Source organism: Blastocystis hominis (assembly GCF_000151665.1).
Source record: "Blastocystis hominis, Singapore isolate B (sub-type 7) whole genome shotgun sequence assembly, scaffold_25".
NCBI lineage: Eukaryota > Bigyra > Opalinata > Blastocystidae > Blastocystis > Blastocystis hominis.
Window position 1 is genome coordinate 107,094 of NW_013171833.1, and position 69,783 is coordinate 176,876.

The 69,783-nt window shown below is 44.5% G+C and overlaps 14 protein-coding genes; 9 read left to right on the plus strand and 5 right to left on the minus strand.

Moving 5' to 3' along the window:
• GSBLH_T00007113001 (uncharacterized protein) overlaps positions 1 to 1,819 on the minus strand; it is a gene marked incomplete at both ends in the record, with an annotated part of 1,858 nt that extends 39 nt beyond the window's left edge. The window contains 3 exons of the mRNA XM_013041789.1: positions 1 to 973; positions 1,006 to 1,781; positions 1,811 to 1,819. The exon at positions 1 to 973 is cut by the window's left edge and continues 39 nt beyond it. Of these exons, the coding sequence (XP_012897243.1) occupies positions 1 to 973; positions 1,006 to 1,781; positions 1,811 to 1,819 (1,758 nt within the window). The remainder of the gene's footprint in view (positions 974 to 1,005; positions 1,782 to 1,810) is intronic.
• A 3,221-nt stretch (positions 1,820 to 5,040) lies between these two features.
• On the plus strand, positions 5,041 to 18,518 carry GSBLH_T00003113001 (uncharacterized protein; the record flags this gene model as incomplete). XM_013041790.1 has 6 exons in its annotated part: positions 5,041 to 5,188; positions 17,744 to 17,853; positions 17,885 to 17,974; positions 18,007 to 18,219; positions 18,254 to 18,353; positions 18,393 to 18,518. The coding sequence occupies 4 exons, from the start codon at positions 5,041 to 5,043 to the stop codon at positions 18,079 to 18,081; spliced, it is 423 nt and encodes a 140-aa protein (XP_012897244.1). The 3' UTR covers positions 18,082 to 18,219; positions 18,254 to 18,353; positions 18,393 to 18,518.
• A 3,415-nt stretch (positions 18,519 to 21,933) lies between these two features.
• Positions 21,934 to 25,642, minus strand: GSBLH_T00003114001 (Pyruvate:Ferredoxin (flavodoxin) Oxidoreductase (PFO); the record flags this gene model as incomplete). XM_013041791.1 has 1 exon in its annotated part: positions 21,934 to 25,642. The coding sequence occupies one exon, from the start codon at positions 25,640 to 25,642 to the stop codon at positions 21,971 to 21,973; it is 3,672 nt and encodes a 1,223-aa protein (XP_012897245.1). The 3' UTR covers positions 21,934 to 21,970.
• Positions 25,643 to 28,230: 2,588 nt separating this feature from the next.
• On the plus strand, positions 28,231 to 29,216 carry GSBLH_T00003115001 (uncharacterized protein; the record flags this gene model as incomplete). XM_013041792.1 has 4 exons in its annotated part: positions 28,231 to 28,487; positions 28,519 to 28,862; positions 28,898 to 28,974; positions 29,006 to 29,216. The coding sequence occupies 3 exons, from the start codon at positions 28,231 to 28,233 to the stop codon at positions 28,957 to 28,959; spliced, it is 663 nt and encodes a 220-aa protein (XP_012897246.1). The 3' UTR covers positions 28,960 to 28,974; positions 29,006 to 29,216.
• Positions 29,217 to 31,460: 2,244 nt separating this feature from the next.
• GSBLH_T00003116001 (uncharacterized protein) lies at positions 31,461 to 32,383 on the plus strand (the record flags this gene model as incomplete). XM_013041793.1 has 2 exons in its annotated part: positions 31,461 to 31,895; positions 31,928 to 32,383. Exons 1-2 carry the CDS (start codon positions 31,554 to 31,556, stop codon positions 32,381 to 32,383), a joined length of 798 nt encoding a protein of 265 aa, XP_012897247.1. The 5' UTR covers positions 31,461 to 31,553.
• A 395-nt stretch (positions 32,384 to 32,778) lies between these two features.
• On the plus strand, positions 32,779 to 35,783 carry GSBLH_T00003117001 (uncharacterized protein; the record flags this gene model as incomplete). XM_013041794.1 has 11 exons in its annotated part: positions 32,779 to 32,904; positions 32,936 to 33,003; positions 33,035 to 33,117; positions 33,150 to 33,186; positions 33,219 to 33,305; positions 33,337 to 33,703; positions 33,734 to 33,875; positions 33,905 to 34,267; positions 34,298 to 34,477; positions 34,508 to 34,725; positions 34,759 to 35,783. 11 exons carry the CDS (start codon positions 32,779 to 32,781, stop codon positions 34,846 to 34,848), a joined length of 1,761 nt encoding a protein of 586 aa, XP_012897248.1. The 3' UTR covers positions 34,849 to 35,783.
• Positions 35,784 to 39,758: 3,975 nt separating this feature from the next.
• GSBLH_T00003118001 (uncharacterized protein) lies at positions 39,759 to 40,409 on the plus strand (the record flags this gene model as incomplete). Its single annotated transcript, XM_013041795.1, has 7 exons — positions 39,759 to 39,780; positions 39,815 to 39,846; positions 39,880 to 39,921; positions 39,953 to 40,051; positions 40,084 to 40,161; positions 40,192 to 40,228; positions 40,261 to 40,409. 7 exons carry the CDS (start codon positions 39,759 to 39,761, stop codon positions 40,407 to 40,409), a joined length of 459 nt encoding a protein of 152 aa, XP_012897249.1.
• Positions 40,410 to 40,428: 19 nt separating this feature from the next.
• On the plus strand, positions 40,429 to 40,926 carry GSBLH_T00006581001 (uncharacterized protein; the record flags this gene model as incomplete). Its single annotated transcript, XM_013041796.1, has 4 exons — positions 40,429 to 40,467; positions 40,541 to 40,615; positions 40,648 to 40,752; positions 40,783 to 40,926. The coding sequence occupies 4 exons, from the start codon at positions 40,429 to 40,431 to the stop codon at positions 40,924 to 40,926; spliced, it is 363 nt and encodes a 120-aa protein (XP_012897250.1).
• A 468-nt stretch (positions 40,927 to 41,394) lies between these two features.
• GSBLH_T00006582001 (uncharacterized protein) lies at positions 41,395 to 43,208 on the plus strand (the record flags this gene model as incomplete). Its single annotated transcript, XM_013041797.1, has 10 exons — positions 41,395 to 41,843; positions 41,876 to 41,906; positions 41,939 to 42,056; positions 42,081 to 42,199; positions 42,228 to 42,382; positions 42,413 to 42,589; positions 42,620 to 42,731; positions 42,763 to 42,946; positions 42,975 to 43,144; positions 43,203 to 43,208. The coding sequence occupies 10 exons, from the start codon at positions 41,395 to 41,397 to the stop codon at positions 43,206 to 43,208; spliced, it is 1,521 nt and encodes a 506-aa protein (XP_012897251.1).
• Positions 43,209 to 43,674: 466 nt separating this feature from the next.
• GSBLH_T00003119001 (uncharacterized protein) lies at positions 43,675 to 44,900 on the plus strand (the record flags this gene model as incomplete). XM_013041798.1 has 4 exons in its annotated part: positions 43,675 to 43,760; positions 43,790 to 43,898; positions 43,931 to 44,317; positions 44,347 to 44,900. 4 exons carry the CDS (start codon positions 43,675 to 43,677, stop codon positions 44,851 to 44,853), a joined length of 1,089 nt encoding a protein of 362 aa, XP_012897252.1. The 3' UTR covers positions 44,854 to 44,900.
• Positions 44,901 to 44,994: 94 nt separating this feature from the next.
• Positions 44,995 to 46,549, minus strand: GSBLH_T00006583001 (uncharacterized protein; the record flags this gene model as incomplete). Its single annotated transcript, XM_013041799.1, has 5 exons — positions 44,995 to 45,367; positions 45,402 to 45,601; positions 45,681 to 46,178; positions 46,208 to 46,468; positions 46,529 to 46,549. The coding sequence occupies 5 exons, from the start codon at positions 46,547 to 46,549 to the stop codon at positions 44,995 to 44,997; spliced, it is 1,353 nt and encodes a 450-aa protein (XP_012897253.1).
• Positions 46,550 to 47,843: 1,294 nt separating this feature from the next.
• On the plus strand, positions 47,844 to 48,686 carry GSBLH_T00003120001 (uncharacterized protein; the record flags this gene model as incomplete). Its single annotated transcript, XM_013041800.1, has 3 exons — positions 47,844 to 47,972; positions 48,008 to 48,170; positions 48,202 to 48,686. The coding sequence occupies 3 exons, from the start codon at positions 47,844 to 47,846 to the stop codon at positions 48,684 to 48,686; spliced, it is 777 nt and encodes a 258-aa protein (XP_012897254.1).
• A 6,220-nt stretch (positions 48,687 to 54,906) lies between these two features.
• On the minus strand, positions 54,907 to 55,454 carry GSBLH_T00006584001 (uncharacterized protein; the record flags this gene model as incomplete). Its single annotated transcript, XM_013041801.1, is given in 5 exon segments — positions 54,907 to 54,939; positions 54,969 to 55,145; positions 55,161 to 55,344; positions 55,375 to 55,393; positions 55,439 to 55,454. The coding sequence occupies 5 exon segments, from the start codon at positions 55,452 to 55,454 to the stop codon at positions 54,907 to 54,909; spliced, it is 429 nt and encodes a 142-aa protein (XP_012897255.1).
• A 9,800-nt stretch (positions 55,455 to 65,254) lies between these two features.
• On the minus strand, positions 65,255 to 67,864 carry GSBLH_T00003122001 (uncharacterized protein; the record flags this gene model as incomplete). The annotated part of the gene is made up of 2 exons (XM_013041802.1): positions 65,255 to 67,653; positions 67,696 to 67,864. 2 exons carry the CDS (start codon positions 67,862 to 67,864, stop codon positions 65,255 to 65,257), a joined length of 2,568 nt encoding a protein of 855 aa, XP_012897256.1.
• Positions 67,865 to 69,783: the final 1,919 nt, after the last annotated feature.

Genomic DNA, 69,783 nt, shown 5'->3' on the forward strand with positions numbered 1-69,783 from the left:
TGCCGGCGAGCTGCGCGTCATTGGCGATTCATTCACTCGTTTGTCCATAAACTCGATATCTTTCAGCACCACATCGTCGAAATCCTCCATCAGCACCGCCGCTCGCTTCGTATTCTCCGTCCCCAAAAACGATCGCGGCGGCTCCGTCACCGTAAACAAGCGCGTATCCGCCTGCAGCTTCATCGCATTGTGGTATCCGTCGATCGCCACCTTTCCGAACAGCGGCCTCTGCTCGTCGTCCTGCGCGAAATCCATATAAAACAGGTCCAGCGGAGCCAGTTTCCAGAACTTCACGCACTCCTCGAGCCATCGCACCGATACCACGGGGATCCGCAGCAGCTGCGCCTTGTTCACTTTCGCGGTTCGCAGGGTGCGGCAGATCAGCAGATCGCACTCCTCGGTGACTTCGGACATGTAGACCCCGCCGAAATCGACGAGAGACCGGTAGAGAACGTTGGTTTCCACCTTCTCCGTGATCTCCATGATGCTCGTAAACGCCATGTGGAGGCCGTGGAACACGCTGTGCTTCCGCTCGCGGAGCGTCTTGCGGACGTCCTCCGCGTTCTCGAGCGTGAAGGTCTGGTGAATGTCGCGGAAGATCTCGCTGAGACGGAGAATGTATTGCTGCTCGACGCCTTCATACGCGGAAAGCTTCTCGAAGTTGTACAGATCGGATTTGGTGTCGAAGAAGACGTACGGGAAGCATTTGATGAGACTGCTCGTGGGGTTCAGAATCATTCCGCTTTCTTCGTGCATTCCCCACACTTCGTCTTTGTCGTCCAGAATCAAGAGGCGTCGACACATCTCCTCTAATGTCAGTTCCGGAAGCGACTCGGGCGTGGGATTGGCGGGGTCGTAGACGTTCTGCTTTCGCACGTATTGGTTCCAGCAATCCACGATCTTCGAGAGAAGCTTCTTCTGCGGCTCATTTCGGGTTTCTCCGCGCGCGATAAACCGCTTTTTGAATAATGTGCTACGACTCACGCTGTCAAAAACAAAGAATACTTATCGGGGTCGACGATCTGCATGACTTTCTCGGCGTATTGATTCTCTCCCTGCGTGTACACGATCATCTCGTAGGAGTTCGCGAGCATTTGAAGCATTGCGCGAACGCCCGGCCGGATTTTGATGAGCAGCTTCGACATGCGAGCGCTTCCATTGTCGTCCACGTAGAACAACTCGATGGAATGGACCTGGTCCTTGAGCGTTTTCTTCCATTCATCCTCCTCGTTGGATTCGGAGGCTCCGTGGAGCCAGTTCAGAAACAGACCGATGCTTTCTTCTTCGTGGATCGCGTGGACCAAGGTCATGTCCAGATCGATGATGAGAATGAGCTTCTTTCCGCCCAAGAACTTCACCTCCGTTCGACTATTCAGCTCTGGAAGGACCGTGACTTCGGGGAGTGGCGTGGAGGGAGGCGGAGACGTGATGTCTGGGAGAGTCGACTGCGCGCGATTGGGAACAGTGGGAGAAACAGTCGCTTTCGGGACGCTTTTGTTGGTCAACGATTGAATGCTGAATTCAAATTCTCGTTTTTTGCACTGGTAGATGTGAAGCAGCAGGCCTGTCGCCTCCTGGAAGGTTTGTGGTATTCGTTTGAATGCACCTAGTGACTCATGGACTCCGGACGATGTGCTACATTGGAGAAAATGCTCCAAGATCTCTTTCTCTTTTTCAGAAGGTCGTGCGTAGTAAAGTCGAGGCGTGATATCTCCCCACAACTGGTGAAGCAGGGCGAACGCTTCTCGCTTTCGTGATTTTTCGTTCTTATGAGCGATGCACTAAAATGAAAACAAGGTAAAACACACACATAACCCATCATGCACAAGCGATTCTCATGAAACAGGTCGAATCGCACCCATTTCAATGTGGGTTCGCTATTCATGGGGATGTCTAACCACTTGACAGTCAGCTGAAGCGGTTTGATGTATCTAAATGAAAAGATGTGAAAGAAGATACTGATCGAGCAGTTGCTCTGGGTTTGAAAGCGTGATCTTGGTATTGGGACTCACGAACAAGTCGTGCACGATCCCAGCAATATGATTGCTTTGTTTTTGAAGTGGAAATCGATTTGTGTCACGAATACAAAGGGATGGATAAGAATTGAGCTCAAGACTTTTTAAGATGGAGCTGTTCAATCCATGAACAAGAAGAACGAATTGAAGCGTTGTGTCGCCATGACTATCCAACGCAGAAAGAAGTTGGTCTCGGAATTGATCGAAATCGATCATATTTGTTATGTTTTCAAATGAAATTCCCTCCAGTACAGGGGGAGAAGAGAGCGTTTGGGGCCACTTCACACAGCACTCAAGAACTTTTTTGTCCGATGAACCCATCATACACGCAAAAACGACTGGCATCTGAGGGTGATGAGAAAGCAACAAGGAGAAAATGCGGGTCTGCAAACTGTTTGCAAGGGGTCGTCTCTCAGCCTCTGTGAGCGCTACAGGTTAGCCCACCTCTATTCTACAACTCTGATACCACTCTTCCCAATCTTTCCAACAATAGTTGTTCAATTGGTCTATAGGAACAATCGGCAAGATCGGAGCTGCCACTCCCTACTATTCACCGAGTCGTAAACAGGTACCTCTCCAGGTTTCTTCGGAGCCTGCTCCATGTATTGGGACACTGCCTCGCGCAGTGTTTCTTCAATTGTAGGTTTTCTTCGAGATACTAATGGACGGAGCTCAATGATTTTGGATGTACTGTTATTCGGCGGAGATAATAGCCGAATGGCATCTAAATCAGTCTGATCTAGGATTTCTCCGTCCTCCTGCTCTAAACTCATTTGAGTGTTGGTTTGGTAATAATCGCAATAAAGAAGAAAAAATTATATCAGTCCAGACAGAAGAGGAAAGGACGTCCGTCAGGAGACGCTTTTAGCCTTCTAGAGAGGTGAACTATGGCTTTCACTTCTCAGAAAGCGGGAATTCTTCATTTTTGTCACGCCCTCTTTTTATTACAACAAACACCCGATTCTATCTGTAATGTGTCTTCCTCCATGGCCTTGTCTTCTTCAGACGACGAATTTTCTTCCAAAAACGAGAGTGCATCTCCCTTCGATTGATTTCCCACTAACGTGTGTAAGAGCGTCAGCTGCTCGCGAATGACGTCGTTCGCCTCCCTCAGCAATCCCCGCAGCTTTTCGCTCGAATAGTCCTCTCCCACCTCCGCGATCTTCTGCAGCTGCGCTTCAAACTGGCTCATTTTGTTCTGCGCGTACGTCTGCACGTCTTCTCCGCCTCCAAACAAGCTCACGCAGCCTATGTCTCACCAACCACGTGCATCTCACGAATCTGGGGTGTAGCGCAGAAAGACTTCTGTGCTGAGGCCGGAAACACTTCTCTCACAGGCGTAGCGTTCAGATTCTGCAGCACCTGGTTCTGCTTCTCCATCATATTCTACCTATAAGGCGAAGAAAAAAAGGCGGCAAACGGTAACAATTCCCTGATTTTCCTGCAGAATCCGCTCCAACTCCGCAACGCGGCTTCGCAGAACGCTCAGCTGCTGCTCGTAGCCCGTGCTGATCTTCTCCTGGAAGCTTTTCTGTGTATCGATGACCACCTACGCGGGAATCTTCGTTTGCCGCGCTCACTTCGTCCGGCTCGTCGCCGCCCATATTGAAAACATGTCGTCGCGCAGGCTGGCTGCGCATGGCTTTGGTGAGGCGCTGGCGAAGCGCTCCGATCTCGTTGGATTGCTGGTTCATTGTGACCGATTGCACGTTAAAACGGTTGATGGCTTCGCTCGCGCGCTTGCGCGACTCCTGCAGCTGCTGCTCTAGACTCTGCTGTGTGCGCTGCTGGGCGCGGAGGTCGCTTTGCCATTGCGTTTGATCGCGAGAATGGGTCTGAAAGAGAATAAAAAAAGAAAAAAAGAAGAGGTACTTCGCGGGCTTGCTGGAGTTGACGAGTGATTTGCTGCTTTTCTTGGGTGAGACGCTGATTTGTTTATTCTACACACAATACAATACTTCGGATTCGGTTTGGAGGCGACGAACTTGAGCGCGGTTCTATGGATGGGAGGCAAGGAACTGTTTTACTTCTTCCAACTGCTTTTTCTGGAGTCGAATTCTTTCGAGAAGCATGTAGAAACTGTTTACTATCTTGACAACCTCATCGGGTTCAGCGGAATCGAACTTGAGACCCGATCCGAGACCCATACTTTCGAGCCTTTCAAGTCAAGTGTATAATATAGAAAAAACCTTTCATTTACAAAGTTGATACTCTGAGTGAGGGTTTCAGTCGTTGCAATTTGAAAAGCAGATTTGTCGACATCACCTAATTCATAAGGAAGCATTACAAACCAAAGTACTCATGACAAAAGATGTCTCGTTTTGCTGATCTAAAATGCCGTGAGACAAAGAATTCAGCCCCCTTTCAAATCCTACCAGTTCCTGGTTGCTCCATCAAAAAAGAAAATAATACTGGAATTCCAGAAAAAATAGGACATCTGATCCAACTAAAAACAGTAAATACCATCAAGTTCTATAGTGGCATCGTAGATACCTAAACTATTTAAACGAACCAAGGAACGTGATGGAGAAAACAACCGTTTCGGAAGATTTGGTAGATTGTTGAACGGAATATATAGAGTGTAGAGAACAAACTATGAGAAACTGAAGCGAGTAGCTACAGTGATGAAGCAACGGATTGTATGGCTTGGAAATATAGCTTAGATGTAGCAACAGCATGAAGAATCCGAGGCTAAGCTGAAAGAGAAAATAGCTACGTTGGAAGAGGAAGCTGTATAATGTTGTGTCAGATTAACATGAATAGGGAGCTTCATCAAAGGAAATGAACGAGCTCAAGAGTTCGAATGAAGTAAGTATATTGCTGACCGTTAATCCCTAGCAACTGTCTAAGGAGCTGTCCAGTCTCCAAGAGAATTATGTACTGAAGTTGTATAAGCCTAAACAATAGAAACTTCTGGTCGAGAAGAACGAAAATGCGGAGATGCAAATATCTACACTGATCCAGGAGAAAACAACGTTATTTGTAAGATCAGAGATTGTCCTTGATAGCTAGTCATCGGTAAATGATGAGCTTCGTCAGCAGGCAGAGAAGAACGACGAACTTCTCGTTGGTTTGTTGGCTTGGTTTTATTTTTGTAGAAAGGGAAAAACGAAGAGTTGGAATCACTAAAGAAGAAAGTGGAGGAGCTCAAAGTGCTCTTGGCCAAGGCGAAGGTGATGATCGGTAAGCAGGTACGGAATCGATTGGCAATGTAAGAGGTAGAAAGAAGAGAATCAACATCTTCTGGAATTGAAGAATCAAAAAGAAGAATGGGACAAAGAATCCGAGGAACTGAAGAAAGAAATCGAAGGATTGAAAGAGAGTGTGAATTCGAAAGAGAATGAAATTGCTGAATTGAAGAACCAAAATGAATCACTTCAGAGTACTAATTCTGATAAAGAATCATCACTATCTAACGAGATCGCTGAATTGAAGAAAGAAATCGAAGGATTGAAAGAGAATGTGAATTCGAAAGAGAATGAGATTGCTGAATTGAAGAACCAAAATGAATCTCTTCAGAGTACTAATTCTGATAAAGAATCATCATTATTGAATGAGATCGCTGAATTGAAGAAAGAAATCGAAGGATTGAAAGAGAGTGTGAATGCCAAGGAAAATGAAATCATTGAATTGAAGAACCAAAATGAATCTCTTCAGAGCACTAATTCTGATAAAGAATCATCATTATTGAATGAGATCGCTGAATTGAAGAAAGAAATCGAAGGATTGAAAGAGAATGTGAATTCGAAAGAGAATGAGATTGCTGAATTGAAGAACCAAAATGAATCTCTTCAGAGTACTAATTCTGATAAAGAATCATCACTATCTAACGAGATCACTGAATTGAAGAAAGAAATCGAAGGATTGAAAGAGAGTGTGAATGCCAAGGAAAATGAAATCATTGAATTGAAGAACCAAAATGAATCTCTTCAGAGCACTAATTCTGATAAAGAATCATCATTATTGAATGAGATCGCTGAATTGAAGAAAGAAATCGAAGGATTGAAAGAGAATGTGAATGCGAAAGAGAATGAGATTGCTGAATTGAAAAACCAAAATGAATCACTTCAGAGTACTAATTCTGATAAAGAATCATCACTATCTAACGAGATCACTGAATTGAAGAAAGAAATCGAAGGATTGAAAGAGAATGTGAATTCGAAAGAGAATGAGATTGCTGAATTGAAGAACCAAAATGAATCTCTTCAGAGTACTAATTCTGATAAAGAATCATCACTATCTAACGAGATTGCTGAATTGAAGAAAGAAATTGAAGGATTGAAAGAGAGTGTGAGCATGAAAGATAATGAAATCATTGAATTGAAGAACCAAAATGAATCTCTTCAGAGCACTAATTCTGATAAAGAATCATCATTATTGAATGAGATCGCTGAATTGAAGAAAGAAATCGAAGGATTGAAAGAGAATGTGAATGCGAAAGAGAATGAAATTGCTGAATTGAAGAACCAAAATGAATCTCTTCAGAGTACTAATTCTGATAAAGAATCATCACTATCTAACGAGATCACTGAATTGAAGAAAGAAATCGAAGGATTGAAAGAGAATGTGAATTCGAAAGAGAATGAGATTGCTGAATTGAAAAACCAAAATGAATCTCTTCAGAGTACTAATTCTGATAAAGAATCATCATTATTGAATGAGATTGCTGAACTGAAGAAAGAAATTGAAGGATTGAAAGAGAGTGTGAATGCCAAGGAAAATGAAATCATTGAATTGAAGAACCAAAATGAATCTCTTCAGAGCACTAATTCTGATAAAGAATCATCACTATCTAACGAGATCACTGAATTGAAGAAAGAAATCGAAGGATTGAAAGAGAATGTGAATGCCAAGGAAAATGAAATCATTGAATTGAAGAACCAAAATGAATCTCTTCAGAGCACTAATTCTGATAAAGAATCATCACTATCTAACGAGATCGCTGAATTGAAGAAAGAAATCGAAGGATTGAAAGAGAATGTGAATTCGAAAGAGAATGAGATTGCTGAATTGAAGAACCAAAATGAATCACTTCAGAGTACTAATTCTGATAAAGAATCATCACTATCTAACGAGATCGCTGAATTGAAGAAAGAAATTGAAGGATTGAAAGAGAATGTGAATTCGAAAGAGAATGAGATTGCTGAATTGAAGAACCAAAATGAATCTCTTCAGAGTACTAATTCTGATAAAGAATCATCACTATCTAACGAGATCACTGAATTGAAGAAAGAAATCGAAGGATTGAAAGAGAGTGTGAGCATGAAAGATAATGAAATCATTGAATTGAAGAACCAAAATGAATCTCTTCAGAGTACTAATTCTGATAAAGAATCATCATTATTGAATGAGATCGCTGAATTGAAGAAAGAAATCGAAGGATTGAAAGAGAGTGTGAATGCCAAGGAAAATGAAATTGCTGAATTGAAGAACCAAAATGAATCTTTGAACAAAACTACGGAACAAAATCAAGCAGAAATATCGAATTTATCTGCGCAGCTTTCTTCTTCATCTGCAACGGTCCAAGAACAAGTCTCTACAATCGTTCTTCTCCACTGTTTCCTTCAATCCTAGAGCCAATTGCAAGACGCAAATTCCCAGTTCGCAGAGACAAACGATCAGCTCATTGTAGCCCTTCGTCAGAAAGAAGAGTCCATCGAGGTTTCCATTCTTCTTTTGTTTCATTGACAGAGTCTTACGCAGGAAGCCGATAAGGCAGCTTCCTTATCGCGAGAGAATCAAAGTCTTCATGAAGAAGTTTCGAAGCTTCAGCAAGAAAAGAAAGAGCTCGGTTCGCGTTTGAACTCCGTGGAAGAAGAATTGAAGTCGAGGTACACGTCAATCGAAGGCTTGATGAATAGCCGAATTCAAGAATCGCGAATGAAAGAACTGATCAACAAATCGACAAAAGTGTTGAAAGAAAACGTACACATTGACTTCTTGCTTTTTTATCTTCAGAATCAATTCAGTGATCGCATTTTGATGTTAGAAGGCGAGAAATCCCAGCTTCAAAGCCAAATCTCCAATCTAAACGCATCGGTAATCACAATGAAGGAAGAGCTGAGCCATCACTCCGACGAAATGCTAGAAAAGGATCGAACGCTTCGCGAGAAAGAGCAAGTCATTGCAGAGCTCGGAACGATGATTAAAACCCTGCAAGCCAACATCGTTTTCGTTCTTGATTTCGATTGAATGGTAGAAAAATCTCGAGGATCAAGTGTCCGATAAAGAAAACCAACTCGTACATCTACATATTGGTATATTCCTTATGCTTTAGAGCCACATTGCGAAGCTCAAAGAATCCATGACCGACGAATTGGCCATTAAAAAGCAAGGCGAAGCCCGCACCGTCGTCGTTCTCTCACAGCTTCAAAAGAAACTCGACCAGCTCGAAAAAGACGTTTTCCTTCTCTCTTCTTCTTTCTAACCCTCAGAACGCTTCGCTTCGCACGTTCGCCGACGCATCGACGCTTCCCTTCCCCGCCGATTCGCAGCTTCTTATCCAGCCGCTCTATCGCCTTCGAATCGACGGTTCCTCGACGCAGGAAGGCGCAACGTCCTGGGTCTTCGTCTGCTTCACTCACCAATCCGACGACAAAACGGAAACCGTTCGCAAATGGGTCTACGAATCCACGCTCCTCACCGCCTTCCCCGATACTCCGCTTCCTGACGAGCTTTCCTCGCTCACAAAACGTCTCTCGATGGAAGCCGACGTCTCGAAAGAATCGTCGCTCAAAGAGCTTCAGCAGGTTTCGCAGTCGTTCGAGGCGTACAAAAAGCGAACCAAAGCCGCGACGCTTTTGCTTCAAGAGCGAAACGAAGAAGCCACGGCGCAGATCGCCAAGCTCCAGCGAGAGCTCACCGAGGCGCAGCAGGAGCTCGCTTCGATCCAGCAGCGCGTGCAGCAGCAATCCGACGATTCCACCAGCGAGCTGCAGATTTTGCAAACGCAATTGGCGGACTCGACGGCGCGATTGACGCAGTTGGAAGCCAGCAAACGCGACTTGGAGCAGACGTTGGCTGAGAAAGAGGCCTCGCTCTCTGCGAAGAGCAAAGAGATCGACGAGCTGAACGCGGTGATCGAGGCCGAGCAGGACCTCAACGATGCTCGCGAGCGCGACGTGCAGGAATTGCGCAGCACCGTCCAGCAGCTTCGCTCCGAAATCAGCCAACTCATCCAGAAAACCGCGGAGTCCGCCGTGAAATCGATCGATTCGGTGGACTCGGTGGTGGTAATCCCGCGAAAACAGCAAGCCCGGTCGCCTTCTCCGTCCAAAGAAGCGTCCGAAGAAGTGTCTGTGGAGAGAGAAGAGCCGTCGGCGAGCCTGGCTATGCCGACGGTGATTCGGCGATCGCTCGCTGCGTCGAGCGACTCGCGTTTGAATCGTTTTGCCTTGTTTTTTAAACTCACAAAAAGAAGTCGAAAGCGAAAGCGATCGCGTGTTGGTTTCACTCACCAACAGCGTGGACGAGACCAGCTTGTAGGCTCCGTCTCGCTTTGTGAGGTGTAGAGGGATGTACAAACTGCCGCATAAAATCATCCAGGAGCTGCGATCGGAGTTGGAAGAAGTGAAACGAAGCTGCCAGCAAAACTCGGAGTTTTTATTTGGAATGGGGCGGTGAGGCGTAGCAAAGTGGAGAGTCTGCAGCAGGAGGTGGAGATGAAGAATAAGTATATTGCGGAGCTGGAAGGAGATATGAAGCAAATGAAGATCATCAGCGTTTCAGAGAACATGCAGTACATGCGTCACACGCTGGTGAAGTTCCTGTGTGATTCGACAAAGTCGGAGAAGGTGAAGATCGCTCCTGTGGTGGAGCAGCTGCTAGAGATGACGTAGGCGTGGAACGAAGAGGTGATGGGTAGCCCGGAGGAATCCGACCAGATGGAGAAGAATTTTGGTCTCAACCAGCGTGGATGGTTTTTCTAAACGTGTTTGTTTGATATCCAAAAGAATCCCATTGTTTTTTGTAAATGACTGAAAGACAGATCGCCTTCGATTCTCCCGTGTACTGTATGACGGATTTTATCTGCCCTTCCTTCCTACGGAGGGAAACAAGTTAATGTGCTGTCCGGTTCGTTATCTTTAGGAAAATCGCCTCAACTGGTTCTGTGCGGAGGTGGTGGTGCATCGAAAAGTGGAATTAAGAATTATATTGTAGGGATGACGAAGTTGAGCGATATCTAGGCAGTTGGGGGTATTAAACGAGCTGCAGACAACAAACTGCACTTCCGACCCCTAGTCACGTTCAATACAGACCAAGATCTGATTCATCGCATTGTTCCTGCTTCTAACGTTTCTCTCTCTCTGCTACCTAAAATCTAGGGAAGATTTCTATTCGGTTGCCTGCGTAACGGTACAGTAATCTACCGCGTGGTCCGAGGAGAAGATGACAGTCACATCAAGTTGGTTTCGCCATCTTTCCTTCATCCTAGCCTCGAGCGCGTGCTCTTCGTCCAAACCGACTTCGCAAAGCGGCCCCTCCAAGTAAAAAATGAATTTCCCGCCATTCCCTCCAGAACGCTCTGGCCGTTAAAAAAGACGACGTTTCTCTCTTCACAGGCGGCGAAGACGGCATTCTCCGCAGCTGGGAGTTTTGCAAAACGACTTCGGGCTGCGACCTTCGCCTTTCAAACCACTTAAATTTATTTTCGTGTCCGATTTCTTCGCTGGTTCTCAATCCCACCCAAAACTTCGTTTTTCGATTTTCCTTTTTCTTTTACTCCACAGCTTCTCGCCGCTTCGCAAAACGGAGAAACCGCGGTTATCGAGCTTTCCACCTTCGGAATTCTCCAGCGAATCGCTTCCCCGATCGCTTCCGCGCGCGTCGTCGCCATTTCCTTCCCGTCCCCCGCGGTTCTCGTCATCTTCTACACACTCCCCCGCGGTTCTTCTCTCGCTCTCGTGTTTGGTCCGGATTCCGCGGGGAATCAGGTCAAATGGCGGCAAGAAAAGAAGGTTTCGCTGGGGAAAGGGCGTTTCAGCTGCGTTTCGTTCGAGTAGGCGTGGATTCCCGCGGTGAACCAGAGCGAGCCAATCATCGTTTTTGGTGGGAACCAGCGAAGGCGAAGTGGGCGTTTTGGAGTTTCCGTCGTTTCATTGGCGGGGAAAAGTTGGCGGCAAACGAAGATTGGGATGTAGATGGTGGCGGAGCACGCGCTGCCGGTGACCGGGGTGACGTACGTGGCGCCGACGAGCTGTTTGGCAACGGCGGAGCAGAGAGCGAAGTTTGGAGAGGAGTATAAGAAGGTGGTGAATCGGGAGATCGATGATGAGGGATGGGTGGTGTCGTCGTCGGTGGATTACACGGTGAGTGTGCGAGCGATGGAGAGAGCGAGTAGGCGAGAGGGAGGCTGTGAAGGGTAGATCCGATGGTGTGGATGCAAGTGGTCGTGTACTTGGTTTTCCTGCTTCTGATAATCTATGTGGGATGGAGAATGAACTTTTCGCATTGACTTGTTTGTTGAAAACGTATGGAGGCGGTACTGTGTTGCGAAATGGAATGAAATGAAATGGAATGGAATGGCGAATTGCCTGTCCTCTATTTTTATATTCTATTTGGTTCATAATGGTTTGCTCCATGATTCCTGTCGTATTTCATTTTTTGTTTGTTGCAACTCATGGAAGCTCTGCTTTCGACGCTTGCATTTCGGAGAGTTCCTACCGTGGAAAGAACAAAGAAACGGAGGAAAGAGGAGCAGGATTCGGAGCAAGTTTCGAGGAAGCGTCCCAAACTTCTCGAAGACATTCTCTCCGGAGAGAACCCTCCGACCTTAGTTCCTTCCTACACATCTAAAGGTGTGACGTGCAATTTGGCTTGTTTCTGTAGGAATCAATATGAACAAGGAAAAGGCTGGGAAATGGGAGCTGGCTCCCATTCCTCTAGCCGGTCATGACAAAATTGACGAAGTAGTTTACTGGAGACGTGTTGGAAGTCCTCCGGCCGTGGCTCCGACGGATATCCCTCTCCACCCCACATGTATTATAGAATATACGGGTACGCCCCTCTCTTTTCATGTTCTGGGAAGATGCCGAATTCGAAGAGATCCGCACAAAAATCCCATCCCTGAACAAGGTCGATGCGGACCGTTTATTCAATTTATGCCGGAGGTTCACTCCATCTTGTAATCCTTGATCCTAGCTACAATCTCCGCTGGCCTGCGATCGTGACGATGTTCTCCGCCGAGAACAGCAACGCGACCCTCGAGATCTGCCAAGACCACTTCATGGCCGTGACCCATGCGATCTTCGACCTGCGCAGCAAGCACAACTACCAGCGCACCAACGAAGAAGAGCTCCTCTACTGCCGCAAGTGGGTTCCTCTCTGTGCTCCTGACTGGCAGCTTCGACCGCTCGCTGGTGAAGAACCACCGCTTTTTAAAAGACATTATCTTCCAAACGAGCAGCCTTTTAGACGACGCCGAGCGCGAATTGGAGGCGCAGATCGACGACATCAACGCGCTCATCAACCGAATCGGCAACGTGGAGCCCGCGGAAGGGCCCAGCCGCTACGACAACCTCGACTCGGTGCTCACCATCGCGAAAGGTCCGGTCGATCAAACCCCGATCACTCCCAGAACCGCCTGTGTACCTCAAGCGGACCGCTGGCGTCTCGCTGCGCAGCGCCCGATTCGATAATAAAGTGCGTGTGGGTGCTAGGATTGTCGGTAGATCGCGACGACGTTCTTTGCAGACAACACGCAGGAGCGTCTGAACGCGATTCTGTGCAAACTGAACGTGCAGATTCCGCGGATGGCCACGCGGAGGATCTGCGATACGCTCGACCGACTCAAGCAGGACATTCTGAAGCTCGTGTTGTTGAGAGTGGGAGGAGAGGAGAGAGAGGTGAGGAGTAGAAGTATCTGGCGCAGAATGAGGCCGTCATGCCGACGCCCATGCCGATGATGTATCAGAACGCGGATACGAAGGTGCAGAAAGGGAGGAGAGGTGATGAGTAGAAGAAGAGGAAGAGCGCGATGGCATATTCGGGCGTAACGAAGTCGTACAATCGATGATCTGTTTGTTTCAGAAATTTTGTGCATTTCATGGCAGAAACGCAGAAAGAGGAAGTTAAAACCGAAGAAATGAAGCAGAACGGAATGGGGTGGGGTATAGAGAGGGATGGAGGCTAATGTCGTAGCTTGGGCCAATTCGTTCTGGAGACACTGGGGTTTGTTTTGATATTAATCGGGGTAAACTATCTTATCTTCCAAGAACGCATTTTGGGAGATAAGGCTGCAGAGATTGAAAACTATGTAAATCAAGCTGTATTCGTGTTGTCGAGCATCGAAGTGTAGTATATCCTTCCGGATGACAATCGTACCCGGAATTTGTATGATCGTCACATTGTGATGCTTTATTCAATGCATGTGAAGGTATAATTCTGAGTAGAGTGTAATGGTACAGCCACATCCTCACCATTCTCTTCGCGAGGAGGAGTTTGATCTCAACTTTGGAAATCAATTGCGTGTTCGTCGTATTACCGAGTATTGTCAATGGAGTGAGGTATTGTTTTTTTAAGTTCAATAGAGTTAATGTCATAGGTGAAGAATGCTGACGGGACTGTTTCGTATGAGAAAGGCTGGGTTGATCACCTGTACTGCTCAAACGACTCTACACAATTTGTAGCATTTCCTCCGACGATTTCGTAGACGAAGAGCACCACGTCAACATTGATCGTGATCCCTTCCCTTCTCGCGTTTCTGTTCCGCGCCGCATTCTCATCGGCTCCTACGTAGTCGATCCACCCTTTTTCAACCACACAGTAGACACTTCGAATTCAGGGTTCATGCTGCTAGCACACTTTCACAAATCGCTATGAGGCGACGAGTTTTTCCACACAATACGTTCCATCTAGCACGAAAAAGCATGGATTCCTCTATGTTAGCAAATACTGGTACTATAGCAGCATTCGCGATGTAGGCCGCACCGATAAGCTAGGAAGGCAAAACATGACGATTTTAACAGATGAAGAGGAAGAAAAGTGGGATGCGGAATGTATGGTGGGAGATATTCGTGTTGGCTTCGAAACGGAGCGCATGCCGTTCGAGGTGACAGTGTACGGAATTCAGAACGATTACCGCATCATGCCGATCCGAAAAGACGGAAAGGCGCACTACATTTTGTTTGAATCGAGAGTGTATCCGAAGAATGTTTTATCGTACATCGAGAAGAAGGAGGGGTTGAATATTCAAAACTGGCGCTATGTGTGTGCTGTGGCGGTCTTTTTGGGAATGCTGTGCCGCATCTCGGACGCGTGGCCGTTTGAAGTTTGGAATTCCATAAAAAGGCAGTAAGTTGTAGTACCTTCCGATAGTTCTGCGAGCGCTGGCGTGCGCGGTGCTCTATCCGATGTTCACTTCTCTTGGGTGTAGAGCCGTTCTTTATGGAGTGCGGGACATGAACGTGTACAAACTGATGCTCTATTTGATTTTGCCGCTGTTGTTGTTCATCTCGCTGAATGTGCTGTTCCGACTGATCAAGATGTACCGGTTCGGTCTGAAGGTGCTGCAGGCCCAAAAAGAGAAAGAGAAAGAGAAAGAAAAGGAAAAAGAAAAAGAGGGTACGAAGGAAAAACAAGACTGGACTGTTTGTGTTGAAACGTTCTGGTGATAGTATTTTTGCGAGCTCTATCCTCCTATTGTCGGTAGAAGCATTTCTTCACTTAGAGACATCGCAAAGACCGTGTTTTACTGCACTTTTTCGAAATTAAACGAATGGTGGGTACGGAGTCCGAGATTTAACCATGTAGAATAACCCGTATAGTATAGAAAATAATGATAGTTATCAGGCAACTTTGAGTGGACGTAACGACAGTTCTATTTCTGGTGAGTACTCTTTCTTTCCCACTGAGCGCCGGTATGAACCATACATGTACGAACGGTATCCGCATAATGTAGTCCCTCGAAAGAAGAAGATTATTGTGTAGCCTTATTCCCCTCTCCACTACCCTGAAACTGCTGGAATCGATATGTATTTTGATTGTACACGCTCGGAATCTAGAAATTACATTCCCTTCCAACAACAACAGCAATTTCGTTCCCCTCAGCCGTATTCTCAGGTAACTTCAATCCCTCGAGATCGCTATCCTTACTATTCCTACCCAGAACACCATAATCCTAATTTCCGCCTTCCTCCCTCTCCCAACCCAATTTCATATTCTCAAACCAGAATATCACCCAACCCATCCTACCGACAACCGTACAACTCTTCGTATTCTCCCCTTCCTACCCCCTCTCCTAATCATCGTCCTCATCATCCTCATCCTCCTCATTTCGAATCTTCTCTTTGGGAAGACGATTCCCCTTTTCTGCACCCTTTTCCCGCGGAACCCGCTCCCTACCCTCCCTATCCTCCCTCCCAGCGTGTGGTCCCGCCTTACTCCGTCCCTCCAACCCGCCATCGCCCCTCCGACTATCCCCCCTATGCATCAAATCCGCCGTCAAGATCCTCAAATCCGCCACCTAGATCCTCAAATCCGCCGTCAAGATCTTCAAATCCGCCGTCAAGATCCTCAAATCCGCCGTCAAGATCTTCAAATCCGCCGTCAAGATCTTCAAATCCGCCACCGAGATCCTCAAATCCGCATTCGGCGGCTGGCGGCGAGTGCGGGAAATCGACGTGGAAGTCGGGTCTGCCGCGCCAGCAAGTGGAGCAGGCGAACGACTTTAAGAAACGCGGTCAATTGGAGGAGGCGCTGCGTGTCTACCAGGAACTGTGTCTCGAGTATCCGACCAATTATCTGGCCTGGCAGGACTGGTCGCGCTGCTATTTCGACCAGGGTCTGATCAGCAAGAGCCGAGAGGTGCTGCTGCAGGGCCTGCAGTGCATTCCGGACAGCGAGGCCTTGCTGAGCCGGCTGGTCAAGGCCGAGGAGCGTCTGCGGAACGTGCAGGGCGTGATCGCGGGCGCGGATCGGTTCATGAGCCTGCCCGGCGTGTACAACGAGCGAGATCGCATCGAGATCGCGCTGGTGGTGGCGAAGATGGGCTGCCAGTACAAGGCAGCGGAGCTGTTCGAGCGACTGCTGCGGACGAAGCAGCTGCAGCCGCAGCAGCCGATCTATCTGGACTACATCCGCTTCGTGTTCAAGGCGGAGGACTACCAGAAGGGCTTGCAGCTCCTGAAAGCGGTGCTGAACAAGCAGGTGCGGCAGGAAACGTTCTGGTTCTTCTCCTTCTCGGTGTTCGAGCAGCACCACACGTTCGCCTGCCGCCGCGGAGACATCCGTTCCCGCGCCAACAATAGCGAATTGGAGGGATATTTGGAGCGCGCGGAGAAGTGTCTCGCCAAGGAGCACTACTGGAAGATGAACTACGTCGCCGCGCAGGCGCATCTCCGCTCGTTCACGCACATCCGCCTCTGGACGCGCGCCAAAAAGCGACGACTGCGGTCCTACTGCGAGGTCTACCCCGCGGTAATCCGGGTCTGCTTCGACTCGCTGCGCCGCTGCGTGGAGTTCTGCGAGGACGACCACAAGTGGAAGGTGTGGATTTTGGCGGGCCGCGTGCAGGCGCTGGCGGGGAATCGTCGGTCCGCGATCCGAGTAGGCGTTCGGAGGAGCTACCAAGCAGTGTTTGATGCGGAGCACGGAGTTCGCGCCGTCGCAGAGCGTCCACGCGGTGTCTCTGGAGCTGTCGCGCATTCTGGACTTCATTGGGCGGCAGGGCGAAGCGAGCCGCGTGATCCAGTGGAACATGCGGCGCTTCCCCGACGAGTGGAAGCTGGTTTTGGAGCGAGTGAACCAGCTCTTCCGCGAGAACCGCGCGCTGGACGCGTACCATTTATGCATCGACTCGCTGCGCCGCGATCCCACCGCGGGTCGTTTGTGGTCCTCCTTCATCCAAATCGCTCACCAGTATTTTCTTTCTTTCTCTCTCTCTCACTCACGCAGATTGTTCGGCCCCTCCGCGGCGCTCCGGCAGTTCTACGCGGCGCTCAAGTTCGTGGCGCGCTCCGGCGAGGTCTGGTGCGAGGGCGCGCGCGTCTTCCTCAACCCCACCTCCCGGCATTTCAGCCCGCGCAACGCGCAGCGCTGCCTCATGTTCGCCGTCCACTTCACTCCGCAATACGGTGACTCCTTCATCGAGGTTTCTCCGTTTCCACGATTCTATCTAGGCGATCCGGCTCTCCATGATCCTCTCCGACGAGCTGCTCGCCTTCGGCCAGAGCAACAACCCCTGCTTCCTCTCCGCTCTGCTCATAGCCCGCGATTATCAGCCGATTTTGACGCGCTGCGTCTACGTCGATCCCAACTACGGCTCCTGCTGGTTCCGCGCCAAGTTTTTCCCGCTGGGCAGTGCCCAGGAGGTCGCGCTGCGCGCGGTGAAGTACACGGCGCAGAGGGTCGCGATTGCGGCCAACGTGTATTATGACGCGCTGCTGGGGCTGGCGAAAAACGCGGGGAAAGCGGGAAAAGCGAGGGAGGGCGAGGGAATGGAGGGAACCGCGGCGCGCGGAGCGCAGTTTTCGTATGCGTTCCCGCCGTATCAGATGGTGGTGTCGCGCGAGACGATGCCTGTGGGGAAGAAATTGAAGATTCTGTTTGGAACGAGCCAATTTGAGGCGTAATGGGGATGCAAGGGAAGGGCTCGGGTGTTTTGCTCGGGTCGGCAGGGATTCTGATTCTATGGAAAATGTAATGTTTTTTCTTGGACTGTTTGTTGAATCCTGTTAGGGAGTTTCTTTGATTACCGTTACTTTTACAAAAACGTGTTCGGACTATGGAAGTATCTTCTACCGCGCCTGCTATGTCTTCGGGACGTCTCCTGAAGAGTGAACCTCGGAAGGGGCGTTCCATCTCGGAAGATCGGATAAAGTTTATTGAGGAAGAATACGATGTCACTCCATTGCGAGCTCATTACGTTGTAGTATCTTTCCGTTGAGATTGCAGCTTGGTTGTCTCAACTCTTGGGGAAGGAGATTGATTCGAATTTGGCAGAATCGCTGAAGAGTGGTGTGGTAGTGATGTGGATTCGAAGTAATAAAAGTAGGCTTTGTGTGAAGTGGTGAAACATTGTCTTCCTTCCGTCGAAATTGGCAAATATCATGAAAGCGAAGGTAGCTGAGTCGTAGCGCTGCTATTTGTACTAGATAAGAATTCGTTTTATGCGCGAGATAATCTGACAATCTTTGCAAAGTGTTGCCAGAGCATGGGGATCGATGCAAACGATTGTGTGAGTGTTTCAATGTTTGATCGTGGGGATGTAGGATTCATAAATGTGGTTATCACTCGAATAGAAGAAGCAAATTGTGAACGCTTTGCTTCATTTTGCATTAGCAGGAATCAAATTTGGCCTTAAACCGATTTCTATCAAGGACAAAGATCGTGTGCAGTCGTGTAGGTTATTTTTTTAAATATTGTGTGTGATAATCATAGTTGTTGAATCCATGCCGGAAGATGTGGTGAAAGGGCTTCGCGAAATGGTGGAAGATGCAGAGACAACCAAAGCAACTGAAGCAGCCGAAGGAACAACGAAGGAACAAGTCGTTGAAAAGGAATGGGGTACGCGATGTAACATGGTAATTTAGAGTGTAGACAGCAGTGATGATAGAAATGTAATTATTCTGATCGCTTTTATGTTTCTTGTGTTGATTGGAATGTTTTATATTGCGTCCGTGTTGGAAAAGGGAATGCAGTTGTTTGTTTGTTTGAAAAATAGAAGAAATGGAATATAGGAAGGATATTGAGAGGAAAAAGATATGGATAAATTATAATAAAAATAGTGAGAAATTCTGGAATATCTTATGTTCATTTGACACATAACATTTAGATATATTATAATATCATTTTTTGGTAATAACTATCTATTCTATTCAATAATTGAAAATGGTAGTGGTACACAACGGTTTGTAATTTGAGGATGGTCCTGATAATTAGATATTATGCATCATGCAAAGGAATCAAGGTATTTGCTGAGTGATTATGTGAGTGGTAAACGAATGAGAGCCAAAATTGGTGGAGTAGAATATGAAATCCAAACATACCAAGGGAAACACTCAAACGAGTATTTATTGAGCGAACTAAGAGATGGAAAGATAGAAGGTCGTTGCCAATTATTCAAGCATGGCATTTTATATTTAGCGTGGACAATGAAAAATGGAAAACGAGAGGGAGAAATAACTGAATACTGGGATGGTAAAGTATTGCACAAAGAAAACTGGAATTCGATATTTGGAGAAGATGGAAATCGAAGAATGATCGAGAATACGAAAGAAGGGTTGATAATGACAATTCGATGTACAGTGAAGCTTGGAATGAGTTATAAAGAGTACGAAGTGAGAAATGATGCAGAAAGTAACGTGAATGCTGAAATAGTGATTTATCGAGGCGGATTTGATAAGGAAATGAATCGCCATGGACATGGAATTGAATATGATATGGAAAGTGGCAAAGAAAAGCTTGAGGGATATTGGCAAAAGGACAAATTGGTCCAAGTCATTCGTGAGTTTGATGCAGATAGTAACCAAATGATCGAATATGTAGTGAATGATAATTTGGAGATATGGAATCGAATTCCTGTATATATTGGAGGATATTGTGAGATGCGAGGAACATTTTTAAGACATGGACTCGGATATTTGATTGATGAAAACAATGGAACAGCTATTCGTGAAAGTGAATGGAACTATGGAAAAGAGATGAAGGGAACCGATTTGTATGAAGGATGGTATATGAAAGGATTGCATGAAAGTATTCGAAGCGTATTGAGGAATAAGAAACCGGAAGAGATGAAGAATGAAACAGATGATGTAATAGGCGACAATATTACAATTAGTAAGAATGAAGAATTGATAGTCATTGATAATAAGGTGAATGACTTGGTGATAAGTTCCAATTCTTGTAATGAGTTTAATAAACTTCATTTGAATCAATTTAACTGGCTGCGATCAATCGAAATCGGCGATGGATGTTTAGGATCAGTGAAATCATTTGAATTGAAGGGATTGAATCGATTGAAAACTATCAAAATCGGCAAGAATTCATTTACGCAGGTAAAGAATAGTAATGGAGATGATGAATCGAAATCATTCCACATATTGAATTGTGAATCATTGGAATCTATTGAAATTGGACAATACAGTTTCAGTGATTTTGGAGGAGTTTTTGAGTTAAAGAATCTACCACAATTACAATCCATTCAAATTGGGAATATTAACAGCGTTTCTAATCACATGTACAGCAGTGAAAAGTATTGGTATAACTTCTATTCTTGTTCAATTCTAATTCGAGGTATTGATATTATGGTGCATGTGTAATGATTAGATCTTCCAAATCTACAATCCATTAAACTAGGTGGAGCTGCATTCGGTAATTCCCAATTGATGAATCTATCCAATTTGATTTCTCTGGAATCAATCGAAATCGGCGATGAATGTTTTGGATCAGTACAAACATTCCAAATCGATAGATTGAATCGATTAAAAACTATCAAAATCGGAAGCAATTCATTTACAGATAGAAATGATAATGTTGGAAATGATGAATCGAAATCATTCCACATATTGAATTGTGAATCATTGGAATCTATTGAAATTGGACAATACAGTTTCAGTGATTTTGGAGGAGACTTTGAGTTGAAGAATCTACCACAATTACAATCCATTCAAATTGGGAATATTAACAGCGTTTCTAATCACATGTACAGCAGTGAAAAGTATTGGTATAACTTCTATTCTTGTTCAATACTAATTCGAGGTATTGATATTATGGTGCATGTGTAATGATTAGATCTTCCAAATCTACAATCCATTAAACTAGGTGATGCTGCATTCGGTAATTCCCAATTGATGAATCTATCCAATTTGATTTCTCTGGAATCAATCGAAATCGGCGATGAATGCTTTAAATCTTTGAAACTATTTGAATTGAATGGATTGAGCAGATTAAAGAGTTTAAAAATAGAGAATAACTCTTTTGACAATACAGAATTGATGAATCTATCCAATTTGATTTCTCTGGAATCAATCGAAATCGGCGATGGATGTTTTGAATCAGTGAAAACATTCCAAATCGATAGATTGAATCGATTGAAAACTATCAAAATCGGCAAGAATTCATTTACGCAGAAAAAGAATAGTAATGGAGATGATGAATCGAAGTCATTCCACATATTGAATTGTGAATCATTGGAATCCATTCAAATTGGTGAATGCAGTTTCAGTGATTTTGGAGGAGACTTTGAATTGAAGAATTTACCTTTGTTGAAAAGTATTATTATTGGTTCATATTACCAATCAAATTCCTATAGCTATTCATATTTGAGTAACAGCAATTCCAATAGAAGTTATTATTACGTCTCACACAGTTTCTATCATAATTCGTTTGTGATTCGAGGTATTGATATGATATTGAATATTTGAATGATGCATAGATCTTCCAAATCTACAATTCATTACATTAGGTGATGAGGCATTCTCAGATTCCCTATCAACAATAATTGAAAGTATTGAATGAATTCGAATGAAATGATTGATGTAGATCTTCCATCATTACAATCCATTCAACTCGGTGATTGTGCACTTGCTGGAAGAGATGATGATGATTCAACTTCATTGATAATGCGAAGTATGATTGAGATTATTTGAAATGATTTGCTTTGTAGATCTTCCAAATCTAACGTCCATTGATTATTATGAAGGATGTTTCCAATCCCCCAGAACAGTGACATTAGAGAGTAGTTCTGAATACTGAATACTGATAGTATTTAGATATTCCAAATCTTCAACATGTCAATCGTTATAGAAAAGGAGGATATTACTATAACGATTACCCTCCTTTCCACAAAGTTCAACGGAAAACAATTACCAGTATTCCCTCTATTCTCTTGTTCCATTTCTAGATGTCTCACCTACACTTGCCAACCTGTTAAAAAGACAATAGTAATAATCCACCAACTGCTTGTTTCAACAAACAACGCATTAATTACGATAAACGGACACACAAAATAAGCAAGCTTACTTCTTCTCGAACTTCTTCTGGAGATATTTATACAATTGTTTATCCGACATGGCCATGCGCACTCTATCCTCGTGTCTCTCGATCAGCTGCTGCTTCAGCGTGGCGTGCAGCGACGTCGCCACATCCGGCAGGCTCTTGTCCAGCGTCGTGAATCGGTTTTCTCCCTTCAGGAAGTCGCCCACGTCCGTCTTAATCTTCTTGAAATCCAGCTGGAACGGGTTCTCGCCCTTCTCCGCGCGGCGCGGATCGTAGCGGTACAGCGGCCAGTAGCCCGAAGACACCGCCTTCTCGGCCTCCTGCGCCATGCAGGACATTCCCGTCGAGGCGGGCATTCCGTGCTGCATGCACGGCGAGTAGTTGATCACCAGCGAAGGTCCGTCGTAGCTCTCGGCCTCCACGATCGCCTTGATGGCCTGGCGCGGGTCCGCGGCCACCGCGATCGACGCCACGTACACGTTCTTGTACTGCATCGCCATGCGGCCCAGATCCTTCTTCATCAGCGGCTTGCCGCCCGCGGCGAACTTCGCCACCGCGGACATCTGCGTGGCCTTCGACTGCTGGCCTCCCGTGTTGGCGTACATCTCCGTGTCCAGCACCAGCACGTTGATGTCGTCGCCCTGGGCGAGCACGTGGTCCACGCCTCCGTAGCCGATATCGTAGGCCCAGCCGTCGCCTCCGACCACCCACTGCGTCAGCTTGGGCATCACGTCGATCACCTCCTCCAGCAGCTCCAGCTCCTTGTGGTTCTTCTTCTCGTTGGCCAGCAGCGCCACGCAGTTGTCGTAGCACACCTCGCACTTGTCCGCATCGCGCGGGTTCTCCAGCCAGGTCTGCAGGTTGGCGCAGAGCTCCTTGCTCTTGGGGATGGAGTCGTCCTTCAGGATGCGCTGCACGCGCGTCGCCAGGTTGCGTCGCTTGATCAGCGTGGAGGTCATCATACCGAAGCCGAACTCGGCGTTATCCTCGAACAGCGAGGAGCCCCAGGCGGGACCCTGGCCGCGCTCGTTCACCGTGTACGGGTTCGAGCAGAAGGTACCTCCCCACACACGCGAGCAGCCCATCGCGTTCGCCACCATCAGGCGCTTGCCGAACAGCTGCGTCAGAATGCGCACCGACTGCGTCTCTCCGCAGCCCGCGCAGGCTCCGGGGAACTCCAGCATGGGCAGCTGGAAGGCGCAGCCCTTCACCGTGGTCTTGTCCACCAGGTCGCCCTTGTTCTTCACCGTCATCGCGAAGTCCCAGTTCTTGCTCTCCACCTCCTGCACATCGCGGAAGTTGGTCATCGTCAGCGCGTTCGTCGGGCAGTTCACCGAGCACACCTCGCACGACGTGCAGTCCATTGGCGACACCTGGATGCGGTAGTTCAGACCCTTCAGCTCGTCGCCCACGGCGGGGATCATCTTGAAGGTCTCGGGAGCGCGCTTCGACTCCTCCGCGTCCATCAGGAACGGACGGATGCACACGTGCGTGCACAGCGTCGCGCACTGGTTGCACTGCGTGCACTTCGAGGGGTCCCACACGGGCACCTGCGTGGCGATGCCGCGCTTCTCGTACTTGGAGGTTCCGGCGGGCTGCACGCCTCCGGACACGAACTTGGACACCGGCACCTTGTCCGCCTCCATGTACAGCGCGGGGTACAGCGTCTGCAGGAACTCCGGAGTGCCCGCGGGCCACACCTTCGGAGCGTCGTCAGGCAGGTTCGCCCACGCGGCGGGCACCTCGATCTTGTGCAGGTTGCTCAGCGACTGCTTCACGGCGTTCAGGTTCATGTCCACGACCTGCTGGCCCTTCGAGCCGAAGCGCACAGCGATGTCCTTCTCCAGCAGCTTGGGAGCGCGACCCTCAGGCAGGATCGGGCAGAGGTTGAAGAACACGCTCTGCATGATCATGTTGATGCGCTGCTTCAGACCCACGCTCTGCGCCACGCCAGTAGCATCGATGTTGTAGAACTGGGCCTTCTTGTTGGCCAGATCGCGCTTCAGATGGTTGGGCAGGTTCTTCTCCAGCTCCTCCAGCGTGTTCCAGGGCGAGTTCAGAACGAAGATTCCGCCCTCCTTCAGCTGGTTCACCATGTGGAACTTGCGCACGTAGGTGCTGTTGTGGCAAGCGACGTAGTCCGCCTGCTGCACCAGGTACTCCGACTGGATCGGCTCCTTGCCCACACGCACGTGGGACACCGTCAGACCGCCCGACTTGTGCGCATCGTACACGGAGTACGCCTGCGCGTTGAAGTCGGTGTTCTTCACAATCAGCTTCACCGCATCGTGCGACGAACCCACCGTTCCGTCCGATCCGTAACCCCAGAAGATGCACTGCTTCACATCATCGGGCAGCGTCGGCAGCGGCTCGCCGTACTCCAGAGACGAGTGGCACAGATCGTCGTTCACACCCACCGTGAAGCGGTTCTTGGGCTCGGGCTTCTTCAGGTTGTCGAACACCGCCTTCACCATCGCGGGAGTGAAGTCCTTGCCTCCCAGACCCATCTGGCCTCCCACGATCGTCACCGGACGCTTCAGCTGGTTCATCGAAGCCACCACATCCAGGTACAGAGGCTCTCCGGGAGCTCCGTCCTCTCGGCAACGATCCAGCACGCACACACTCTTCACCGTCTTGGGGATCGCCGCGTCCAAGTGCTTCTGCGAGAAGGGACGGAACAGGTGCACCTTCACCACACCCACCTTCTCTCCATGCTTGTTCAAGTAGTTCACCGTTTCCTCCACCGTGGTTCCAGCACCCATCACCACGATCACACGGTCCGCGTCGGGAGCTCCAGCATAGTCGAACAGATGGTACTGACGACCCGTGATGCTCGCCACCTTGTCCATCGCCGCCTGAATCTTCTCGGGAGCAGCGTCATAGAACGGCTGAGCCACGATGCAGTTCTGCATGTAGATATCCTGAGACTGAGCAATTCCGCGCTGATACGGGTGATTCGGATTCAAGGCTCGCTTGCGGAAAATGTTCGCATCTTCGTAGGGATAAATCTTGGCCACCTCGTCGCACGGAATCGTATCAATAGAGTTCACCTCGTGAGAAACTCTCCAGCCATCGAAGAAATGCAGGAAAGGAAGGCTCGTGGTGATAGCAGACAGGTGGGCCACCAGCGCGAGATCGTGTGCCTCCTGGACACAGTGCGAGGAAAGAATCGCAAATCCAGTTTGTCTCGTAGCCATCACATCAGAGTGCTCACACAGCAGCGACAGAGCCTGCTTAGAAACCACACGAGAAGCCACGTGAATGACGGCGGGCAGCAGTCCTCCAGCAATACGATACATGTTGGGAATCATCAGCATCATGCCCTGAGAAGAGGTGAACGTTGTTCCCAGAAGACCTCCCACAAGAGCGCCATGCAAGGCTCCGGCGGCACCTCCTTCAGACTGCATTTCGGTCACTTTCAGAACGTTTCCAAAAATGTTCTTTCTTCCCTTCACCGCCCATGCGTCGGCATGCTCTCCCATAGGGGAAGAGGGAGAAATGGGATACAAAATTGCAGCATCGCTCACATTGTAAGCAGAAGACGCCGCAGCTTCGTTTCCATCGATAGCCGCACGGACCTTCTTATACTCGGAAAAGAGGCGAGTAAAAGTAGACTTAGCAACACTTCCATTCAAAGAACCAGCCAGCATAGCTGACTGTCTAAATGACTGCTTAAGAGCCACAGCAAGCATTTGAGATTATAGATAGTTTTTGAGGATTGGATTGTGTGGAAACATTTTCCACGTTTCTACGATTCTGAATCATTGGCTTTTCAAGGGAACATAAAAACCTCTTTAAAAGTGCCTCTCTACTATGACCACAAATAAAGGGAAATGGAGTACGGCCTTTGTGGTTGACGTTGAGATGGCGGTTTCTGTAATTTACCCATTTCAGCAGCAGCGAATACTATACCGTGAAACTAGATTGCTTTACGCAAACAAACTTGATTTTTAAATCCATTTTGGATCGTTTCTCCCTTTTTACCATTTGATACATTATTTAGCATGGAAATAGGATCACTTTCAAGGTCATTGAATTTACCATTGTAATGAACCACTGCGAATAGACTTTCGGAAAATAATACAGTATTACATACTGTGGAAAGATTCTTAATCCTTGATGGTGTCGGATTTCTCCTAAACGTAGTGAAGTATAATGTATGCATTGAGTGGTTGCTTTTCTCAAAATGTGCCGTTATCGTATGTGTTCTATTGCTAGTACCATCTTTTATGGTGTAAATGTTCACACTTTTTCAAAACCCGATTCCTCCAATAACAGGAACCCTTCTGGTTCATTCCAATCAATTCTATTGGTATGGTTCTAAGGGGCAATTAGTAATTCCATGGTTGCCACCATCAGTTACTTCACACTGAACTTTCGCCACAATTGAAAAAACCGCGATTTTGTGAAGCTGTATTCAAATTGTCATTCATAATATAATAATGTATTTCACGCGGTTTTGGAATCAGCTTCGAGGATTAACTCGAAAGAGCTTCATCCAAATGAGGAAACGTTGGTTCGCCAATCTCTTTGTGGTGCTTTTGCCAGGTACTCTATGAATTGAAACATTACTCTCAGCGATTGTGATTGCTGTATACAGCACAATGTCAAAATCTCAATCGAGTAAGAGTACCACACCTATTTCTATAGAGAAGCTGGGCCGGTGTGTTCCACTCGACAGGTAGTGTCCAAATCCTATGTTGAATGTAGCTATGGAAGTGAATACACCCCGGTGTATGATAGGGAGAAATGCCTTACTCTTCTCTATGGACCCAAATCGGAGAAGATCGACGCTATTATGAAAACTCTTGCTGAACTAAACGGATTAACATTTGGAGAAGATATTGTTGGAGTGAGTATGTATTTGGAACACTGCGCTTATTTGAAGATAATAAGACGGAGTATGTCGCTAGAATCTATCCACCTTATGATTCTGATGTTCCGTTTGTTACTGGAGGTGTGTATTTTGTTGAGAAGATGGGCGCATTGGAATACCACGTTTGGTCCAATCTCACGTACCAGAGTTACTACTTTGGAACTGCTGTCTCCAATGTGCAACCTGGAGAACAGTATCTCTTTTCGAAAATCCAACTAGCTGTGGAAAATGCTATCAATAGGTACTCGGATTCTTCTATTCCTGTAATCGAACTTTCTTTGCAAGAGAATCCTGCTCTTAGCGCTTCTACGCTGTAATTTGTTCTTTGCTTCTGTTCACAAAATAGATCGCTCAACATTTTTCTGGTGCTGAATCTTTGCATTGGCTTTGTGTTTCTCTTTTTTCATTCTACATATGCCTTGAAGGAAAAGAGAGGAAAGCAACTGGATTATCTGCGTGGAATCGGCATTTATGTAAGCGACTCTCTCATTCGTTTCTTTTTTTAGGAATCTGTCTTTTTCCACAGCCAAACCGCCTATTTCTATGTTCTCTCGCTTGTTGCCTCGATCCTGTACATACTTACTGGAAGGCTCTGCGGCATCACATACTTCACAATTCCTCCATTCATTGTATTCTTCGATGGTTTGATGCGGCTTACGAATATAGGTATCGACATTAGTCTATATGTTCTACTTGGTTGGAATGAGCTATGCAGGACTCTACCTATCGTTTGGCTTTTGATTCTTGTTGATTCACAGCACTTTCGTTATTCGACAGTGGGTCTATGTCGTGTTTCTTGTTCTGTTTTTCTTTCTCTCTTTCTGGCTGTGCAACATCAGGAGTGCATTCGAGTTCTTGAACATTCTGTTTTTCATCACGCTGGCCGATCCATTTTCCTTCCTGAGTTATTTTTACAATAGGATGCCATTGGATTGGAGTTCTGCAGAGTCTTCCGATATGTCCCCCTATCTGTCCGTATGTTCTCGTTTCTTTATGTCTAGAGGGGTTATTGCTATTAATATTATTTGCTGTTACTGCTTGTTATTCTTCTATTTCTGGTACTCGTCTTATCGAAATGGATTCAACATGTCGTGCTGCTTCTACACCAAGATGGACTTCTGGAAGTCGATCAACAAGTCCAAGTCCTTTTCCTGCAGGATTTTTTAAGTGGTAGAGAGCGTGGTGCGGACGAGCCAAGATACGACAGCGAAAAGGACGAAATAAACAGTCGTGAGCACAACAGTATCATTTTCTCGTACACAACCAAGACCTTCCCCAATTGTACCGCGGTGAGCGAGCTGCACATGGAAATCACTCCGCATCAGATCTTCACCTTGCTGGGACCGGTTTTTTTGTTGATCGGATTTCATCTAGAATGGATGTGGAAAGACCACGTCGATCTCCATGCTTACCGGTGTGTATCCTCCCACATACGGAGAGATCTATCTGTGCGGACAGAATTTGCAGAAGAATCGAGAAATGATCCGGGATCGTTTTGGCGTTTGCAGACAGGACGACCACTTCTGGGATGGATTTACGCCTGCAGATATGTTCAACGTTATTGGACGGATTTTGGGACTTTCGAATGAAGATATCGAGAGCGAGAAGAGGCGCTTGCTGCAGCTGTTTAAGCTCTCCGCGGCCGAGAACAAGCCAAGTACGTCCCCGAATCATTTCGTTAGGTCTAGTAAGCACGTTCTCTGGAGGCATGAAGCGAAAAATGACGATCGCGCTGGCTTGCATCAAGGGATTCGACATTCTGATTTTGGATGAGCCTACGAGCGGAATGGATCCGATATCGCGCTCGGAGCTGTGGAATGTCTTGACCGATTTGAAGAAGGACCATACCATTTTGCTGACCACCCATTCGATGGAAGAAGCCGATGTGCTTTCGGATACCGTCGGCATCATGTTCAAGGGTCGTCTGCGAGCTATTGGAACGCCGAATGGAATGAAGAAGCACTACGGAAAGGGATACAAGATCGATATTTTGCTGAACGAGGGAACCAACGCGAACGAAATCTTCGCGCTGATGCGTGTTCGTGTTCGCATGCAATGTATCAGTGTGTAGAGCTATCTGGTGAACAGCAACGTTATTTCGTACACGCTCACAAAGTTGAGTATCGGAATTGACAAGGACGATTTGAAGTAGGTATGAGGGAACCGATTCTATATACAGATTCATGCCTCGATTCCTCAAGGATATCAACTCCTGCTCTTGCACAAAGGAGTGGCTGATCTCTCCTTCAACTATGGACGAAGTGTTTATTAAAGTGGTCGAGTCGAACACGCAAGTGGAGAACGCGGATAACATCAACAAGCTAGAGGAGCAGCGAGAAAAGCGAGCGCAAGTGAAGCTTTGTGAGATTTGCCATATGAATCCGGCAGAGCGAGGTATGAAATTGGAGTGGAGGGTTGAAGTGTAGTTACGGTCTATACCAAGAAGGGAAGAGCCATTGTGGTTGATAATCTTTATTGCAAGAAGTGCTTCTCTGATTCCGATTCTGAATCGGAAACTGAAGACAAGGCACCAGCAGAACCCGCCGAAGTTGCGAAAGCTGCTTCTCTTTCGCCGCCTCCTGAGCCAAGCGATGCACCCCTTCCAAACCTGCCTGCGGATCAATCTTCACCCAGTGCGGCTACCGATATCCAGCTATCTGTGATGTCGGATGGCAGCGCGAGCCAAGTGATCAAACCGCTTTTGCCAGATGCTCCGACAAAGAAGAAACCGTCTCAATACGCCTTGGATGTGATGCTCGATCGACCCACTACCTTTTTTGAGTTTATTTACTCTCTGAACTGGCTTCACTTCACTCTAATGAAGAAGGACGGTGCGCGATTGGCCATTCCTATCGTTGGTATGGTTGTTTGGCTCGGAATTGTCATACTCTACAGTTCCGCCTTAGGAATGTTTGCTATGCCTCCATGCGATGATGGCAGCTTTGCCTACTCATGGAACTGTATTAACAATACCAATCCTCCTACTTGGAATATAGATGGCGATTCATCATTTGTTAACTATGGTTTTTTTTACGTGTTTACTTGTAATGCGTAGATGGATACTTCGACTTTGAAGGTTTTGGACAGTCTTTCCAAAATTTCTCTCTGTTAGTAGATGATAGTATGAATTGTTTAGAGGTATGATCATTTTTTAGGCAAATCGTCTCTCAAGGCGGATTCGCTTTCTTGGGTTTGGAATATCTATGATTTTGAATCGAAAGAACGATTTTTGATTCAGAAATCTGATAATATCCAGAAGGAGATTATCCAACGACAAGTAGAGCAGGACAGATAGCATCTTATGATGTAGGAACACCTGCGCGACTTAGCCAAGGAGTCATCCTACCGCGACTATTATTGGTTGAAAAATGCGACGTATTACGACGCTTACAACTTCCTAATCGAATCGATTCCTCAATTTACTCTCGAACTGTCGGACGCAGACAATAACATATATAAGGGGGTTTTAGGCATGTATCCAAAGGAGTCCACTTACACCTCCGTTGTTTACAATGAATCGAATTGGCATTCCTATGTGAACTCATTATATGGCGAAAAAAATTACATCAATCCGATGATTACGATTCTTAGTTTGTCCCATTTGTATTCCAAAACAAATAAAACCGTTGTTTATTGTTTGAATTCTTTGAATGAAATAAACTGTAGATCCTAGGCTCACATACCTTACAAACAAAGTGTGGATAGTTCCTTTGAATAGTTTTATTCAAATTACGATAAAGGTATTTATTCCCGCTTTCTTTATTGTTCTCTCGCTTTTCGTTATCTATCGAATTGTGAAGGATCGTGCCAACAATTGCCTTTCGATTCTTTATATCAATGGTGTTCGATCTTATCACTATGTTACTAGTCTTCTAATTTTCTACACGTTATTCTTACTCATTTTCATGACCATGTTTTTCTTCTCGTTCTATATGAATCTAGATACATTCTCTTCTTTGTGTCCTTCAAGAAATACTCTCTCAGAATCACAGGTACGGCGATCTGGTATCTTCTGTGGAGTTGCATTCATTGCTCGTCGTTTTTCATTTTAATTAGTTGTTGCTTCACATCACCGTACATCTCTTCGATTCTCTCCATGTTGTAGTTCGCTTGCAACGACTGTGAACATTTTTATCAATGCTATTGGCGCTTTGCTATTCAACTCTGATGGTAATACGAGCTTATTCTTTGCGATGCTGCCTGGATCCTTCATGATGATTGTCACTCAATACATTGTCAGCCCTTCCTTGCAGCGTCGTATGCTCTGTAACGAAGCATTCATTTACTCCTTGATCTCGACGATTCTGTTCATCGTCTTGTCGTATTTAGTCATGTGGCTCTCGCAAGATTTATCGATCACTCTCGATCGCGTAGGAATAGAATGAGGAAAAGGGATCATGAATAGTACTATCAGAAGAAACGAGGCTCATCGATAAAGAAGGAACCAGACTCAAAGACGGAGATCAGCGATGAGAGTGTAAAGCAGGAGAGAGAACTGACTGACTCGCTTATCAACGTCCAAACTCCGGATGATCGTAAAAACCTCAGTCTGATTGTCAGTCGAGTTTCCAAGTATTTCTTCGGCAAGTACGTTGTGGAGAGAGGAAAATGAATGTCGTAGAAGTGGTAAGCGCGTATTCCCAGAGATCAGCTTTGCGATTCGTGATAACGATGTGTTTGGTTTGTTGGGACCGAATGGAGCTGGAAAGACCACATTGATCAATATCATGACCGGCAATCTGAATCCAAACATGGGTCAAATGAAGATCTTTGGATACGATGGAGCCGATGTGAAACGTCTTCGCGAATTGATCGCAGTGGTTCCTCAGTTCGACACGTTCTTCGATGATATGACCGTGGAGGAGCATTTGACTCTTGTGGCCAGACTTCATCACACAAGTCGAAATCTCATCGAAGGGTTCTGCAAGGAAAAAGCGGAGGTTGTGGGTCTCTCACACGATGCTTTTAAGCGGAAAGCCTCGGTGATGAGTGGCGGACAGAAGCGTCGATTGACTTTGGGAATGGCTCTAATGAGTCAGCCTCGCCTTCTCTTCTTGGATGAACCGACGGTTGGGAATGTGAGTTTTGGAATGACTTGTAGACAGGCTTGGACCCCGAAACGCGCTTTGCGATTTGGGATATTGTGAAGCGGGTTCAGAAGGAAATGTCGATTCTGATTACGACGCATTCGATGGAGGAAGCGGATGCTCTGTGCACGCGGATTGCAATCATGACGAGCCAGGGATTGCAGTGCATTGGAGATCAAGTGGAGCTGAAGAATAAGTTTGGAAAGGGATTCTTGCTTCTGCTCTCGCTCGCTCCAGAAATCACGAACGTGGTGGAATATGTGAAGTTTAAGATTTGCCCAGATGTGGAGTTTTTGGAAACGAAAGCAAACATCTATTCGTTCACAATCATGAAGGATCGTGTAGACTTGTCCAAGTTATTGATAACCATCATGGATATGCAGAGATCGAATATTATCACATATTGGTCGATTAATGAATCCTCACTGAGCGATGTATTTGAAAAGATCTGCAAGGTTGAGGAACAATAATCTAGATTGATGGGTATGCTTACCGCGCATTGTTTGTTTGAAATAAGGAGTTATAGAGGAGGTGGAATGGACAGGAAAGAGATATTCTATTTGTGTGAGTTTGAGGAAAGAGTGTGATTTGGTACTATGTTTCAATTAGTATTCTTTTTTTCTCCAAATAGAAACCAGAGAACAACGAATTCATAAACAGAAGCACAAAAATCAGTGGGGGATTATTTCTCTTGCTCCAAATAAATATATATATATATATATGTATGTATATATATAAATATATATATGATTCACAGTATAGAATAAGATATGTCCCCCTTTTCAATGTGAAATGGCAGTTTCTGAACCCCATCAAGGAGTTTCATTCAGCTGCCTCTTCATATTAATTTATTGCTTTTATTCGTATGAGCTCTATTGCCATTAAGACCGTTGCTACAACTCCTTACAAGGACCAAAAACCTGGTACCAGTGGTCTTCGTAAGAAAACTCCCATCTTTATGGAGGGACACTATCTTCACAACTTTATCCAGGTATCCCTTCGGGATCTGGCCTCATTTCCAGTCTACCTTTAATTCCCTTCCCAAGGATCGCGTCCAAGGTTGTACTTTAGTCGTTGGAGGAGATGGAAGGTATGCCCGGTGTGCTTTTTTGACATAACAGATATTACTCCCGTGAGGCCATTCAGGTAATCTTGAAGATTGCTGCGGGCAATGGTGTGGGCCGTGTGTGGGTTGCTCAGCATGGTAGGATTTGGAAAGGATCTCCCACTCTATAGGAATCATGTCGACTCCTTCTATTTCTGCCGTGATTCGGTAGGTTACTGAGGGCATTTTCTCACTTCTAGAACCCGTGAGAACGGTATTGCCTACGGAGGCTTCATCCTCACTGCCAGCCACAATCCAGGTGGTCTGAACGCCGATTTCGGTGTGAAGTACATTCTGTTCCTTTTCCTTTCATTCCAGATTTAACGGCGAGAACGGAGCCGCCGCTGCCGAGCACATCACCAACGGCATCTACACGGAGTCGCTGAAGATCAGCGAACTGAAGATGGCGGAGCTTCCCGAAGTCCCCATCGACGAGATCGCCACGCTGACCTACACCGTGGCCGAGCACCCCTTCATCGTGGAGATCATCTCCTCCACGGAGGACTACATCCGGATTCTGCAGAGCGTCTTCGACTTCCCTCGCATCGCCGCGCTCTTCCGTCGTCCCGACTTCCACTTCCACTTCGACGCCATCAACGGCGTCTCGGGCGCCTACGCCGGCCCCATTTTCCACGATTTGCTCGGCGCGCCGCTCGACTCCCTCCACAACTGCGTCCCCAAACCCGTCCTCTCGCTCCCCCGCGGTAATTCCTAGGACTTCGGCGGCTGCCATCCCGACCCGAATCTCACCTACGCGCGGGAATTGGTCGAGGCGATGGGACTGGACCGCACCGGCCAGCCGCTCCTCAAATCCGCCGAGGAGGCTGCGAAGATCCCGGACTTCGGGTGTGCGACGGGTAGGTCCCGCGGGGATGGTGGGAGGTAGACGGAGACGCGGACCGCGCGATGATCCTGGGCCGGCAGTTCTTCATTTCGCCGTCGGACTCGCTGGCGATGGTGGCGGCGTACTGCCGGTGCATCCCGTACTTTCAGAACGGGCTGACGGCGTGCGCGCGGTCGATGCCGACGTCCTCTGCGATCGATGTGGTGTGCGAGCGACGCGGGATCCGCGGGTTCGAGGTGCCGACGGGCTGGAAGTTCTTCGGCAATCTGATGGACAGCAAGGCGCTGGGGAAGCAGGACAACCACCCGTTCATCTGCGGCGAGGAGAGCTTCGGGCTGGGCGCCGACTACATCCGCGAGAAGGACGGCATCTTCGCCATTCTGTGCTGGCTGTCGATCGTGGCACGTGCGGAAGGGCGGGAACTCTGAGGCGTAGAGCGCAATGAGGATCCGGAGAAGCCGCTCGAGGGCGTGGAGGCGATCGCTCGCGACTACTGGAACGAGTTCGGACGGCATTATTACACGCGGTACGACTACGAGGGCGTGGAGACCGCGCAGGCCGACGCGCTGATGGACGGATTGCGCGCGAAGATCGCGGAAATGGAGGGAAAAACGAGTAGAAACGAGAGGGAGGAATGAGACGTAGTGGTGGTGAAGGGAGTGGAAATCGTGAAGATGGACGAGTTCGAGTACCATGACCCCGTGGACGGATCGGTCTCATCGCATCAGGGAATTCGGATTTACACGAAGGACGGAGCGCGCATTATCTTCCGATTGTCGGGCACTGGATCCTCGGGCGCCACCATTCGAATGTATATGGAGAAGTACGAGACGGAGAAGGATCGGTTGATGCTGCGGACGGCTGTAGGCGAAGAAGGGGATGAGGATGATGGGTAGGATGTGATGGAGAAGGTGCTGGCGGCTGCCTTGGAATTGTCGCAGATGGAGGCGATGACTGGAAGAACGGCTCCCTCTGTAATTACATAAGTGACTCGATTTGATTTAATTGATTTAATTGATTTAATGATTTCTGTTGATTTCAATACACTTTCGTTCTATTTTGTTTGTTTGGAAAGTAGTTTTATGATGATCAAGGGCTTTTCGTTTGGGTCATTTTCTCATTTCTGAAATGGTCTACAAGAACGGGAGAAGAGTCGTTGTGATTCTGAGAGGGAGTAATGCACTAGAAGAAAGCTCGTACCAAGAAACAGGAACCCGAGACCAAGGAGAAGGTTCCGCAGTCCATTGTCGCTCGCAAAGGTGCTGTGGGACCCTTCGTAGCGGCTCTGGTGAAGAATATTCGAATGATTATGTCCCCGAACACCGCTATTCACTTGACGGAGAATAAGTGGGAATATGGGAGTTGTCTGACCTCTAGATCCAACAGTATTCGTGATTTTGTGAATATCGCCGGTCCTTTTGGCGTCACTCACATTATCCTCGTGAGCAAGGGAAAGAACAAGCCGACCATGCGCCTTGCGTGCTTCCCTCAGGGTCCTACTCTGCACTTCCAAGTTTTCGCTTTTTCCTGCTCTCTATCTAGATCGAGGAGTACACGCTCATGCACGACATTCTAAAGCTCCACAAGAAGGGAGTGGACACAACCTCTCCGTTCCTCCACCCTCCTGTGCTCGTCTTCAACAATTTCCCCACCAACGACAAGCCTCTGGAGCTGGTGGTTAAGACCTTCCAAAACATGTTCCCCGCGATGAACCCCGAAAAAATCCACATCGACCATTGCCGCCGCGTGCTGCTCCTCCAATACGATTCCGTAGCCCTTCGATTCGAATTCGACGTAGGCGACGCAGAGCATTCTCCTCCGCCACTACTCGGTGGTTCGCTCCACGGCGGGCATCAGCCGCGCGGTGGACGCGATCGTGAACAAGCGGCGCGTCCCGAACCTCAGCGGGCTGCACGACATTTCAGAGTTTCTTTTGGATCGGGTTTTGACGTAGATACCTCACGAACCTGCGCGAAGACGACGCGTTCGACGACGATTCGCTGCTGTCGGGCGCGTCGCTGACGTCGACCGGGAGCACGGCGGGGGCGGGGACGAAGCAGTCGGTGCGGCTGGTGGAGCTGGGTCCGCGGATGCGGATCGTGCTGAAGGCGGTGGAGAACGGGCTGTTCCAGGGCGAGTTCTTGTTCAGCAGGTTCTCGAAGGAGGAGCAGAAGGTGCTGGAGGAGCAGAGGGCGCAGGAGAAGAAGCTGGAGAAGGTGGAGAAGGAGAAGGCGATGGAGGACGAGGCGAAGGAGGCCGCGCTGGCGAAGCAGTACAAGGAGATGCTGGATGAGGTGAGTCGGCAGAGGGACAAGAAGAAGAAGGAAAAGACGATGCGGAAGGCCAAGCAGCTCGAGTCTAAACGCATGGCCGAGAAGGGCAAGGAGAAGGCGAAGGAGAAGGCGAAGGAGAATGGAAAGGGAAATGCCAAGGGAAATGCCAAGGGAAATTTCAAGGGAAATACGAAGGGAAATTTCAAGGGAAAAGGATCGGGCAAGTAAAGTGTTTAGTGGTTCTTGATAATCATAATGTCGTTTTGATGGGTTTGTTGGAGAAAACAGGGGACGCATTCCATAAAGGGGATTTGGCAGAAATGAAGGTTGCGATGCGCTGGGTGCGGACACGCGTTACACGGCGATATCCTGCGTGCTGCATCATGACGGATAGACTCTTAATATTGGTCATTGGGTGCTTGCCGTTGAAAAGAACATATTGTACACAGCTACGAGAATACTTTTTGAGGATCAAACGTAAAGCTTCGGCAGCTATCCCGTCAGAGAGCAGATTCAAAAATACAAAAATCTCCCAAATCAAACAGAATCGTCGATGGACGCGCATAAGCAGGGGAGTACTGACTGCGAATCTTCGCGTCCAGCTTTCGCAGTTCGGCATTGTAGTTACTCACTCTTGGGGATGAACCAAATGCACAAAAAGTACCTCTTGTTGGACAGCATTACGCTCCATTTGTCAGATTGGTTCCTGGCGTCAATAATCATTTGAATCTTGCTTCTCATGGCTTCCGATGAAACGATCGTCTACAATTGTCACAGTATTTGCCGAGAATAGCATACAAACAACTTGCTGACCTTTAAAGTGAGAAGCATTCTTTCAAAAATATCTCTTCTCGACCCTCCAAACGAGAAGATCGTACTACCCCTCAAACAAATTATATTCTCGTACGCATCGGGTTCATACAAAAAACAATACTTCTTATTATCGGTTCCAATCTGAACCAGATAGGAATTCTTGTTTCGTATATACGTATTCTTTATATCGGGGTTGTCTATGTTTTTAGCCAACGCTGCTTGATTTACTCGATGTTTCGTCTTCATCCAGTCCTAGATAATAGTTATTGCCCCAAAACGACCCCATTCCGGTAAGGCTTTGTACAGCTGCATTCTCAAGGAAACAGTCAAATCAAACCTTTTATACTAATTAAAGAAAACAACGAAAGCCAAACAATCTGATAAAGCCTCATCAAAAACGACAAAGTGAGTTCCAAGAATGTTTTCAACAAACCGACACTCTGATTTCAAAAACTAATTTTAGAAAAAAAATTAAATAAGAGAATTCTTAAGCACTTCGTTTCAGCAACGACGCTGTTACAAATGTCGCAAAATAGGGATTACGAACACTCGTAACCCTTCGATAGCCTGCTCGATTCATGACAAGATTGATTGTCTGGCTATTCGCCAGCACTCTTTTCTTGTTATGCACGATATACTGTCTGCAAGAACCGGAGAACAGCTGCAATACGGTCTTCAAATACTCAGAGGCTTCGAGTTACGGAATTCCAAAAATACCCACAAAAATCTCCGATATCAAAAACGATCGTAAAGGGACTGAATCCGATTTTCCTGCGGATGTGAAGGATCTCCGATCGGTAGTTGCTGAACCTAGAGATTAAAAAACCCATGGACCCAAATGCAACCTTCTAGAACGCTGGAGGAAGTAGATGGACCAGCGATCGTCCTTTTGCTGGTTGATGGTACGAGAAACGCGCTGACGCATATTCTCATTCGATGGTATAGTCTACATGACGAGACTGTTGAATGGGTTACAGTAATGTTCCGAATGTCCAGGTTTAAAAGGACCTTTTCAAAGATGTCTCGACGGTAGCCACCAAAAACGAGAACCGAACTTGGAATTAGAGCGGAAACAAAAGAAATACGACTTAGGCTTATAGAGATAGGCGTATCGATTCGCTCCTGTTCCAATAGAGACGAGATAAGATATTGAATCTTGTTCTGTATTTAGCTTGTCCTCTACCTATTAAATTCGCTCCAACGGTCTAAATACGCGAATCCAAAGCACCTTCATTGTTGACCGACCAGAAATCAGAAAATGTAGAACGGAGGTGTGTGATATTTGAAATTACTATGAGTCAGCTCCAAATTCCGAGCGTACCTTTCCACGCAGTGTAGCTAAATACATACAGCCAAACAAAGCGATAAAGCAACATGAACTGACAATCAGCTGTTTAGAAACGATTCGAATATTGCAGAATGTACGCAGCAGAAAGTGAAGGGAAACGAGAGCCAGACAGTATAAAAGAAGCAAGAATAAGGCGGGAAAATACCAAAATAAGACTAACATTGCTTCTCTCAAATACTTATGAGCCAGCAACGTTTTCGATTTAAAAACCGGGATACGTCACAGATGACGCTCCGGAAATCGAATGCGGCCGTGAAAGAGTCTGTGAATAATCATCTCTTTGAAGAGACTTTTCCTGATGACAGTATCAAAGTGAGTCCGGTTGTCAAACTGGCGGCCTCAATTCATGTCGCAACTGTGAATGTACTTTTTCTTGTTGGTCAGTATATAATTATCTTTGGAAATGTATGCAATATCTTGCATTAAAATGATTGCATAGATTTGGAGACACGAAACGCGGCTGTTTGGTGTTTTGGCTCTCTGCTTAATCTACAAGCCCATGCAAGAGTTGGTATCACTTCTGTTATGGAAGTGTAATGATTCTATTCGTTGGTATGCCCGACTGTTGATTACTGTTGTACATGTTATGTGCTGTACGATCTGTCCGAATTTTCGGTACGACACGGTGTCGGAGTTCATCACATCGTTTTGGATTATTTTTGTGTATCTGATTTGCGTGGCAGTCTATTGTGCAGGGTTGTTTTCTCCACATTCCGCAAAGACAACGAGTTCGACCCTTCGAAGAGCTTTCGATCCAATGTTTTATCCATCATGGGAAGTAATGTTGTCATCACCAGCGCCTACACTCTCTGTCATTTCGTATTTCCATTTTTTTAATTTATTTTTTAACTTCTCAGACAAAAAGTCTATTCGCCTTCGGCAACCTCTTCTCCGTCTTCCTTCTCATCGTCATGGCTCAGGTCGTTCTTTCCATCCAAGTCGTTCTTTTCAATGCGGAGGCCTACGCTCCCATCGTCAAAGTACTCCTCAATCGCACAGAGAGTCATACTCGTAGTGCCAGGGATGCTGGGTGAGGGCGTCGAAAAGCCTGCAAATGACGATTCAGGGACATATCGAAGAATATAACCCCGATCGTTGTTATAATTTTGGGACGCCGGTGGTGAGTGAAGGGGCGGTGTACATTTCTGGAGGCTATTTAACGCGAATCAGTCCGCAGGATCGATGGAGTCAGGTTCCGTTCGTAGAGATGGGGAATGGCTGTGATGTAGCTGTGCGTGTATCAGAAGCAAGTGGAGCATCGGAAGCTGATTATTGCTCATTTCGCGTATACGCTGGTGTGTCTGTTGCTTTTCGTAATTCATCAGTTCCAGGTAAGTGTGGAGTTGGCTGCTAAGAATAGCTGCGATACGCTGTAGTTGCTGTGGTGTCTGTGATTTCGTTGATTTTAATGTTCCCTCTACATACTTTGGCTTTTAATTTGAATGTTTGTTGGAAAAATGGAATGGCAGAAATAGGGGATTTTTGTTGAGTCGAAGTTTGCAATCATTCTTATTTGAGACTGGGAATTTGCTGAATTTACACGCAGTATGGTATGCAGGTTGAAGGTCGTCTTGAATTTCTAGTTACCTCTTTCATTACTGAGAGCAGCGAGAGACAATGAAATTGTGCTGGAATGAATGTGCAGATGACTTGTAGTTAGTTGAATTGACAAATGGAGAAACATATAACGGAAAACTGGTGAGTTGCGACTCTTACATGAACCTTGTTCTAAATGATGCGATTCTCACAACAAAGGTTGCAAAACTGTGAGTGAAATGAGGATATAGACCGGATCTCGATTTTTCCACCTTTCGGAGTGTTATATCCGTGGAGCTACAGTCAAGTGCATCCGGTTGTCGAAGGATGTTGCATTTGAGTGGTTGCTTGACGTGTAGGTCATCAACAATGTACCAGCAGAAGAACAGAATTCAAGTAGGGATGGAGCGGTATGGTTATTTGTGTAGAGTACAACAGAGCCGTCGTCCGATCAAAGAAGCCATACTCGAGTGGACGAGGAGGTGCTAGAGGAGGAAAGAGAGGAACGGGACGCGGAACTGGAAGAGGAACGGGAAGAGGAACGGGAAGAGGAAATGGTCGTGGTCGAGGTCAATAAGGGTTGTTTGTTGTAGCAAATGAATTCTGTGCAGAGCGGTTATACGTTGATAGACGAGGTATTGAGAGGAGTGCCAATAATAATGGTGATAGAAAAAGGAGCGACTGGTTCTCCATCAACATGATCTGCAGGAAGCTTTAGATAACGTTGAATCTACGATGAAAACGGTGGATGCGTTGCACGAGAAATTAAGTCAAAAAGTGATGGTGCGTTGTTATCGTTTTCTCTTACTGGGTAGATTCCAGTCGGTCCTTTGGCGTTTATGGAAGGTTCATTGATTCACACGAACGAATTTATGTGTTCGTTGGGAAAAGACTATTTTGTGTGGAAATCAGCAAAAGGAGTAAAATGAATGATTTTGATTGAACGGCAGACCACCGAATTGCTCCAGCGGAGAAAAGAATATATAGAAGGGAAGATGAAAGGAGTGGATGATCAACTCAAGAAGCTGGAAGACTATCGAAGTCAGCTGCGTTACTTGGAAGTACTGAATTTGCCTTTTGTTGTATTCCCCTAGTCTCAAGCGCATGTTACAAACGAAAGCGAAGATGTTCAGGAGATCATCGAGTTTGTTCCTTCGGATGGAAGCAAACCGGTTTTGATCCAAGGTCCGGAATCAGCAAAGAACGCTGCTAGTAAAGCCAGTATTGACAATGGAGCAAGCAATGGGACGAATGCCAGCGATGTGCCCGGCATGTCGGACCTTGTGCGTCGATCCAACGCATTGGATAGCAGTTTCATCGAAGAACGTGGAAAAGGGGTAATCGAGGAAAACGAGGTCCTCATCCGCGGGGAATGGAAACGTCCCGCCCAAAACCAAAACCAAAACGAAGATGACAATGACAACGAAGATGACAACGAAGATGACAACGAAGATGACAACGAAGATGAAGAGGATGAGAATGGAGAAACCGTGGAAACCGTGAGTGAATCGGGACACAGCTGCGCGTACTGCGGGAAACCCAACGTATCGTAGGGTCGGTGGATGGGTGTGAGAGCTAGAAGCAAGTGCTCGCGATGCAAGGCGGTGTGGTACTGCTCGCGCGAATGCCAGGTGAAGCACTGGGCGACACACAAGAAATCATGCAGGGACATGGTGCAGACCACCGTCTCGGAGAGTGTGGTGGAACCGAAATTGCCGGAGAAGGAGGGATTGAAGGTGACGGAGGAGGATAAGCGAGTGGTGGAGAGAGTAACGACGAGTATAAAGCCGGTCGTGGTGGAGAGGGAGTATGTCAGGGAGGTGGATGCCAAGGAAGTCACCAGTGAAGAGAGGAAGCCGAAGAGAAAATCATTGTTTAGACAAAAGTTTGAGAAGGGACTGAATTACCATTGTTTGTTTCAATCACCGGGAATGAGTGAAGTTGATGAGATTATTTCCAATATGCCGGTTCATTATGCCGGATTTCGAAAGGAAAAGGGATGTCGTATACCGTAAGCTGTTTTTGAGAGAAACTCACTCGAAGAGATTCGGATATTGAGAGATCGATTCCTCCTGTACTAAGCGTGTAGAGAGTGATAATGAATAGAGGATTAAGGAGGTGACTCGCTTTCTTGATCTTTTCGAGGAGATTAATGTAATGAAGGCTGATTTAGAGTCACAAGATTTCATCCAAGATTGTCAAATCACCTTGGACGTTCGTAACTGTTTGTAAAGCGTGTAATGTCTAGCGGAGGATTCCACGCCAGATTCTACCGACGTGATACTACGTGTCGACGTGAAAGAACGCCGTGGATTCAAACCGGACGTGATTTTGGTAGACACTGTAGACAAGGAAGAAGTGATGCTTGTATTCTCTTTGAATTCGTGTGTCATAGGGACTTTCGGAGTCCTACGTAAACCTCACAAACAAACTGGACATTCTCAAAGCCTCTGCAGCTTACGGCATTTTCAATGGAGATTCCAGCTTTGGCATACAATACAAAACCCCCAAATCCCTATTTCGCCTCCCTCTGCAACTCTCCCTTGATCAGTAATGTTTTCTTTCCCGTTCTTATCGCAGCGAAATCAAAAACCGCGTGGTCGACAGCGGCGTGACGACATACGCGGACACAGCGACGCTCTCGCTTGGCACTCGCTCCCAGCACTTCTGGCTGGACGTATTTTGGAGCTGGCGCGACATGAGTCCCTTCGGAGACATCGACGAAGAGCGAATCCGCAACAGCTACTGCAGTTCCACGTTTCCACTTTTCGACGAGGTCACGTGCAGCATGCTTCGCGAATGCCGTCCCTCGCTCGGTTCCGGCGTCGCGCTTCGCTTCGAGCACGGGAAACTGACCGCTCTGTTCCCCGCGCAGGGTCATCAATTGCGCGGCAAACTCGTTTTCCCGCTTTTTTTCGCCTGACGCGCAGACCTACTTCGGACTCGCGGGCGACGTCCACGCGCTCAAATGCGAGGGAGACGCCGAGTTCTTCCAGGCGCTTTCCCCGCGGATTCGCTCGCAGCCCGGGCTCCTGCTGCATTTCCGCGGGAAAGCCGGCTGTCTGCTTCCGCTGAACAAGCGAAAATCGCGGTTCTACGACCGATTCTTCTTGGGTAGAAACGTGGAAACGGTGGAACGTAGGTCGGCAGTATGTGACGGGGTTCGAGCGCGGGAGCTTCGGTCCGCGGAGTGCGCCGGAAGGCGAGCGGAAGCAGGGCGATTTGCTGGGCGGAGATTGCTGCGGAACCGCGGGGATGGAGTTGTCGCTGCCGCTGGGGGTGGGGAGAGCGAGGTGCCGAGCGTTCTATGAGGTGGGGAATGTGTGGAATTGGGGGGAGAGTGGGTGTGGAGGGAGGAAATGAGTTGTAGAGATGAGCGATGTAATGAAGGGAATGAAGAAAAGTGCGGGAGTGGGAGTGTCGATTCCACTGTGGGACGCTGTGATCAATTTGAGCTTTTTGGTGAATGAGAAACGATTTGCTTTTTCGTTTTGGTCGGGAGAAGAGAACTAATGCGACTGGTTGTTCGGTTGGAGTGTTTGTTGGAGACATGCTTGGTGTGTGTGAGGATTCTTGTAGGGAGAGCACAGAAAATAGCCGGCAAGGCCTGCTGCTGCTGTTGTTGTTGTTAATAATAATAATGGTTGTTTGCGAAAGACCACGACCCACCCCGCTTTATTGTGTAGTACTAGTTGGATATCGCTCTACCATAGTGTGGTCCCAATTTACATTTCACCTTCGGATCATTTACGCCAACTTGACCGGTCGTAATTCTTTGACCAGGTAGTTTTTAATACCTCTTTTTTCCTACCTTCTGTTTTCCATTCCTTTCTCTAAGAGATATGAACACACAGCTCCCAGAAGACTTGATTAATGCCGTCTTGGCCAAATCTGCGAAATTACCCGAAAATACTCCGGTGGTCAAGGGGTACGATTTCTGCTATTGCTTGACTTTAGATACGATTTCGACAATGGAATCGATCTCACGGGTATTCTTGAGTCCTACGCTACGATGGGATTCCAGGCAACAAACATGTCTGCGGCCATCGATGAAATCAATCGCATGGTATTGTTTTTGCTTCTTCCTTGACCGCATAGCTTCACTGGAGACTTTCTGACGACACTCCCTTGCCGAATGAGCCTGACGAGTGGAGCGACCCTGAATTCCGAAAGAACAAGAAGTGCACGATCTTCTTTTCGTACACCAGCAACATGATGAGCTGCGGTATGCGAGAGATCATTCACTACTTGGTGAAGCACCATTTGGTGGATGTGGTTGTCACGACGTGCGGAGGAATCGAGGAGGACTTCATCAAATGCATGAGCAAGTTCTACATCGGCAAGTTCGATCTGGACGGCCGTGACCTCCGTCTGAAGGGCCTGAACCGCACTGGAAACCTCATTGTTCCCAACGACGACTACTGCGACTTCGAAGACTGGATCATGCCGATCCTCGATTACATGCTTGAGAAGCAGAAAAAGGAAGTAGGACTTGGGTGGACCCTTCACTGCAGGGCGAGATCTGGACGCCTTCGAAGATGATCAAGCTGCTGGGCGAGCGCATCGAGAACGAGGAGTCTGTGTACTACTGGTGTTCGAAGAACAATATTCCTGTGTTCTGCCCCGCGATTACCGACGGTAGCATCGGCGACATGCTGTTCTTCCACTCGTACATGAACCCCGGCCTGGTGATCGACGTGGTGCAGGACATCGTGGCGATCAACTCGATCGCGAAGCACGCGCCGAAGACCGGAATGATCATCATTGGAGGCGGTGTGGTCAAGCACCACGTCGCCAACGCGAATCTGATGCGGAACGGCGCGGACTTCTCGGTGTACATCAACACGGCGCAGGAGTTCGATGGAAGCGATGCGGGAGCGAGGCCGGAAGAAGCGATTTCGTGGGGAAAGATTCGGATTAACGCGAAGCCGGTGAAGGTGTATGCGGAGGCGACGCTGGTGTTCCCGCTGATTGTGGCGGCGACGTTTGCGAAGTATGTGGAGGAGGGAAACACGCATTGAGAGGATGGAAGGGGTTGAGAGAGGAAAGGAAGAGATCTTTGTCTTTTGGAGTGTTTGTTAGAGAAAGAAGTATAGTCTTTTGGAGTGTTTGTAAGAGAGGGAGAAAGAGAAGAAAGGAAGTATAGTCTTTTGGAGTGTTTGTTAAAAAAGAAGGGAGAGTTTTTGAAGCTCGATACACCAGTTTTTGCCGTCGAAGAAGCGGCGGAGAGGGCGAACGGAGGGAACGTAGGAGCAGAGCCAGTCCAACTCGCCGTGCTGGAAGAGATAGAAATAGCGAGTCACTTGGGTGGGAGAGGAGGAAGCGGAGGGAAGCTCCCAGGTCAGGAAGTGATCTTGAGAGGAACTGGGGAAGCGCGGCTTGCGGTCTTCCTTCTCGAACGACCAGACATAAATCAAAATGCGTCCGCCAGGTTTGCAAACACGAACGAGACTCTGAATGGCTTCGAGCTGCTTGTATTTGGAAGGGAGGTGCTGGATAACGGAGATGCTGAGCACGCCATCAAATCGATTGGAACTAGAGAGAGGGAGAGAAGGAAGGAGAAGAATACGCCATGGAGAGATTACAAATATCGCTTCGGACTAAACAGCACCGACTCCACTCGGGATATTTGTGTAGTCGAAGCATCGCATCGCTGTTATCTTGACCGAGAATCACATTTTGCCGCGCCCGCGCCACTTTCTGCATGTGGTTACAAATGTATTTGCAGTCTCCGCAGCCGGTATCGAGAAGAATCGCGTTGTGGAACGACTGAATGAAGGCATTCACAGGCTTAAAGAATTTGGTTGTGGATTGAGCGAAATACGAAGCGATTCGCTCGTATGACTACGTAAAACAAACTATCCAGAACCACTTGATCCACGAACTCCTTCTGAATCCCCTCCTTTTCTGCAGAGGCGTGGAGGATTCGCTGGATACACAACTCTCCGTTGCAACGGCAGGTAAATCCAGGCGAGGTTCGACGACACAGAACGATCAGACGATTTTGCTTTTGGATTTTGCTACGACACCACAAAAAAGAGGAAAAGCGAGGGACGTTGGAGATGCTCACGCCCTCACGGAAGTATAAGTGTGTTTGTGTGTTGTAAACAACGATGTCGGAAGTGGGATCAGCGTCAAGTAACGCTGTGAGCTGCGAGTCGAACAAGTTGTGGTCTAAATGGATCGGAGTGGCTTCTTTACCCCGAAAACACTTTAGGAGAACGCAGTCATAACGAGACGGAAGCAGCGCTTTCACGCTGGGAGGGATCTCCTTCCATTCATAGCGCGGAACACAAGCCTTCCAGGTCGATCCCGGTTGCTCAATCCGTTCTGTAAGTAGGATATCCTGAATGGGTAGAGAAAAGGAGCAACTACAGAGTTTTCGTCCTCAAAATGATATAGACTGCGCAAGAGATGAAAGAGTTCCGAAAAAGGAGAAGACTCCATGGGGGTAATGTCTTCTTGTTGTAAATCATATTGAATGTCTTCAGGAGGTGGAGAAGTGACTGCTGACACTGGAATAACATAGGTTGGGTGAATAGCGTATTTTCCATCAATAAGAGCACTTCCGCTAGAACACAAAGTATAAATCCTGCTTGCTGCACTGAGATTTTCACAATGAACGTAAACTAACCCCTGCGCCTAATTTCCCCCACCAAACTACGACGATTTTGACTAAAACAACCGAAACAATACTGCAATCAGGAAAAAGCTCATAAAACAACTCTTCGTTGAAAAACGCCGACGATAGACGCCTAGAATATTTCAGTCGGAGCCAGCAACTGCATTCGTCAGTTTGCTGGAAGGAGGGAATCATCATTTAAAAAACGAATGAGTACTGGAGCTGACATCTGCAGCATACAACTCAATAAGTGAATCCACCTGAAAATATCCAAACTGAAGACATAGTACCCGCCATTTGCCAAAAATGAGAATACTTATAACATGGTACACCAGGTCAATGTACCACCTGTATGAATCCTATTAACACACATTATCAACTGTGGAAACGAAGACACAGGTTGACCAATCATATTGCAGAATCGAACTTATTCTGGACGAGTACCGTTATATTCTTCTAATGAATTCTTTAAACAACGAGAGTACTGAGATCGTCTTGTCACCGAGATGGGATGTAGACGAAGCGGGTACTGCTTCAACTCTTTCTTCCTGCCGGTTGGAGGAAGAGGAGAGTTACTCTGATTTTCATACTGAACATTATACCCTAAAGCGTAAAAATACTGCTCGTCCCCGATACCGTCCGTATGAAGATGAGTTGAGCGTCATGCAAAGTGAAAGTGAGAATACACTTGCCTTTTGATTTTTCAGAGAGTGTTCATTCCAGCGACTCTTGTTCTTTGAAGGAGATTCTTCATTACCTTCGTCTCTTTTTCTCTCTTTAGTTGACATCCGATAAGGCAACCCTTATCATTTTCTATCTTCCTTTTCTCTATTTTCTTTATGTTTGTTCACAAGCCAAGTGTTTTCTTTGACGAAGTACACATATCCATGCCCCGTAGAAAGGCATCTCAGGAGACCTCAAAGAGCATAATACCAAAAGAGGAGGAGAAAACGTTGCCTTTTTGAGATCAAGTTAGGCATAGACTCGTAGAAGATCCTGATACCAAACAAAAATTATGCCAAATTTGTTCAGAATTATTGTCAGCGTCCGTGGAAGGGGATATCCCGATTACTTGTAAAGTGTGTGGGATGCAAGTAATTTGACCGATTCCTTTGTGACCATAGGTCCACAAGGCGTGCATTTTTTATGAGGGCAGTGGAAGGACGTTCGTGTGTGATCTCTGTAAACATAAGCTAAAAGAGACTCCTGAGTAACTTTTTGAATTTTATATAATCTGTAGGTGCGAATTTTGTCCGATTCGAACACTCCGTGCAATGAAGCAAAATGACAAGGATCCTTCCAAAGTACAGGTCCGTGCAAAAAATAACACATAGTGGGCTCACATCTCCTGCATAACCTATGTTCCAGGAGTATTCCTAAATGAGGACAATGCCACCTATACAAACAATTGCGATCCACAGCGTTTCCGACGCATATGCTGCTTCTGCAAAACGAAGAAAGGAAGCGTCGTATACTGCAATAGTCGTGGCTGTCGCTCCTGCTTCCACGTTTTATGCGGTCGATTGAATCATTGCGTGTTTGGTTGGAACGAGGAAAAGGACACCCCACTAATCTACTGCGAGAAACACGGGAAACAGACCTTTGCCAGCGCGTTCTGCGAGGTATGCGGACGATCGGACAAAGAAGAATCGCTGCTTCTTTGCGATGGTTGTGACAAAGGCTTTCACTTGTTTTGTTTGAATCCTCCGTTGAAGCGTATCTTCTTCTGCTGAGGGATTGAGGATAGAAATCCCGTCGGGAGATTGGTATTGTCCGGGGTGTTTGGAGAAACGCGTCACGCGAGGCGATGCGGTGGTGGTTTCGAAGCGAAACGGAGAGGAGCAAGTGGAGTTATCGCGCGATTACGTCGGGAATCTGATTAAAAACGCGGAGAAGAAAGCACAGAAACGCAAACTGAAAGAAGAAGAAGAAGAAGATAATGATGAAGGAGTAAGTTTTTATGAATCAAAACGGAGCAAAACGATCATCGAGGACGAAGACGAGGAAGCCTTTCACCTCGACGACAACCAATCTCTGGATCTCAGCGTTTTGATTTCCCTTGCGTTTTCACTAGGAATCCATTCAACTGCTGATTCAACAGCCTCCGAAACACGTGGAACGAGGAAAAGTCCAGCGATTTCGATGCCAGCAGCAATACGGAACCTGGAAATCCGAGGTCTTCTTCTCTGCCTGCTTTCATTTAGTTGCTCGGGGGATTTAACATTATGTTAACAGGATTGGGAAGCAAGTACACGGTTCTAAAAGAATTCCAACGAACAGCCTTGCGAAAGGAGCTTTGCGTTGTGATTAATGGCTTTAATCCGACGTTTTCTCTCTCCGAGTTTCTCAATTTGATCGCGACTCGATTTCTCTCGCTGCACAATGACGGTCTGCGTCAAGATCAGCTTGTAAACCGTGGAAATACGATGTGATGCACAGATGAAAAGCGTGTTGGAGGGCTGCGCGACTGCAACCAGCCATTTGTTTATCGTCATCCATTCAATCGACGGCGCAGGCCTTCGAAACTCCCGGAGTATCGATTATTTGGGCGAGTTATCCGCGCTTCCATGCGTTCATTTGATTTGTTCGGTGGACCACATTCGAGGGAATCTTCTTTTCTCGTCATCTGCACTCTCTCACTTCCAGTTTGTTTATCATGACGCGACGACTTTCGCTCCTTACTATTACGAAATCATGTTTATGTCGCAGGGTTCACAGGCGGGAAAAGTTCGATCTTCTTCGGGTCTTGGCTATGTGCTTTCATCGCTCACGAGCAACCATTTGAAGATTCTAATGCTTTTGTCGAGAGAAACGAGCGGGTCGAAGGAAGGACTTACATTCACCGGATTGTATGAACTATGTTTGTCGGAGATGTTGGTGAGCAGCGAGAAATCGTTGCAGCTTATTTTGAAGGAGATGGAGGATCATCAGTTGGTGAAGCGGTTGAGTGCGGGAAACAATCCACAGGAGAGCTATGTGTGCTTGGTTTCACCACGTGAATTATCGAAGTTTTGTGATATTTGGTGTGTTTGTTGGAAAGAGAGAGGGGAATAATAGGAGGGATGACAGCATATCGTGATTTCGTTCAAGAAAGGAAGTAAATGGAGTAGGCAATAAAACAAAGTAGAGTAGATAATGGGGCTAAGGTGATGGAGAATGAGCTAAACAATATGATACTATATAGGAACTATAGGATGATGAACAATTGTAAAAGCAGTTGTTCGGTAAGAACATAGAATAACGAATTAAGTGAATAATATCGGACAAGTGCGAATAATCATTTGTACAGAAGATCATCGATATCAAAGTAGATCTGAGAAGTGGATAATTGTTGTTGGACAGTCGACGGCTGGATTTCACTCATATTGAGTAATAGAGAATATGTAGTATTGCAATTCGATAATGGAGTATTTATGAATCAAGGATTTGTACTCAATGAGCAGAAAGTGTTGAAAGTGTTCGGAAATCATCAAATTGGTGCTATTTCTTATATTGAAGAACAATCCATAGAAGTAGAAGAAGAAGGAATCGTGGATTTGGATCATGGAAGTCGATTTGAAGGATTGGTATTGGCAGAAAACAAGTTTGGAATTCCATTTGGATATGGTGAAATGTATGATGATGGTGGATTCTTGGTGTACAAGGGCATAACGATCAATTGGAAACGATTTGGGTATGGAACGAGTTATCATAATAATGGTTTGACTGAATATGAAGGATATTGGTGTGACGATAATCGATTTGGAATTGGAAAAGTGTATGATCGATATGGTAAATTAGTGAATGAATGTGAATGGTATAATGGAATTGAATGTGATATTGATGAAAAATATGAAGGAGATGGCAGCATACCACTGAATATCGGAATGAAACATTTGAAACTAAGTGACAATTGTGTATTGGTTGATTGGGATGTTTCATTGTTGTATAATTTGGAATCAATCGAAATCGGTGATCATTGTTTTGAATCAGTGAAAACAACGAACGTAGAAAGAAAGAAAACAGTATCAAATTGTTAATACAGAAGAGAGAGTATATAAAGAATAACAACTGGGAAAACTGGTTTAAAACAATCATATAATATCATAATCGAATTGGTTTATTATGTATTACTTAGGATCTAGTTTTGACAAGATTAGCAAGGATGGAAGAAACATCTATATAAATATTACATCAATCAAACTATACTCGAAATTGATTTTGTTCTGACATACTGAAAAGAATAGGGCAGATAGACACTTTGAAGATTAGGAATATCTAAATGCTGTCAATTACTTATATATATAACACTACTTTCCAATGTAACTGAACGAGGAAAATGAAAACCATAACCACTACCACCGTTTTTAATAATTCTTAGTTTTGGAAGATCTGCATTCTTTCATTTCAATTCATTTCATTTATACTTCGCATTATCAGTGAACATGAATCAGTATTAACTCCATGGGGTGCAGCTTGCCCAATTTCCAGTATTTCCAATGATGGAAGATCTATGCCAATCATATACTCAAATTCATTCAATACTTTCAATTATTGTATTTAGAGACTCTTGGAATGCCCATTTACCTATAGTAATGGATTGCAGATTTGGAAGATCTATGTATCATTCAAATATTCAATATCATATCAATACCTCGAATCACAAATGAACTGTAAAAGAAATTGTATGAAGGAGAATCATATACTCCAATTGTGATAAACTGTAATTGTGGTAGATTCCTCAATTCAAAGTCGCCAGCAAAATCACTGAAACTAGATTCACCAATATGAATGGATTTCAATGATTCACAATTCAATATGTGGAATGATTTCGATTTGTTATCTTTCCAACTCTTTTTGGCTTGAGTAAATGAATTGCTTCCGATTCTGATAGTTTTCAATCGATTCAATCCATCGACTTGGAATGTTTTCACTAATCCAAAACATTCATCCCCAATTTCGATAGATTCTAACCATTTGAATTTGTTCAGATCCAATGCATTCAAATCATTACAGCAGTTCGAACAGAAAACCAATTCCGTTACTTTCAAATCCATTTCATTCAATTCAGAACTACCGTAGATTGTGATTCGTTTGGAAGGCACATTTACAATTGGTTCAGTTTTCATTTCCCTTGGCTTTTCATTCTTCAATACACTTCGAATACTTTCACTCATTCCTTCCATATACCAACCTTCATACAAATCGATTCCTCCTTCCTTCTCTCTTCCATGTTCCCATTCACTTTCTCGAATTGCTGTTCCACTTGCTTTATCAATCAAATATCCCACTCCATTTCTTACATATTTACCATTTTCTATACAATATCCTCCAATATAGATTGGAATTCGATTCAATAACTCCACATTACCATCATCATTCTCATCATTGTTTTCAGCATATTCGATCATTTGGTTAGTATCAGCATCAAATTCACGAATGATTTGAATCAACTTGTCTTTGGACCAATAACCTTCAATCTTTTCTTTACCATCTTCTTTATCATATTCGATTCCATAACCATCTCGATTCATTTCTTTATCAAACCCGCCCCGATAGATTACTATATCACTATGCTCATTTTCACATTCATTTTTTCGAATTATCATGATTAATCCTTCTTTACTGTTTTCGATCATTCTTCGATCTCCATTATTTCCAAGGATCGAATCCCAACTTTCCTTCTTTAATGCTTTACCGTTCTCATATTCAGTTATTCCACCGATTCGTTTGCCATTCTTCACCATCCATGCAAGACTCAAAATTCCACGATTGAATAATTGACATCGACCCTCAACTTTCCCATCTTTCATTTCACATATCAAATATTCATTTGAATGATCTCCTTGATATAGAGTCACTTCGTAGTCAACTCCATTCATTGAAATCTTCTTCTTTTGAAAGGTAATGAAATCATTGAGTAAATACCTGGATTCTCTAGCTTGCTTCGATGTATCTATATTATTATCACACTTAAATTTGTATACTATCCAAATTGTTGACCATAGGAGAATAATAGTGATTTCCATTTTTACCTCCGTTTTTCTGACTCATAACTAGTATTGCATTTTATTCTAATTATAGGTATTTATCCTCATGTGATATTGTAATAATCGATATAAGATACAGAATTCTCTTGGATGATGCTAAAAAAAGCCTTTTTATGATATTATTCACAATAACCCAGGATGAAGAGTAATATTTGCACAACCGTTTCGGACGATATATTAGAGCTGTTAAAAATAGTGGAGATGAACAAGAATAGACTCTATGTTATTGAGGAGTTTACTTGTTTCAAGATGCCAACTAATCTGTATATCCTGCAAGAGACATCAATCAGTCGTGTTGAAATACTTATGACCTATCGAAAAAGACAATGCAACAATGAATCAAGGTGAGTTTCCTTTCGAAAAATGAGTTTGTGTAATATCAATCAAAAAGGAAAAAGGATCAACAAGAAATAATTATTTGTATTGATGGTAATAACAAAACAATATAACCTAGAAATATAGTGTGAAAGAGGCCGATCACTTCTTGTTTTTAAAGGAAATGATTCGAATCGAATCCTTCATATTATATAAAGTAGTAATTTTCATCACATAATATAGAAAATTGTAAACGTAGTACTTATGTTTTACAGAATAATAATAGAGTATCTTTGAAAAGCCCAATTAATTGATGTGGGAACATCTTTATGAATTACAGCAACACATAGAAACAATACTTGATGAGTCGAAACAACAGTCTCGACATTTCAAAATCAATTATAATGCACCTAGCACATAGAATCATATAGTAACTACTATGGTTTATATGATATTTGAAAAAATCACATATATTGATGATGGAATGGATAGATTGATTATACTCTAGACACTTTTGAACATGTAATCTATACAGAAACTACAATAATTATACCCTATAATATTGTTTGCTGAATACCAATCCTAGAAACAACTATTTTGAACATAAAAAAGAAAAAAGGATGATAAAATACCATTGAAAGAAACAAGTATATACAAACAATATTTATATATATATATATATAAAACTCACTTCGGAGCAAACTCTCGATAATAACCAAACTAAAGTTTGCTGAAAACAAACATATACATCCAATCTGCTAATTGCATTAATTCTCGGGGAAAAACAATGCCACAAAACAGTCAACAATTGGAGGAACGCAATATGACATTATTGAAATAAATAGAATCAAAACGAACGTAATAAGCCATAAAAATATCATATATTGAGATATTTCTGGTACAGTGAAAAGAAGTATAATAAATATAACCAATTCAAAAATCCAAAAATATACTAAATACAGTTCTATTTTTACAAACAGTACTTTTACGTCAGTAGACGTACACTCTTTTTCTTCCTCTATTGACTGCTCTGAATCACTCTCAGTCTCTACATCCATCTTAAAACTGGAATATATTCAAAGTCGGACTCTTTTCTATACCCTCCACTATACAGTTCTATTCCGTTCTTAAGCACTTTCATTATAGGACCATTGAATTTCTTTAGTAACTCTGTTTCTTTACCATGTCCCCATCTACTGATCTTACTAATTTCGCCATTACAATAGAAATAACATATTCCATGGTTCAAGCCATTATCATCTATTTGAAATAGTGAAACCATTTTGCCATCTTCATCTTTTTCATCTTAGTAGTTTGAACCATCCGATCTCTGTTGGATATTGGGTGCTCGACGACCATTCTTAAAAAAAACCCTTCATAAATTGTACTTCCATCTTTCCTATATTCCACTCCTGGACCATTTCGATAACCCTCTTGTAAAAATCCAGAGAAATAGATCTCTCCGGATCTGTAATACATTCTACATTTACCATTAGCAACATCTTCCTGATAAGTGAAGCTTGCAACAACTTGATTGTCATAGTCATAAAGAAACGCCTCTCCATCCAATTTTCCAATCTTTTGACTTGCTTTTAGAGTATACCCGTGATGAGGGCTACCGATTTGACAAATGGCCTCATCCTTCTCCATATCCATATTAATGATAGGCAATTCGCTTGAAATGCAATTATTCCATATATATCGGTGTTTTCTTCATTGGAATCAATAGTGACACAAATTACACGTGTATTATCCTTATGAGTAGTAGGTAGATCTTTATATATTTGCATTATATAAATATTATCAAGTATTATATGGTGGAATAGCCAAATAGAAAACACATTCATCAGAACTGTAAATTCTTGAGAATAATTGGAATTCCCAAAATTGTTCCTATTTCATAGAATCCGCCTATTTTCCTACCAAACGGTATCTATTATCTGTAATGTTCCATATTCCATATTAATCCTTCACCTCCATTATCAAAAGGCATTTACAACAAACCGAAGCAAAACATAACACAATAAGCATAAATCACTCTGACAGTTGCGTTTCCATCATCATCATACAACCAGTGTCCTCCCTTTTCATTATCGCAGAACCGCACTCTATCTTTTCGACTCCCAGTTGTGAGGAGCAATCTACGCTCAATCTTCCCCATCGCTCCTACTCCCAAATCCTTGAATACAATACATTCCGTATTCAGGTCCAGAATAGTATCCGTCACACGCAGCTCCATTTCGCTTCTCGACAAATACGGCTTCGTTCCCACCTCCAATAGGAACGCGAACCAACGAGCCAGCGTTGTGGGCGTGCGATGCAGCTTCGTCGATCTCACCACCGTTTTCTGGAATCATGCCACCAGATCTGCCCACGAGATCACTTCCGGTCCCGCCAACTTTATCGTCTTCCCCGCGAATGCGTCCGGGGTCATGCAGTACTTGCGAATCGTCGCGGCCACATCGCCCATCCACACAGGCTGGTTATAAGAGCTTTTTCCATTGATATTGATCAGCCACGGATAGATGTGTAGCTGACTGCCGATCCTGCCAATAAACTCTTCCCCGCGGTTCTACCAGGTCAACAGGCGGTCATCTACGCCGAATATGTCTGCAGGATGAACGATGCTTGAGGTTCTACTGCGGAGCCGACACATGAAGAAGATGCGTTTTGCCCATCTCGTTGCAGATACTCGCGAGGCGCTCGGGGAAGTAGATGTTGACGTCTTGAAATCTGGAGAGAAAGAGGAATGCGAGTAATTCTTTCGAAGATACAGATTGATTCTTGGTCTCGTAGTACTTTCCAACCAGATTGATTACGATATCCGAGTTGCCAATGCAGTCACGGATCGATTTCTCGTCGAGGGGATGGAAAGAAATCGGATACACTTTACCAACATTTTTAGACTGTTCAGATGACGAATTTCAACATTTTCGTCACGGTAAGGAATCATGCAAATCACTCCGCAAGAAGATGTGGCTCAAATCCTACCAACAAGCAAAGCCCAATTTACAAAAAACAACTTTTCTACCCAAAATACACGTAGGGTATCAGAGAAAGACTATCAAAAAACACTGAGACATGCGGCCGTCCAGTTCCACAGTTCCAAAATTGATCATCGTTACGAAGTTAGCACAGCAATAGGGACATTCTGAATTGAACGAACGAGTCTGGACATTGTCTATCTTGCGTTCTGCTATGCTGTTTCTACCGATTTCTGTACGAAGACGTTTCATTATTTTGGGAGACAATTTGAGGAACTAAGGAATGCAACTAGATACCATCTATTAGATGATGCTTGCGAGTTGAATTACTATAAAGTAAAATGATACACAATTCTGAACCAGCAATTAATACGTTGTGGTCATTATCGAAAAATAATACTGGAAACGATTCTGTCACATAATAATGTAATTCAGGAACAGCCTATAAAAGGTGAAGCATGGAAAGTCAAACTTTCTTGAAAATGTGTGTAATAACAGGTAAAAGAGGATAAAATATTTTTGAAAAAACATCACAAAACGGGTTGACAGCAGCAAGTATTACAAAAAGTCAGAGCGAAACCATGATATGAATAAAATCGAACAATAAAGAGGGTAACGGATATGAGCGTACTGTGTAGTTCTCTCCTTATTATACAGTTACAAGATATAAACACCTGCTTCTTTAAAAAAAGACTCATAGCTAAGTTGTCAACGCGCGTTTCTTCATATCCACATATATTTATTTATTGAATACTCTCCACTTTCCCAAATAGCATGGATAACCAAGAAAATAGACAAATATCAATATCTTTAGTCATTTGACTAAAAAACAGACATGGACTGAGTCAAATCGTTGGGCGTTATAGCACTCATAAAATCAATTTATTATTGTTTTTCATCTGCGCAACTAATTATGTTCACTTGTTTAAAAAATGCATACTCTCCCTGCTATAGTGCAAAAATATATTTATTTGTTCTGTAAGAATGATCCCAAATTATAAATTATATCGATAATAATAAAGTAGTGTTAAAATGGCATAAAATGCGCAAATTTTAATAGCCGCCTTTTTCGCGCAAAAAACGCCAGTGCCGACCCGTCAGCCGAGTCGACGGGTTCAACACGTTTCCCAACCATGAGTCCTCATAAAAGCTAGGCTACCCCTGATGTCGTTGGTCGATGGGGTTAGATTTCCCACATCCTTTCCATGACTGCTCTGTTCCGAATCTAATGTTAAAAGTGAAATATCTCATCTCTCTGGTCTGTAGATGTTTGACAGTCGATAATGACTATAAGGTAGTGAATGTACATTGTTATCCAAGATCCATCGCTTGTTGTCCGTGCAAGTCATGAGTGTCTTGTTTTGTCCTTCGTGGTGATATCGAAGGCCTGGTTATTGAAGAGTTTGAAGTTGCCTTCGATGACTGCATCTCCCTTCTTCTCAGCCTCAAGTGCATGTTTGAATAACTCGATGTTCTTTACACTCATTCTCTCCACATCGATTACCACATTTCGTGGAACTCCCTTCGTGGCGTTGTGTATCACTTGCTTCTCATTCACGAGGTAGTACATCCTGGGTCTCAGTCCCACGAACTCAGTGATACAATGCCCGTTGTACTCGTCCTTGAAGGTGGGTACAGGCAGCTTCTTGTTGAAGTTGAGGAACGAGTCCAATGAAGGGAACTTGCTCTTGTTCACTTCCTAATTGTAGTAGTTCACGAGTTGCCCTTAGAAGTAGCTCGTGTTATCCAACTCCGAAAAGTCGAACGACTTGTACATCTCACACATCTTGTGGGCAATATTTCCTATGTCATCCAGTTACATGATGAGCGAATTCGTGTTATGTCCTGATAGTTCCACGTTATCGAATGTCGTCTTGAGCAAATTGTAGTCGAAATCGTATATGGTGTGTTTGGGCATGTCAAGAACGGCAAATCAGATGAAGAATGACTTTATCACTTTCCTCGCTGGTGTATTTAACTTGATACCGAACAAATTCTCGGAATAACTAGCGGTTCTTGCAATCATGCCATACCCATGCTTCTAGATGATGGATTCGCGTTCATTCCATGTGGTGGCGAACTTCACTTTCGTCAGTTTCAATCCAGTCTCCACGAATTTGCCATAGGTCGAGTTTGCCATGGGCTTATACAGGTTCTTTTCCACAATGGTTATGGATTTGGCGCGTTTCTCATTCAACATGTTCACATATACGAATATGAATGGTGCCTGCTTGAATCGAATGATGTGGTGAATGTGTGTGACTTGATATCCCTGCTAAATGCCCAGTTGCAACAGTGAGTAATGAACGAGATACTTTTGACGAGGTACAAGATCGCATATGAGCTTCGGTGTATTCACCTCTTTCACTTTGTCCACAATGTCGTTCCTCGCTGCGTACTTCTTGATTCCATCGGAGTACATGCCCGCCTTCTGTACGGGAAAAAATGGCAGATCATTGAACTTGTCGTGGAGTTCCACTGGTGCCTCGATATCACACTCGACAAAGAATCCATACTTGCCGAATGTCTTGAGTGATTGAACCCATCTATTCGGGTTGCGATTGATTTTCTACATCATTTCCTGTCGTTGAAGCACACTAACCAATTCATCAGGCATCATTCGCTGCATGACTCCCCCATACAGGCAGTTCGCATCGAGATAGTAGATGTCGGACAAGAGACAGGAGGCATCCCATGTCGCTTGTAGGTTTTCACCAATGACAACCTTGGTATGCAGTTTCACGATCTGAGTGATGTCTCCGCTCAGGTCTTCAACATTCGGATGATGTCATCGATCTCATTCATTTCCATCAATCGAATGCGCTTGTTCGGAGAAAACCCACCCATGCGATCTATGAAGATCTTCTCCAGTTGCTTCTCGATGAGTCTCTCGTTGGCGCTGATTCGAGTGATGGACTATGCCCACCTTCACTTGCCAAAATGAGACACCGCTGCAAACACAGGTTGTCCTCGTTATTGGAATAACTACCGTGCATCCAAGGATCAAAGGTGTGTAGAGTTTGGGACCAACGAATGAGCGAAGTGGGAACATCTCGAGATAAGAGCCGATCCAACCACAGTAAACAAATCCACTTCCTTTCTTTTTTTGTTCCTCCACGGCATTTCTGTACCATCTCAATTAATCCTCTAACCACTCGTCGATGCGATCCTTGTGAATGATGCGAAGGTGTCTCAATCGATCATCGCTGAGATTGAGAATATTGGGTTCCTTAACATGTGTCCACATGAAATTGTATGCCATGATGGTGATGAAACACTGGGGATAATCACGCATGCCTTTCATAATGTACTTCTTCGCTACCTCATTGAACTCATTGGTTTTATCGAATACGAGGTTGATCGGTTCCACTATTCTATCGCTCTTTCCATCAAGACGTCAAACCCATAGTCTTTTGTCATCATCGTTTTTGAGGCGAAAGTCCTTCTTGGTGCGCTTTTCATTCACCTATTCCTTGTATATGTTTCCATACATGGTATGATAGTACGTGAGTGCATACCAGAGAGAGGAATCGATCACATTTGACAAGCAACCTTCGGCGGCTATGCGATCGAACAGAGCGAAGAACCTGTTTCATCGTGTTTATCGTCTCTTTTCCACAGTGTTCACGAATTCAAAAAACGGCCATTTTCGCTTTTCACCGAATTCAGGTCCGTTCCACTTATATTCGAGATATATCGTTCTATGCCTTGCTTCCTACATTCAGATACTCACGCTCTCCTTTGGGATCTCAACTCGTTTACGAGGAGTGGTATGTTTGGTTTCTTTGCTGTTTTCATTGACCTCGTATTCTCATTCCATACCTTGTTTGACACATATGCTCGTGAACCAGAAATAAGTTAATCAGTGAACTTCCCATCAATTATGCAATACTTGGCTACAAATCGATTCCAGGTTTGAGTGCCAATCATGATCCTTTGTCCAGTCTCAGGGTTGAAAGCATGTTCGTCGCAATGAGTATCCATATATATATATATATATATGACAAAATGATTAAGCCCAAAGTGAAGAAAAAGAGTGAATTGGAAATAGTTATGGAACTTCTAGCCTAGAGTGGAAAAATCGTATGTCCATCTTCGACGCATTCGAATTCTGCGATTTCGATGTACTCAGATGACGATGAGTCGTCCGAATGATCGTCATGGTGTTCAGAATGGTAATGATTTCACTCCTTGTATAATAACCAAGCAAAATCGTTGCCTCTTCGCCAATAATGTTAGTTATCCCATTGGTTGAGTCCACAATACTGAACATGACTTGATTGGGTTTGGATAGAACAGTTATGGAAGTGATCAATGGATTTCTGAACTTGTAAGGATTGATCCATTCGAATGAACCATTGATAGGTGAATCTTGTGTAAAAATGGAATAATGCATGTTCTCTCTTTACCAAAGACACTAATGACTTGCATAGACAACAAGAGATGGATTCAGCCTAGGAACGATAGTCGAGGACTCAGAATCGGTTGGTCGATTATAACGACAGACAAAGAATCGCAATTGTGGTCACTGCACATAGCAGCCTATAAAGAAAGCTGGCACCAGGTTTCACGCAAATAGTGACATTCTCTTACTACTATTGTTCCATATTAATGAGGTTTAATATGGCTACAAGTTGATAAATCATATTATTATTGATCGAAAGAGCTTTTTGTTATTGTGAAAATAGGATCATTTTTGTTATGTGACATGTATCAAATATGGATGAACTCATCAATAGAAATAGGAAGGATGAATCAGTCATTTACCACAAGTATTGTTGTATTTCCTTTGATCTATGACTAATCTGTATAATATAGTCTCGAGATACTTTGAATCAATACTTGGACAATGAATATTTGGAATAGAAATACAACAAATGTGTATTGTTTCATTTTGGTGCATATTGTGTGATATGAATTGTATCAAAACCCATAATGAATTCATATTCTAAATGTGACAACTAATAATGTTGCTAGATCGTGTTATAATCTGAGAGAAGAAATGAGCAGTATTAACAAACAAGAGTCTTCACAATAGTTATTCTCAATATTATTGATTGTGAATAGTTGATGTTTTGTCATCATCATCATGATTATTGTTCTGTATGGGAAGAGAGAATAATGTGTATTTGTGATTGATTGTATATTTTGGCTTATTAGTATACTCCATGGAATAGAATACTGTGAAAATAAGATAGGTAAGTGTGGAATAATCAGAAATGGCCAATATGAATGAAAACAACAATACTAGAATGTAATAGAATAGTAGAAAATAACATATGTATGAAGTAGCAGTGGAAATGGAGTCATTTTCACAAATTATGACGAACAATAGCTGAAATGTTGATATTTCACAGGGATCTGTTTTAGCACATCCTGAAACGAATTACATAGATCATGCATAGTTTTGCTTCAAAACAAACAAAATCCAGACAAACACGATTCTGTCATTTCATTGGTTTAACACAATGTTTGATTCTGTTAAATCCATTTTCATAAAACAACTAATTCTGAGTAGCAGGAACAATACTGTTGATACTTAGTACTGGACTAACCAATCGATGAATGAATGAATGATTGGAGTTTGTAGTAAATTCCGTTATTGTTAGTTGGAATGCACAATGATTGGTATATAGTGGTTGGAACTGAATGATTCCTAGATATTATGACAGATTGTATGTTATATGTGAATAGAATAGTACTGGAATGATTTGTGTAATTGGTCACAATCTATTGAATGAATATGAGTTGGATGTACAAAGATTGCATAGCATGGAGATGGTTTGTACCATGAATGGATGAAAGAAAAGAAAAGAAAAGAAGAAATAGTATTCATTGCTTAAGATCTTAATCCATTCAATGATATGTATTAGTTATTTATTATTATTGTAATACGCGATTATGATAATGAAGAGTGAATGAGAGAGAATCGAAATGAATGGAAATGTGATTGGTTGTGATATTGGAGTTGGATTCGATACGATTTCAGCAATTCAACACTGAAATGAAAACAAATGAATGAATGAATGAATGAATGAATGAGTAATCCTACAAACATCGATTTGAATTGAGTGCATACTGTGATTATGTATATTTTGTACCATAAGAATGAATGATGGATTGTTGACAAGGAAATATCGTTAAATCTGTATAAAGTGGACCAATAATGTGAATTGCAATGGGATATTTGAATGATTATACGATCAAATCAATAAATGAATGAATGAATAATATCTTATCTAAGAATTGATTGACAATCTCAAGACACTACTCACAACCAATGATCTGTAAATCAGTAACAAGGATGTCATTCATTCATTCATTCAATCTATTCTATTCTATTCTATTCTATATTCATTCATAGTATCATATTTGATTCACTTTGGTTTGGATGGCTGATTGAATGATTGAATCAACCAACAAATCATTGAATGAATGAATGAATCAAAGAAAGATTCTCTCTCTGTGGAGTGATTCACAAAACAACAATGACCTTTATCACAACCAATGAACTGTAATTCTGCATCAATAATGTCATCGATTCAATCATTCATTCAATCAATCATTTGTTCATGGTTTTAGAAATGTTTAACGCATGATTGATTGATTGATTGATTGATTGAATCGATGCCTATTCTGTATACTCTTTCATAATATGAATCTATCAAACAACAAAGCAAATAATAACAATAATAACGACAATGAATTCGTTAAAATGGCACAGCAACAATAATAACAGTAATAGAAATCAATGAGAAGAATAATAAGATTATGTGTTCAAAAGCAATGTCTAGAACAGAAATGAAATGAAATGAAATGAAGTAATGAGCAGCAACAACATAATAGGAACGAACAATAACATGAGTAATAATCCAAATGGATGAATTATGAACTCAATGCAGTGTCCGATATCGAATCAATACCAAATTGATGTAGAACAAACAATGTGTATGTGAATAACAAGCAATAATGAGAATAATAACAGTAAAAGGAATAAGAAGAATAAGAATATCTGAGAACAATCCATAGCTATTGATGATTAATAATAATAGTAATCATCATAGAAAGAGATATTGAAACAACCATATGTGTAGTTTAATAAAGAAATAAGGAAAGAACCAAATCCATGATAATAGTCATATTATTGGTAATATGACTATTATTATCATCATGGATCAATCAATCAATCAATAATACTTACTGATCGATTCTGGATAATAGATCAATTAGATTGTTATGTGGAATGATCGAAATGAAGAACAAACTCGATATGTGAAAACAAACAAATACCAAGAATGCATATCAATTTCAAACAATCCACATAGTTGAGTGAATCTATGTGAATCGATTCAGATTTCAATATAAATGAAGAGAAGATCATTTGATTGTCGGTTTGCATGGAAAGATTGATTGATATCACGAAACATCAATCGGATTGATTTGAAATGATTTCGTATTGTAGGTTCTGATTATTGATTAAATCATTTGATAGATAGTTTGGTCCATTGCTAACTACAACTACTACTACTATTATTGTTGTTGTTGCTGTGGATGTTGCTGCTGCTATTGCTACTTCTCTCTTTCTCCCCTACCATTCATTCATTGATTCCAGACCATCAAAATCGATAACAATATTCCTTGTCAACAAAAGAAGAAATGGAATCAATGAAAACAAAGAATCAAGTGTTTCCTTTATGGCAATCAATGATCCATTAATCTATGAATGAATGTTTGAATGAGTGAGTGAGTAATGAAGGAAAACAGAATAAATGAATGAATAAGAAGTAAAAACAATAATATGTATCATATGATATCGGATACTGGAAGGTAGGGGAGAAAGATAAGATGATGATGATTCAACTTCATTGACACTTCGAAGTAACAATGAATTGATTGGTTATGATTTGCTTTGGATCTTCCAAGTCTAACATCACTAACTTCTGTATAATGGAGTTTCTGTTGTCCTCGTTTTGGTGACATTGGAAAGTGGATCTAAATATTGAATAGAGATGGTAAATAGATATTCCAAATCTGTTTCAAAATGTCAATCTACTTGTATCATTGGGGTATGTTCAATCGAAATCGATTCGAGTATTGTTGATAAATAGAATGGAATTGATTTCATATGATTTTCATAGATTTCAATTCCATTTGGTAAGTTTAAGCTTATCTTATCTTGTTAGGTGATTTGATTTGATTCACTGTGTTTCATTCGATTCCGTTTGATCATTTGATTTGATTTGATTTGTTTTGATTCGTTTAATAGGAACATATTTCGATTGATTATGATTGGAACAATTCTATCTGGTTCATTTTACAATGATCTGTGGAATTTGTATTGTTGTTTCAAACTGATGGCACATGATTGATTCGATGATTGGTTAAAATGGATATATAGTAGTAATAATGATGATGATGAACAGAAAACAAACAGAAATAAGCAAAACAAAACATGGAACAATCCAAACAAATAATCACATATTTCCTTATGAGAATTGAATCAATAAGAATCGACACAATCCAATTTGTCTGGTGGATAGTGAATAATAAAAGGATGAATGTTAGAATATAAAAAAGGGAATAATAAAGAAAAAGAAAATACAAAAAGAAAAACTAAAAACAAATTAGAATCATATCATATAAAACAAAAGAAAACAAAAGGAAGATTAAGAAAATGCACAAATATAAGAAAATCAGAAACAAAGAAAACTAAAGAATAGCAAAACAAACAATAGACTAAAAATCAAAATCGAAAATAAAATAATAAAATGAACTACAATGAATTCCAAAAGTTGAAAAACAACAACAACAAATGAAAAATGGAATAATCAAAAATAGATAAGCAACATCAAAACAAAAACAAAAACAAAGAAAAGAATAATGAATCAGTAGTAGGGGAATGACGAGAAACACGCGAAAATCCATTTCCTACCAAATAATCGCGGTGAACTTTTTTCGACCATTTTCGACCATTTTCCACCATTTTCGACCATTTCTGCCATTTCCTACCTGGTCACCTCGATGGCCATGACGGGAAACACGCGGAAATCCATTTCCTACCAAATAACCGCGGCAACCCGTTTTTTGTTATTTTCGACCATTTTTTGCCATTTTGCCATTGTCTTCCTGACCACCTCGATAGCCATGACGGGAAACACGCGGAAATCCATTTCCTACCAAATAACCGCGGCAACCCGTTTTTTTGTTTTTTTCGACCATTTTCGGCCATTTCCTACCTGGTCACCTCGATGGCCATGACGGGAAACACGCGGAAATCCATTTCCTACCAAATAACCGCGGCAACCCATTTTCGACCATTTTCTGCCATTTTCTGCCATTGCCTGCCTGGCTACCGTATTGTCCATAACAAGAAACGCGCGGAAACCCATGGCTGCCAATTTCGGCAATGTTAACCTGACTTCCATTGTAGGCCATGGTATCCATGGATGTCCAAAGTGAAAGATTGCTTCCTTTACTTCAGTCTATAATGCCCGAATGCAAGTGTGTGTATGTTGTCGTCCAAGATCCAACGTTTGTTATCCGTGCAAGTCATGAGTGTCTTGGTCTGCTCCTTCGTGCTGATGTTGAAGGCCTGGTTGTTGATGCGCTTGAAGCTGCCTTCGATCACTGCATCTTCCTTCTTCTCTGCCTCGAGGACGCGCTTGTACAATTCGATGTTCTTCACGCTCATTCTCTCACCGTCAATCACAACGTTGCGAGGAACTCCCTTTGCTGCATTGTGTACGACGTGCTTCTCATCAACAAGACAGTACATCTTCGGTCTTAAACCAACGAACTCCGTGATGCGATGCCCGTTATGCTCATCCTTGAAGATGGGACCAGGCAACTTCTTGTTGAAGTTGAGGAACGAGTCCAATGAAGGGAACTTGCTCTTGTCCACTTCGTGATCGTAATACTTCACGAGTTCTCCATAGAAGTAGCTCGTGTTATCCAACTCAGAAAAGTCAAACGACTTGTACATATCGCACATCTTGTGAACGATGTTACCACGATCGTTCAACTGTACGATGAGCGAATCTGTGTCCTGTCCCAACAGCTCCACGTTATCGAATGTCGTCTTGAGCACATTGTAGTAGAAGTCGTAGATGATGTGCTTCGACATGTCGAGAATGGCAAACCCGATGAAGAATGGTTTCTCTACCTTGCGCACCGGTGTGTTCAGCTTGATACCGATCAGATTCTCGGAATACATGGTAGTTCCAGCAATCATGTCGTATCCATGCTTCTGGATGATTGCCTCGCGTTCATTCCACGTATTAGCGAACTTCACTTTCATCCGCTTCAGTCCAGTCTCCACGAATTTGCCATAGGTGGAGTTTGCCAACAGCTTGTAGAGGTTCTTTTCTACAGTGGTCTTGGACTTCGCTCGTTTTTCACTCAGCATGTTGACGTACTCGAATATGAAGGGTGCTTGCTTGAAACGAATGAGGTGGTGGACGTGCGTGATGCGATATCCCTGTTGAAGACCCAGTTGCAACAGAGAGTAATGCACGAGATACTTTTGACGAGGTACAAGATCGCAGATGAGCTTCGGTGTATTCACCTCTTTGACCTTGTCCACGATGTCGTTCTTCGCTGCGTACTTCTTGATTCCATCGGAGTACATGCCCGCCTTCTGTACGGGGAAGAATGGCAAGTCATTGAACTTATCATGGAGTTCCACTGGTGCCTCGATATCACACTCGATGAAGAATCCATACTTGCCGAATGTCTTGAGTGATTGTACCCATCCATTCGGATCACGATTGATTCTCTTCATCACTTCTTGTCGTTCGGGTACACCCACCAATTCGTAAGGCATCATTCGATGCATGGCTCCTCCGTACAGGTTGTTGGCGTCGAGGTAGTAAATGCCTTCACTGCCTGCCGTTGTTTGCTCTGTGTTGTCAATGTCGACCTTGGCGTGTCGTTTCACGATCTGAGTGATGCCTCCTCGCAGGTTCTTCAACAATCGCATGAAGTCTTCGATCTCATTCTCCTCCATCAATCGAATGCCCTTGCTCTCATAGAACTCACCCATGCGATTCAAGAACACTTTCACCAGTTGTTTCTCGGTGAGTCCCTCATTCGCGTTGATGCGCATGATGTACTGAGCCCATTTCCTTGCGAGGGTCATGAGGCTACTCTCGCTATGATCGCCCTCCATTGTGACCTTTAAGAAGAGCGAATAGGCCATTTGTGGTGCTGTGATATAATGCATTGGATCAACACCGAATGCCTTCAGTGTGGTAACGCGGAAATGCTCGAATGCATCAGCCATGAGAGTCACATCGAGTACATTGTACAACTCGTAGTACTCACCCCATGTCTTGATATCGAAGATCTTCCACAGTTTCACCATGTGATCATATTCGCCTTGGGGCATCATTTCTCCCTTCATATCATCAATGCATTGTTCACGAGAAGGAATGGTGGTGTTATTCAATGTGTCGTACGATTTGATGAGACTGTAAAACATGGGTTCTTTCCGTGTCAACAGATCGATGTACTCGTCACTCCATTGCTTGCCTCGTGATTCACAGTACTTGCGTAGTTGTTGTTTGGTGTGCACGTACAAATCGAGGTTACCACCGAGTGTCTGAGCCACGATGGATCTTAGAGGACTGCTGATGAGCTTCAACGAGTCCTTGAATTGAATGCCATTGTACTCGATCTGCATCTCCTTGTCTTCAGTGGTTGGAATGACTTCTAAGGAGTCACTAGAGGTTGAATGAGCTGCGATGAGTTTCATGATGAACGTGAAATCGTAGTGTGAGCCATTGTGGAAGTATACGGGTAGACGATAGTTCTTCTTGTTGAAGGTAAGTTGGAGATTACACTTGGTGCAGCAGGTGCAGATGTACTGCCCTGCTTTGAAGCTGCATATCCCTCCCTTCCCTGTGGTGTATTCACCTGTCACATGTGCATGATGTCTCACTTTGTCGTTCTCCAGTTTCTTGTGGCAGAAGGGACACACGGTTGTTGCACGAAAGTCCCTCTCGATGCTCGGAGAGTTTTCCAATGGCAATTCATCGAAGAGATACCTTTTCACACTCTCGTGCAATTGTGTGAGATACTCCATGAAAGGACGAAGATCCTCTTCGCTTTCGTGTGGTGCATGGAAGATTCTTAGCTGGCTGTCAATGGCAGGGATGCGTGACACCGCCAGACAGGACAACATGATCGGCTTGTGTCTGTTCTTGTCGTCAATGGCCGACTCGAAGTCAGCGTACACGACGACCGGTGCTGGCATTTCATATCGCTGGTTGGTGAATCGTAACCGAGTCTCATTGGTTGACAAGTCGTACTGCTCGCTTTCATCAACGAGTTCTCGGTGCACCTGTACTTCATGAGCATGAACGTCTTTGCGAGACCCGAAGAAGTCGTCGCAGAACCTGCACTTTGCGTTTCTCGCTGTGTTTCCATTCTTCGCATCACTTCGTCGCATCATACGATGCTTGAAGTCGTTCAAGTCCTTGATGTACAAGAAGTGCTTTGGAGTGCCCTCAGGTAGATTCAAGTCGTTCAAGATGCAGAGGGAGAGAGGGGAACGTGATTTCTCCTTACCTTTGTACACGACATCGCATGTGAATAAATCGAATTGTTCCTTCGTCTTATCGGTGTATCCAGGCAAGAGTGTGACCTCGAATACGTTGAGCGATACTTTCAACAATGCCTCCAATGCGGCGAATTTCTCTTCACTTGCATCGAAGGGTGCATTGTCGCGAATGCCCATCGCCTCCTCCACTTCGTGAATGGTCACTCCGAACACCTTGTTCTTCTCAGGGTGCTTCCACCACTTGTTGTACACGGTTGCATCGCCAATCTTGCGATTCGCGACGATCTTGTGTCCGCCTTCACTGGCCAGAATGAGACACCGCTGCAGGCACCGGTTGTCATCGAAATCCGGGTTGAGCGCTGTGCGTCCGATGACGTACGGTGTGTGCTGCTTGTACCCCACGAATGAGCGTAGTGGAAACATCTCGATGTGGAAGCCGATCCACCCATGGTACCCGAACCCACTTCCCTCTGTCTCCTGTTCCTCTACACCATTTCGGTACCACTTCAGGTAGTCCTCGATCCACTCATCGATGCGATCTCGGCGAACGATGCGGAGGTGTCCCAATCGATCATCGGTGAGGTTGAGGATCTTGGGATCTCCGTCATGTGTCAACATGAGGTTGTATGCCATGATGGTGATGAAGCACTGATTGTATTCACGCATACCATTGAGGATGAACTTCTTCAGGACTTCATTGAATTCATTTGTCTCATCGAATATGAGATTGATCGGTTCCACTTCCTCATCGCTCTTCTCACCCGGTAGTCGAACCCACAACCTGTTGTCAAAATCGTTGTTGAGACGGAAGTCCTTCTTGGTTCGTTTCTCTTTCACCCACTCCTTGTACATGTCTCCTTGTACGGTGTGATAGTACGTGAGTGCATACCCGAGAGTTGAATCGATCACATCACTCAATCGTCCCTGTGATACCTTGCGATCGAAGCGTTCGAATGCCTTATTGCGTCTCATTTCACGTCTCTTCTCCACGGTGTTCAGGTAACCGGGTAAGTGACGTTGTCGCTTCTCACCGAACTCATGGCCGTTCCACTCGTACTCGAGGTACCGCTCGTTCCACGCCTTGCTTCCCACGACGAGATACCTGCGCTCACCTTTGGGATCACTGACGCGTCTATGTGTCACTTGTCTTTTTGGTGTTGCTAGTTTCATCCCGAATATCTTGTTCGACACATAAGCTCTCGTGTCAGGCATGGTCTGATCGGTGAACGTATCGCCGACCCTGTAGTACTTGGCGGCCAATCGCTTCCAGGTCGGCCCACCGATCTTGATTTGTTTTCCAGTCTCAGGGTTGATAGTATATCCTTCGCGTTGTGAACTCATTTATATAAGGGTCACAAAATCTTTAAGTGGTGATACACGTGTGACCAAAGTGAAATTGTTAGGAGCTTGGCTTCCTCCTTGAGCTACCGAAGGCATCCCTA